General features: G+C 40.7%; 1 protein-coding gene across 1 annotated transcript; it reads right to left on the reverse strand.

The window, feature by feature from the left end:
- Positions 1–25,686: 25,686 nt before the first annotated feature.
- On the reverse strand, positions 25,687–57,115 carry LOC147458114 (AT-rich interactive domain-containing protein 6-like). The gene is made up of 11 exons (XM_086512861.1): positions 56,484–57,115; positions 55,819–55,858; positions 29,311–29,363; positions 29,184–29,229; positions 27,795–27,917; positions 27,612–27,713; positions 27,488–27,536; positions 27,135–27,421; positions 26,815–26,865; positions 26,651–26,743; positions 25,687–26,440 (listed from the first exon to the last, which is right to left on the reverse strand). The coding sequence occupies exons 1-11, from the start codon at positions 57,065–57,067 to the stop codon at positions 26,336–26,338; spliced, it is 1,533 nt and encodes a 510-aa protein (XP_086368987.1). The 5' UTR covers positions 57,068–57,115; the 3' UTR covers positions 25,687–26,335.
- Positions 57,116–72,089: the final 14,974 nt, after the last annotated feature.

Here is a 72,089-nt window from a genome sequence, read left to right on the forward strand (position 1 = left end):
CCACTCAAGGTACGTATGCTCTAGGTATGTTCTCACAAGTAGGGATGACGAGCACTGCGCTCCGAGTGCGATGGAGACTGAAGTTGCAATTGCGAAGGAAGTGATCTGTCTCTACTCATAGATGATGCTTGTCCCACAACTAGATCTAGTTGATCGTGTGAAAGAGATGCTAAGAAGTACTACTAGTGCTTCTTAGCGTCTCTTTCACACAATTTGCAGGTTAGTTGTGGAACGAGTAGCATCTATGAGCAGACCTGCAAATCGTGTGAAAGAGACGCTAAGAAGCACTACTAGTGCTTCTTAGCGTCTCTTTCACATGATCAACTAGATCTAGTTGTGGGACGAGCTGTAGCATCTATGAGCAGACCTTCGCGATTGCAGCTTCGGTCTCCATCGCACCCTGAGCGCAGTGCTTTTACAAATCCACAGAAATTCAACGAAATCTCTCTACACAGGAATTCATCTCCCTTTATGAGTCCTCTCTCTCTCTCTCTCTCTCTCTCTCTCTCTCTCTCTCTCTCTCTCTCTCTCTCTCTCTCTCTCTCTCTCTCTCTCTCTCTCTCTCTCTCTCTCTCTCTCCCATGTTTTCTTCTCCATTCATTCAATATTAAGATTAAATGTTTGTGTGTTTAATGCAGGTACAGATGATGATGAGTTTCTTTCTTCTTTGTCACCCCAGCAGAGGCAGTGGTACGTGGATCGTCATCGCTCTGGAGCACCATCACGCATTCCTACTCCTTTAGCGTCTCCCTCTATTTCAAAGCATTTAGCACGCTCCAAAGCTTCGGTGTTGACGAGACGATCTTCACACTCGTCTAGGCACCGACGCTCTAGTGGTGGCGGCGGTGGTTGTTGTGGGGATGCTACCACCGATGCCTCGATATCGCCTCGTGTTCGATGAGGCTCTTTACCCTCCCCGTCTTTGCCCGCCCCACACCAGGCACAGCATTGTCATCTACACCAAATTTTATGCGGCTGACGACCGTTCCTAGCAGCTACACACCACTACCTACTCCTCCAGGAGTCACCCCAGTCGACACTCCTCACTTCAGGGCCGAGACTCTAGTGGAGACGCCTGACGTCCGTACCCCCATGGATACGCCGCTAGAGACCCCTGCCGAGACACCCAGGTTCACGCGTCACCGGTGCCAGGTCTTGTCTTACTCCGTCGACTTCAGCGACAACATCATCTTGGATGATGACGACAAGAAGGTGATCTCGCGCATGTGCGGTCTTTGCTCTCAAGTGTTTAGACACTACATACTAAACACCTGGAGTGAAGTACCAAGTGATTTAAAAGACAGAGTCATCAGCATGTTGTATGACAAGCTTCCTGTTTCAACACGAGATGACTGCTTCAATGAAGACCTGATGAAGGTTTGAATGCGCGAATACTGCAAGCACAAGCATTCTGAAGTGCAAAAAGCAATAAAGCATGGGTGGAACAAAGGAGAATGCGAAGAAAGCAATGCGCGAGAATCCTGACAAGTGGAAGCAACAAAAGGAGGCAGCCAAAGCGTGAGTAGAGGCAGGGAGCTCGCACCACTTGGAGAACAGCGGGTGGGCGTCATTTGAGACCGATTGTGTAAGTGTTTTTGCATTGCTCTTTAGGTTTTGATAGTTTAAGGTTTAGGGGTTTTTAAATTCTAACATAATGGATTCTTTGTATGTTTTGACAGTGGTCGATGACAGGACGTGACCCCACACCGTATGAGCGCGAGTACGTAGGCAGGAAGGGCTTAAACGCCCTAATGGACATTCTGAGTTCTCGTGGCGGCATGGTTAGTATTAGGGTTTACTCTTTTCTATTTGTTGTATTGTTTTGTAATTATATATTTATGCTTACAAAAAGCTGTCTTTTTTTTTTTTTTTGCAAAATCCGACAGATACGTTGCTTGGACGCGATGAGACGTCTAATTAGACAACATCAGTCTAGCCGTAGCTAGATAATAAACAAGTTAATGGAATGTGAAACTATTTCAGGAAGCTCTACCTTATGAGAATAAGAGTAGACCAAATGTAGCAAACAAAATAATCAAAGTATGGAGGACACGTTATCCGTTCTTGAAGATCTTAGATAGGACGTAAGTACAAACACATATGCAGAAAACATTAAGAAGGCAATAAAGGTTCTGATAGCATCAATATTAACATACGCTTGGGGAGGAAAAGATATCACTTATCACTTGGTAAGACTTCACTCATGATATGCATGCAATTAAATTAAATCTTGTCATGACCTATTATCATTTGAGGATGTTTCTCACTATTAATTATTCTCCTTTTTTCATTTTGCACTTGCGTGAATATTCTAAATCTTAGGTTTGGTGGGATATTAAAAGAAAATTCTTTGATTTTTAAGAAACTTATTTGTCCCAATGATCCAAATTCTCCTCATCTGCCTCCAAAGACTCCTAAATTCAAGCAACATATCCCACCCCAAAAGAATTCTAAAGGAAATCAAAGGGGAGCACAAGCGAGGACACACGGAAAGAGGGAGCACCAAGCATGGGAGAGGGTAAGAAGAAGGAGAAGACTTTGAGCAAACGACAAGGAAAGGCCCTATTATATCATTCATCCCTAAAGTTTAAACTTCAAAGGCTCGTTTTACCAAGTGGAAGAAGATTTTTGACCACTCAAGGTTCCATTCAAGTCACCTAAGAAGGCGTCACCTAGTCCAAAGAAGGACTCAGCCTCTTCTATACATCCACAACAGGGGGACAATTAGGACCCACCAAAGTCACCACCTAAAACCTGATTAGGAGCTACCATCCCAATCACTAGAGCCACCTATCTTACTAGAGGTACCCAAGTCAAAGAGGCAAAGAGTCAAGTCAAAGTAGGATAAAAACATATTGATCCTGGTAGAAGAAGAAGACATTTCCTTGATGGCATACTATGCCATGAAGCCCAATTTTTGTATAGATTTATGTACATGTTATTAGGATCATATAAATTTATAGCTTAACCCTTGCATCATGTACTTATGAATAAAAGTAATTTTGACGTGCAAAGCTCGACATCAATTCCTTGCTCATGAGCGTGCTCTGTTGACAACTTGATTTGCCTTGCTCAAGCTCGATTCTTCTCCCCAAGCTTGTTTGACTAGCTTTGCCTTCAATTGTTGTTGCTCATGCTGCCAAGCTCAATGGTGCTCTATGCCTTCTCAAGCTCATGGGTTCATCCCTGCTCACGGGCTCCCTCAATGCTTTCAACAATTGAGATGCTGACATGTGGCTCTGCTGCCAATTTCCAGCTCCCAAGCCTTGCTTCCTTTGCTCGCTTGAGGTTCTGCTCAACGTCCCTTTGCTTGCACCAATTGCCTTAGCCTGCTGAGCTTCGTAGCTCTACCCGCTCACAATCTCTTTGCACACAAGGCTTGCCTTTGATTCTAGTCCCATTCAGCTGCTTGATTTCCTCTATTTGATTTTCTTGGCCTCAATTCTTGTAGATCTTGCCAGGCTCCCAAGATTTCCTCATGCTTGGGCTCTACTGCACACGCGGGGTGTAGCTGGGGCTTGGGGTCAAGATGCCCGTGCTCTGATACCACTTGTAGGATATGTGCGATGAGTGCAAGAGAGGGAAGAAGAGAAGGGGGAAGGAGAAGGAGCAGACATAGTAGGTGGGTGGAGCTTAGTGAGCAGTATACTCACACTCCTTATTCTTCCATATAACCAAAAGAAATAGAAGTGAATGGACAGGCGCCCGGCCAAACCAACCACGGGGCCTGAAACCTAACAATTCATTGAAAATCATGATCCTCCTTGAAACCTTGCTTGGTATCATTCCTCTCTTTATATCATCTTTCCTTTTCGCTTGAAGCTAGCTATGGTATATGTATCAAGGGCTTCCAATCTACAAGTAAATCCTACACTTTTCATGTGCAGCTTCTTTGGTAGGAAACTTATAAAATGCAAAGTACACAATATTTTTTAAAAAAATTGGTTGCCATTCCATAGATGTTGACAAAAAGAAATCTACAACTCAAAGAAACAGATCCTTGAAAACATGTTGTGGTTCATTGGATACAATACTAAAGCACACATGTTTGCTTATAGAATGGATGTAGAAATGGATACTGATTTAAGTTCAAGACCATATCCTTGGCCAAGTAAACATGTACTCTCGCTAGCAATCCATTGTCTATCACTTTGAATGCAAGGGTATGGATTTTCCAATAATTGTCTATCTTATTTGGTCCTCTTCCCCTTATGTGCACTTTTACAATATGGAAGCATGGTTACCCTACCATCAACATGAAAAGATAAAGTTTTCCAAAGTCCACCTCTTTGATATTACAAAATCACAAGATGTTACGCAGTTAGCAAGGTGACAAGACGCATCCAATGAAACTTGGAGAATAAACATAGAGATGAGGAGAAAAAACATGTCAAGAAACTAGACCGTGCTTGAAAAAATGGAAGGTAATATAGAGAACAACTCTACATGTTTTGTCATTAATGGTCTAGTCTTTAGTGCCCTTAATAAAATGTTTTTTATCTTCAAGCACTACGGCATTCAAGGCTCAAACCATTTTCTGTTGTGAAAAACATAAAAAGTACTCTTGTACTCTATGCCCAATTAAATTAAGTTATCCTCAAAAATTACTAAATAAAACCCCATGTGTAGGGTTCTACCAAAATAGAGGGCCATTTATACGTTTTTAGCTAAAATATGTGTGCAATTTCTCTACTATAATGTTATAAAGATATAAGGTCTTGAATATTTGAAGCTCTCAAAACTTAATGGCCCCAAGGGGTGGTGAGCTGGGTTACGACCTACACTGATGACTTGGTTGCGCTTTCACGCTCGCTTCAATATACGAGTGGACAAGATTGACTGCTACAAAAAATTGTTCGAGTTGGAGATGGGAAAAAATTCCTTGGACGCTTATTCATAGGAAATCAAGGACCTCGTCCATAAGATGAATACATTTGAGGACACGAAAGTCATTCTACCATTAGGAAGAGAATGGAGTCTAGGAGGGCCTCTTTTTTGGCAATTTAAGGGAGTAAACCTTTATTATTAAGAAAGCAATCAAAGGACGACTTTTGAATTCAAACAAACAAAACGGCTAGTTTATTTGAATTCAATTTTTTCCTCCCAAAATGAAATTTAAAATCTAGTGGAAAAAAGTATATCAAGTAGCATACCTATGGAAAGAGCTCGACGTGTAGATTCCAGATATATAGTCTCCGCTCAAATCGGAGATCATATGTAGGAGTTATGGAAGGCCGAAAAATCATAAAGTTGCCCATCCCTTTTGGAGGAAAAAAGTGCACCCTTTGACCATCCTTACACACCCACCATTCTTGCACACATGATATACATCTATTTGTCAAAATGTTAATCACCTCTATAATCTCATGGCAAATAAAGAGGCCCTCCTATACCCCATCCTATTCCTAATGAAAGGCTTTTCCTTTTCAAATTGCCATCAACGTACCAAAAGGAGGTATTATGCAATGTCGTTGCATCACTTGAGGGCATCCATGCAAAGTACTACGACAATACTTTGGCCGTATCTGGCTATATCAAGGATTGGCCCCATTTTAGGAGAGACCTCTAATTGTGACACCTCTACATTAAAGTTCAAACACTTCGCTACATCAACAACTTCAAATTAAGAAAGCACAATTTGTAGGAGAGGCCTCTCATTGTGGGCCTAATTCAAAAACCCAAAAAAAAAAAACTTGTTTTCAAGCTTCTTCATATTATTCTCAAAAAAATTGCAAGTGTAATCTAGAAGGAAATACAAGGTTACCACTTATAGACCAAAGGAAGGATGGACTGCTTCATGATGACTTCATTGAAAAATTGAGTCATAACATCATTTGGCCTAATGAGGAGAGGGCTCGGAGCATGGGTGTGTCAAAGCTTCTACTATCGCAAAAAAAGTTCCACTACCATGAGGAACCTTTCCCAAAGCAAGTGGAAGTAGAAAAAGGATGTTTCAAACCTTAAATAGTATCCTTTGTTGGATCAACAATGAACTTTTTTGCTTGATTTCTATTCAAAGCCTTTTCTACTACATGAGTATAATTGCTTGTCGGTGGCTATGATTGTGGATGCTTATGATATTGCTTGTAGGTTTATTGAAGTTGAGAATGAGCTAAATGAGGACTTTGTGGGTCTTCGTACATGGTGACTTTGACAAGACCCATGGTAAGTTTATGGGCATCACTCTAGGACAAGCCCTTACATTTTCCATCAAAGAAGCACTAATCTTGCATGGGTCATTAATGAACCTTGGGAGGTGGGATTATCTCTCTCTCTTTCTCTTTTTCTTGTATTTATAAATAATAATGGTTACTCTTGTCTCTTTTTTTCTAAAACTAGATAAATTCTAGAATCATATTTCTAGGCTATCAAGAATAAACAAGATATAGACTTTCATGAAAGAAAACTATTTCAAATTGAGAAGTGGATTTTAATCAATGACAATTCTATCATTGTATAAATCCACAATTGTTACCCATATTAAAACATGTGCATTCATTGGAATAGCTTTGTACTCATGACATTACAGTAATCATGTTATTATATAAATTGTTGACTATGTTAGGAGTTCCATACTATAGTAATATAATCTTTATCAATATGAAGCTTGTGGAAAAAGAATTTGTATGGAACTTATTTTATCAAACCTTTGATAATTTATGGATTGATATCCTATTATATAGCTAAAATAAGAAAATTCTACACTTTTAAAGAGGTGAGAATAAATCAACATATATCATGTAATAACTCTATCTTACACTTTGAAAAATAATGTATGCTTTCATGTTCCAAGCATTTAGCCTTGAAAATTCCCTTGGCAACATTATCAACCACCAATATAAGAATTTATAAAGCTATAATATGTTTTTTGGTCGTTTTGGTTAGCTTCCGAAAAAAAAAAGGTGAAAATTCACTATGGCCTACATAAAGCTATTGAGAACAATTTCATAATAAGAAGCTTCTTTGTGAGAGAAAACTAGAAAATGACACTAGCAAAACATGTGGTATCACAATAAAATATTATGTTTTTTTGAAAAAAATGTAACAATAAACTATTTAGATTACATTATATTTCAAAAGCATAAAAATAAATGTTAAAAAAACACTTGAAAGCATTGTAAGAAATTTTAAAAAAAAACAAAGTGAAAAGGATAAGAAAGAGTGTTTTGACGTAATACTCAATGCCCCTTTTTAAAGAGAGAGGTACATAAATGTAAACACCCTCTCACAAAAAAAAAAAAGTTTATTATCATTAGCTTGCCATGTGGCACTAATCCCAAGCTTTTTCCAATGGCCCGAAGATGCACCCAAAATCCAGTCCTTTACTAAACACTACTTATGTAGTTCAAAAAAGGATTAATGAGTGCATTCACACGATCAGTTTGATCCCATGATGTGGAGTATTGACTCAATGAAATTATTCTCAATATTTTTTATTTTTTTAAAGGGTCATTTCATTGAAGGATTGCGCAAAGGTCCATTTCATAAACTTATTTTAATTGAGCATACCTTTTCTTATGAAAGTATTAAAATATTATTTTGTTTTAGTTTATCAATGAGTATTTTTATAAAAATATTTTTATTTTACTTCTTTTTTATTTTTTTTGTTTTAAAAAGCCAGTGTGTGTCTTTCACCTTGTTGGCTTGCATAAGATTAAGGGTAAAGCATGCAATCTTGGTGCATATTTTGAGCCATTGGATCAAATTAAGCTAGTGAAGGCACGTGTGCATAGGGTAGGCTTAGCTTTTAATGTTTGAACCCTCTTTGCTTAAATTTTATTGGCTGTAGGTTTTCCTTAATTTTTTTAGAACACCAAAGTGAACTTTTTCATTAGTTGTTTTATATTTCTTATGGTTATTAAACCTACCTTTCCTTATGAAAGCATTAAAATATTCTTTTGTTTTCCTAGAAATTTAGTATGGGCGGCAAAAATCCTTTTAGGCCAAAAATTCAATGCTTTATGTGAAAAAGTCAAATGTATGCCTTACTCCCTTCTTCACAAAGACTTTGTTCAGAAATTGAAACAGCTAAACTTGGCTCGAAAGGTGGAAAGTGGAGAGGGGTAACTATTAGCCCCGACGTGGTCTACCCTAAGACTGGGGGGCAGCTCCAAAGAATTGATAAGAAAATGCAATAGAGTAGCAAAAGTCTTAAAGTGGGGGGAAGAAACCAGATACTTCAAGAACTCCATTCTACATTGGTCCCCGTGGCTCTCCAAAGTAGTAGATCTACCACAGAATCCCTATTGGATAGAAACAACCATGAAGCTGAATAATAAGGGTCTGAATCGACTTGGGCACTTTTGGAACAATGACTGCAAGAGATGGAAAACCATTGACCTTCTCGTTACCCAATACCAACTTAATAGCTTGGAGGTATTGCTTGTCGACAAAGTGATGAAAGAGCTTGACAATGTAGTGATGCCAATCTCTGATTCGGAGTTTGACTGGAATGCCTGGAAATGGCCCGGAAGCAGTCTCCTATGGAAACCGCATTCTAAAGACATCTATCATACAATGATGCATAAGGAGAATTGGAGGAAAGGTGGGAGCAAGTAATGGAGAACATCTGGAAGCCAAAGGTTCTGCAGCACATGAAGATATTTCTATGGAAGGTAATTTGGGGGGCTCTTCCGACGGGGGTGAAGATTCAGGAGAGAGGGATTGAATCAGATCGATGCTTGGGGTGCAGGTTGGCTAGTGAAGATCTAGCCCACCTATTCATGGGATGCCCAAGTATCAAAGGCCTCGTAGGGAAAATATGCAAGTGGTTCCAAAGAACATGGAAAATTGGTTTTTTTAAGACTGATCTATTCCTTGGAGGTACGAATTTAGGTAGTCCTGCCCTCCTCATCAGCACTCAAACCATCAGGTACTTCTTTTTACATAATGTATGGCAGACAAGGAACCGCCATGTGTTTGAAGGTGGATCTGAGGTGGCAAGCTTCGCAAAAATTATGTGCTAATATGGACGCTCTGGCACAAGCAAACTCGGAGGATTGGTTTAGGACTACTGGTGCCTTGTTGTCAGCAGATGGAATGTCTAGGAAGGGGAAAACCTTGGCCAATGGTAAATAGAAGATCTCAGAAGGACATGATAATAGACCTTGTGTATCAAGGATAGAGGGGACGGTTCATAAGGGGTGGCTGCCCATATAGCCGATGTAATTGTGGTCCCTGGATGATGTCATGCCTCAACACGAGCATGGCAAGACCTTGTAATTTTTTGGTATGATCAATATAATTCACTCACAATTGTGAGTTCTGCTAATAATAAAAATATAAAAAAAGAAATTGAAACACTCACGAAACCTTAGCTATATTGGCATTTTGTTTGCTAGGGTTCTTTGGAGCAATCCTGCCGATGCTCTGTTGTTTGCGAGGCCCTGTCGCTCGGGGTGTGAAAGAAATGGTGTTGTAGCAAGGCAGAGCTAGGGCGGTGCATGCTAGAGGTCATTGGTGTAGAGCATGCGGCGGGCGACGTTCTCCGGAGTGAGACACCGAGTGGATCCTGTCTCTACTTCAACGGCCTCTTTGTGTCATGCCCGCTCTTTTGGAGCTGGTGGAGGCCGCCCCTCTAGGCCCTGCATGGGGCATCAACGGCGGTTTGGTTTGGTGTGATAGCACTCTTGTGTGGGGAGTTGGGCCGAAGGAGGATGTCTGTGGCAATGGTAGAGCCTGCTCATCTGGTGGCAACTTCCGGCCTCTTTTCCTCAAGGTATGTGGATGCTTAGTGTATTTGGACCGATTTTGTGATTTCCGACTGGCCTATTTTGTTGGTGTGGTTGGCTTTATAGCCCATCCGGGCCAGTGCTAGGGATCTTGAGCCCTGCCTTATCTACAGTTAGTATTTGGTGGCTGTTACCATATACATGTGGTAGTGATGTGTGTGAGCACACTTAGGACCGTCGAGGCATTTTTTCCCTCTTTAGGAAGTTTTTTCCCCGGTGCATTGTATATACGCCCATCATTCTAGGGCTATCTATCTCTTTCGATTGCACACTAAGTAATACACTCTCTGTTGTGTGCCTTGAGCTTCCTTCGTCTTCTCCAAGCTATGTGTATTTTCCTGCAACCCTAATTCCAAAAATTGGTATCAGATTAGATTGCATCCTCCCAGGCTTAGTCGCCAATAGCTCCAGCACACGCCTGCTCACTTTCTCAATTTCAGTGAGCTTTAGCGAGCATTCGCAGGTCGACAAAAATTTCGGGAATGCTCAAAGAGCTCATGATCAGTCTACTCAGATTTTTGATTCGGCTCATTTGGACCTTCGTTTCCACTACAACCAGTACTCTGCAGGCTATTTTATCATTTTGTAAAGAATTTTTGTCAGTCCTGTTTTTTTTCATAACAGGTGCCTTATAGTCTTCTACGGTTTGTGTTATATAGCACGTGTTGTTCTCACTTCATTTCTCGTCTTTTCGGACAGTTTTCACATCAAGTGAAGCATTTACCATGGCTAACAACAATGCAGATGTATTCAATATATTTGCTGCTGAGGGCAAATTGGATGGAGACAATTACCCTATGTGGACTTGTATGATGCAACATGTTCTTCAATCGAAGGGCGTCTTGAATATTGTGGAGGGCATTGATGTATGTCCTAGTTCTAAGGATGTAGGCGATGTTGAGGATGTTGCAGGTCTTGCTGCAAGGATTGCTGTTGTTAGAGTTGTTTTGCCTACAGCTATGCAAGCTCATTGGGATGTTAAAGATGTGCAAGCTAATGCATTGATTGTGTTGTCTGTGAAGCGCACTATTACTCCCACATTCATTTAGCAAAATCTACCAAACAGGCTTGGGATATTCTAGCTGGTCTTTATGCAAGTCGCAATGAGGCTAAAATTGCATCGCTACATAAAGAGCTGGAATCAAAGATTATGCATGAGGAAGATGATATCAATGCTAGTGTCAAGGATATCAATGAGCAACTTATTTCTTCACGTGAAGTCATTTTAGACAGTTTCTTTGTGTAGACTGTTCTTGATGCCTTGCCAAATTATTACCAGATTTTTGCTAGTACTTGGAGACATGACCCAACGAAATCCTGAAGTTGTCAACTTTGATACATTATGCACATTGCTCTGCAAAAGTCCCTTTCCAAAAAAAATGGGACTAGACAGCGTGCAGTTGAACAGGTCTTTATTGATGCTCAAAGAAAAGGTGGTGACAGTAATGCAGCCACTTCTCATGGTTCTTCTGCGAGTGGAAAATCACATGTTCCTAATGCTTCTGCTGGCAGCAATTCGTCTGAAAATTCTGATGATAAGGGCAAAAAAAAGATCTGTTGCCATTGTTGTAAAGCTAATGATCACTTGATCAAGCAGTGTCCTAAGTTGAAGGCCAAAGAGGCTAGAAGAAAGAGGGTGGTTCCGCTACAAATGTTGGTTCCACTACAAATGTAGCTATTGTTGAGTCTTCTATGAAAGGAGACTGTGATGCTCATGTTGATGCAGAATGGGCTTTTAGTGCAGAGTGTATCTATAATCCTGTTGTCCATGATGCATGCATGTCAGTTGCTACACATTCACATGTGTGGTATTTCGACAGTGGTGCTACAAAGCACATCACCTCACATCGTGATTTGTTCACCTCTCTTGAGTCTATCCTCATGGGAATTCAGTTACTTGTGCCAACAATGCCTCTTATTCGGTTCAGGGAGTTGGAAAGATTGTGCTTACTGCTACAAATGGCAATTCTTTCACACTTATTGATGCACTTTATGTACCTAGGATCAAGAAGAATATTTTTTATGTATTTGCACTTGTTAGACTTAGTCTTGTAGTCAAATTTGTGGATGACATATGTATTGCACATGATCTCAGTTACGATGATGAAATTGTTGCATCTGGCATTTTATGCCGTGGGCTGTATAAGCTCACTTTGTATGATAAGTGTGGGCATAATTTTGCAAATGCACTTGTGGATTCAAAGGTTATTCAGATGCAAAACTTTGGGATGCACGTTTTGATCATCTGAATTTTGCCAGTTTGCTGCGTTTGCAAAAATCTAATATGGTTGCTTCTTTTCCGCCTCTTGAAGCACCTGGCAAACATGTTTGTGAAGGTTGTATTTTGGGTAAGATGCAGCATTCGAAGTTTCCAAAGGATGGTTCGGTTAGGGCCACATGCAGGTTGCAGCTTGTGCATAGTGATGTTTGTGGACCCATGCAAACTCCGTCCTTGGGCAATTACCTTTACTTTGTGACTTTCATTGACAATTACTCTAGGCATGCATGGGTGTATCTTCTTAAAGCAAAGTCCGAAGTTTTTATGTGCTTCAAACAATTTCTAGCTAGGGCTGAAAATGTCTCGAAATAATGTACTATGGGCACCCTCCGTTCAGATCGAGGGGGGGAATATATATCTCATGAATTAATGCATTTTTGGCTAGTCATGGGATAAAACACCAAGGTACAGTTCCTTATACACCTCATCAAAATGGTGTTGCTGAGGGGGAAAATAGGTGAGTTACGAAAATGGCACGATGTATGGTCAAAAGTCAAGCTTTGTCACATTTGTTTTGTCTTGAGGCCATCATGTGTGCCACTTATGTACTAAACAGGTGTCCAAAATCTTTGTAGTATATTACTCCATATGAAGCATGGCATGATAGAAATCCTTCTATTGAGCATTTGCGTGTTTTTGGATGTTTGGCATATGCTTTGGTGCCACAAACATAGTGCAAAAAATTGGATGATAAGGCTGTCAAATATATTTTTGTTGGTTATAGTGCTGAAAGCAAAGGTACAAGTTGTAGCATCCACAAACAAAACGTATTTTGGTTTCACGAGATGTTGTGTTTGTGGAAGATTCTATTCAGCCCTCGTTGTCATGTACTAGAGATAGTAATATAAGCTCATAGGACATTTATAACACTTTGTTGCCTCTTTTTAGTAATGGAATTTCGAATGTAAATTCCAATGAGGCAAATGTATAGCCTATATGGGGGTTTCTGAAAATGTTACAGATCAACCTATTACTGATGCAAATGTGCATGATGTACTTGATGAGGAAAGGGTTGAAAATGAGCAGGCTAGAGGTATGTCAAAATGACTGGTGCATACATTGCGTGACAATAAATTGGATGCACATTTGTCTAATCGCACTCATTCAGGCTCTCACCATGCATCTTATGCATCACCTCTGTCTTTTGATGAAGCAAAGAATTCAGAAAATTGAATGGTTGCCATGCAATCAGAATATGATGCACTTATAGAAAATGACACATAGACTTTATGTGATTTTCCGCCTGGCAAAAAGGCCATTGGTACGAAGTGGGTTACAAGTTGAAACGCAAGCCGGATGGTTAGATTGATTGCTATAAGGTTCGACTTGTTGCAAAGGGTTATACATAGCAAAAAGGCATAGATTATCAAGAGAATTTTGCTCCTACTTTTCATATGACTACTGTGCATTTTCTATGTACATTGGAAGCTCATTTTGGTTGGGATCTACATCAATCAAACATTGTTATTGCTTTCTTGAATGGTGACATATTTGAGGAATTTTATGTAACGCAGCCTCGCGATTTTGTCAAGAAAGGACAAGACGATAAGGTGTGCAAGTGTAACAAAGCTTTGTATGGGTTGAAGCAATGTCCTTGTGCTTGGTATGAGAAGGCTAACACTCATTTGGTCAAACGAGGCTTTCGTAACAGTCCAACAGAAAGCACATTGTATGTAAAGCGTGAGGGTGATGTACTTCTCATTGTGGTTCTTTATGTAGATGATTTGTTGATCACTGGACCGAATGAGAGAAATATTGTTGAATTTAAGACTAATATGAATGCTACTTTTCAACATGAAAGATTTGGGACTGTTGCATCATACTTGCGTATACAGTTTAAGCAGTGTGATGGTGGTATTGCCTTGTGTCAAAAAAGTTACATAGAGACATTGCTATGTAAGTTTGGACTTGAGGATTGCAAACCTATTGCCATTCCCATGGAAACAATTTTAAAGTTAAGTCTTCAATCATGATGTTGGTCATCGTGCAGATGTCACTCTTTACCAAATTCGTGTTGGATGCCTCATTTATGTATGCGACACGAGGCTGGATATTCAGCTTGCAGTCTCACATGTTAGCAGATTTATGCATAGCCCAGAGTTTAAGCATCGGCAGGCTCTCAAGAGGCTTTTCCACTACCTGAGTGGCACTTTACATCTTGGCTTGATGTATCCCAAGGGGGGATCATTGCCGCCAGACTTACATACTTTTTCAAACTCAGATTGGGCTGGTTGTTTTGACACACTAGCGTCCACAAGTGGTTTTTGTTTCATGCTTGGCAACTCATGCATATCATGGTTGAGCAAGAAGCAACCTACTGTGGCCACTTCCAGTGGTGAGGCTGAGTATAGGGCAGTCTTCACAGCTACGGTTGAGTGTGTATGGCTCAGACGCCTTATGGTTGATTTGGGTGTTGGACAGGACACTGCCAACACTATCTACACTGACAATCAGAGTGCATTGGTAGTTGCGAGGAAATCAGTTTTTCATGCTTGCACAAAGCACATTGAGGTGCATTATCACTATGGCAGGGAGAGGCTCTCAGCAAGAGAGATCAACTTGGCTTATGTGTGCCAATATTTTCACAAAGGCATTGTCTCGTGAGAAGTTTGAAGCTTTTCATAAAGCTTTGGGCTTACTCCCCTTTGTGGACTGATCATGTCCTCAGGGCATGGTACTTCCCTTTACTCTATGTGCCATCTCTCATTCACCACATCACTCCAGAGGGGATTTGTTACCATATACATGTGGTAATGATGTGTGTGAACACACGTAGGACCGTCGGGGCATTTTTTCCCCTCTTTAGGAGGTTTTTTTCCTCGTGCATTGTATATACACCCATCATACTAGGGCTATCTATCTCTTTTCATTGCACACTAAGTAATACACTCTCAGTTGTGTGCCTTGAGGTTCCTTCTTCTTCTCCAAGCTGTGTATATTTTCCTGCAACCCTAATTCCAACAACGGCTTTACCTCAAGGGATGAGCTTGCATGTGGCAGGTGGGAGCTCCTATATGGCAACCGATGGTCTATTATGGATTTGTTTAGGGTGAATTCCTTTTTGCTTGGGTAAAGGCCCCATGTAAAGGCCTTTGTCTTATTGCTTTTGATAGTATTGATGTATTTGGGTTGAGGGGCTCCTTGTAAAAGCCCCCGAAACATTGTCCTCAGTAGTTTGTTAAATATGGTCTACTGTAATATTTTGAAATCCATGGCTCGTTGTGAGCATGGATGATGTATGGTTTTTTTAATTTTATTTCAACTCACTCAGTTGAGTGAGGATTGCCAAAAAAAAAAAGGTAAAACTCTCTCTCTCTCTCTCTCTCTCTCATAACAAGGTGAGGAGACACGAAGGCCTGCTAAGTTTTTTTTTTTAGCAAAACTCACAATTGTGAGTGAATTATATTGAGCAGCCCAAAAAATTACAAGGTTTTGTCATGCTCATGTTGAGCCATGACAACCTCCTGGGATCATAATTACATCGGCTATTAGGGCAGCCACCCCTAAATGCAAGCCCATTATCACATGGAATTTTTGTTGTGTTTTAATATAAAATTGTATGATCTATTACACATATATAATCACAAGTAGTTTATATATCACAAATAGCCCACTTAAATAATGTGAAACTTGCACATTGCATATCAATATTTTTCAAATAAAATAAAACGAGAAAGAAGTAAAATAAAAACAATAAAATTGAAATTTAAAACACAAAAAATATTTTAGTGCTTTTTTCATGCAAAAATATAAATATAATAAACATAAAAATAATAAAACAAAATAGTGAAATGCATTTTTTCCAATTTTTAAATGAAAGAACCTTTTATCAATACCTCGTATCATTGGATCACACTCCTATGAGTACACTTTTTAATCCAAAAAGGTGAATCCAACTTTGAAAAATAGAATTTAAAAGACTATGATGTCTTTCTATTAACAAGACATTCAAGGCCCCTCTGACACTTGTGAAGCAAAGAAATTTGAACGACCTTCACCCATAGTGCACTACGGCCTTTAGCCGGCCAAAAAGAAGAAACAACTCATGACAAACAAGGTGAGGACTCACGATGGCCTATTGAAGGTAAGAGGGGAGGAAAGATTTATCGAAAGTAGGTCTTAATCAGTGTTGCAATTGTATTGTTTCAATATAAAATTGTATTGTCCAAATACACACATTTACAAACTACCGATTCTAGAACGGCTTACTGGTCGATTTGATCCCACCATTGTCTTCAACGACGGATAAACGTCCTACTTAATGTCCTGTTATTTAAGGACCTTTTTTAATGCCTTCATTAAAAAAAGGTAGGTTTAATAAACATAAGTACATAAATGTATGTGTGTGTGTGTATTTATGTATGTATATATATGTGTATATATGTATGTATGTATAGAATTTATTAGAATTATGTAAGGTGAAGCTTTACTTTAGCATTCTAAAAGAATAGAATGCGAGAGAAGTTAAGCCATGTGAGGATGTGAAATAAAAGGTGAAATGAAACGATCCATTTAATATTATAAAATTCAAATAACATTTAAGTTAAGTCTCAATCAGGGCATTTTTTTATTTTCTTCTAATCAATACCCACTATGCGCAAATGACTTAAGGTAATTGGTGCAATATTGCACATCAGTATTTTAAAACAAAATAAAACAAAAAGTAAAATAAAAAGATACGCCAAAAATCAAAGCACAAGAATATATTAATGCTTTCAGATAAGCGTAAAAAATAATTAAACAATTTAGTGAAGTGATTTTTTTTTAAATCCTCAAATGAAAGAATCGTTTATCAATACCTCAATGTTTGAGAAAGGTGTGTATGGGTTAGCAACTCAATTGAGGGTAGAGCTATAACAACAAGAATGCTACTCCTCTTTTATATATAAAATTTCCTTTTGGCATGGACACAAAGAGTGCACCCATGCAGTGTTAGAAAAAAACCAGGGTCTAGTGTATTTTAACCTTTTGAAATTATAAAATCCTGGTTAGATTTTGAGCTTGCCTTTAAGAAAACCGGAAAATTTTACACAAGTTTTAGCGTAATTATTGACAAAAGCTTCAAATTTTGACCTAAAAACCGGGAGAATTTCAAGTTTTCCCCTTTTTTTGTTCGGTTAGGAGAAATGTATTTTTCTAGCCTTGCACCCATGTGCCTCCTCGTCACAAAGTATAGATGACATATTGAGTCGTTAGTCAACGTCCAACATTGGTGTGACGTGTCTAAGTATAGGTTACACACTAGCAATCAAATAACAAAGGTCAAATGTGACCATACACCCTTTGTACAAGGAACCAAGGTTGATTTTAAACGTCAAATTTTGGAAATTTCTTGTATAGTTTGGAAACTTAGTGTGGTTTTAAATGGTGAGTCCGCATATTAGCCCTAGCTCCACTTTTTTTTAAAAAATGTATTACTTGGAATATTCCTCTCCCATCTCAGCCTACCACCGCTCTTTTCCCCCACTTTTCCCCTACTTTTGTTCCTTGCCTCCCATGCTCTTGTTCTGCATTTCCTTCCCCGCTTCTCTTGGCCTAGCTTATGCAAGGCTTTGCAACAGAAACAGCTCCTTGCCTACTTCCTTGCGGTTCTATAAACCTGCTCTTGTTGCTACTGCAATTCTATTGAAAATGGCTCGCGCGCGACCGGGGGGGGGGCGGCGACGGCGGCGACGAGAGAGAGAGAGAGAGAGAGAGAGAGAGAGAGAGAGAGAGGCCCAGGCTGCACACTTTTCGCCTTTTGCATGCGCATGCGCCACCATCCATCGAACTCGAATTCCATAGGTTTTTACGCAGACTGCATATGAGAAGAATCGTAGATTCTTCTCTTCTTTTTATTTTTAAAAAGTGTATCACCTACTAGCCCTAAAGACGTGCAAAATACTCAAAAATGGATAAAATGCTCTTCGAAATATTTGACACTATAGGGAATATTTATTATTAGTACTTACCATCAATGTGGGAGAAGGTAGCACGAAAACCTTTATATATATCTAGGTATTTACAACCGAGCTTGCTATAGACATAACACCTGCAAGGGACCATAGTGTGGGAATGACTTCCCCAATGGAGAAGTTGGTAACACCCATCGAGCACACCCCATGGGCCTCGAACCCTCAACCTTGGGTTACATCACGAAAGCTCGAGCAAATGAGCTACGTTCTTCGGGTAACACGACAAGGAATTAAGGTGAAAAGGCGCCATGTGAGACATAATTGAACGGATGAACTTTATTTTCCGTTGTAATGATAATTCAATCAATCCTTGAATAGCTACAAGTGAGCTCCAAGTGTGACCGCCCGCTATATGACTTGTCTTCATTTTGGGGGACCAATTATTAACCCACGTGAAGCCTCAAGGCCCAAGAGCCCTTAAAGATGAGTAGTTACAACTTACTTCATGACTCCGCTAGCCTACATCGTGGAGGCAATTTTAGCAACAACCGTGTCATGAAAAGCCTTTGTGTAAATAGTGGAAGATCAATCATTTATCTATCATTTGGTGGCCCTTCTACAAGTCCAACTACCATTTGGTGGCCTTCAATACCTTCAAAGTTCAAAGTTAAGGATTCAACACAAGGAGCTAGAAAAGGTTCTAGATTTAAAGATTTTCACCCCCTAAAAAATGAAGTAAGTCCTTTGTGTCATCACAAGGGGTACAATGTATTTTCACCGGTTAAAATCATAAAATCTCGGTTAGATTTTGAGCTTGCCTTTGAAAAAACCGACAAATTTACACAAGTTTTACTGTAAATACCGGCAAAAGCTTCAAATTTTGACCTAAAAACCGATAGATTTTCAAAGTTTGCCCTTATTTTCTGTGGTTAGACAAAATGTAATTTTCTAGCCCTGATGAGATTCTGATTCACAAGCTTAATGTTTGTTTGTCTCTTTCAATCCCCATATGCCATCTAGCCCATAAATGTGATATAAAGCCTTTTCTATCGTTTCAATCAATTCATCATGGCAGCAATTTTTACTTCTTTTTTTTTTTTGGGGTTCGATTGAATGGTGCAACTTGCAAGGTACGTATACATTGTTGAGTCCCTGACAGCTTTTGTTGCACATTTCATGTCAACAACACATTTGTAAAGGTCATGTTTTAAAGTCCATATACATGGTGGCTTTGTGCCATTGTGCCTATCACACGGGAATGAAGGAATGTTTTGCAATTTTTTGTCTTTAGAAATTAGAATACTTTTTGCCTTTATTTTTTGAAAACACTCCAACGTTGTTTGTTGATGTTACACAACGACTAATACAAAAATGGGTGATTGATGGTCTACAGACTACTAGTCACTACAACCATGGAAATACCCAATTTCTAATCTTTCTCTATGCCAAGTTTTGATGTGATGGGGCTAACTTTTATGCTGTGAAATAGTATTGTAAACAAATAACACTTGTAAAATTGTTCTTATTAAATATGGATCCAAACTATGAGGCTTGTATTCTTCTGACTTGTATGACACTTTTGGGGGGTCTTTTTTTGGGGTGGGGGGGGGGGGGGGGGGGGGGGGGGGTTTGGTGTTTTGTTTAATCCTTATGGATTACCCCTCCCTCCCTCCCTTCCTTAATTGCACCTTAACAGGGTACAATTAGAAATGGGCATGTTACAAGCTCCCTTTTGTGTGTGTGTGTGTGTGTGTGTGTGTGTGTGTGTGTGTGTGTGTGAGAGAGAGAGAGAGAGAGAGAGAGAGAGAGTCTACCTTATCACATCATGACTTTATCCTTCAATTTAACCACCCCCCCCCCCCCCCCCCCCCCCCCCCCCCCCCCCCCCCCCCTCTTGACACCCTCCCATAGAAGCCTATAAGGTATAACCCTTACTTAAAGTAGTTGTGTGGACTCTTTTTTACTTACCAAGTTCAAAGTTTTGGGGGTGGTTGCTCTTGCGTCAAGGTCTAGGGTTGGGGGGGGGGGGGGGGGGAGCCAATCTAGGCCGCTTATCTACTGTACATTCTTGAGTGAAAAGTCAATCATGCATTGTTGGATCTCCAACAACTCAACATTCAGAAAGGGCAACATCGCCAGATTGTTGACAAGTCAGCGCATGGAATCTGAGTAACCGCACAACAGCTGAGACTTTGACATATCATCACAGAGAATATCTAAGCAGGAGCTGACAGCAATAGCAGAGTTGTTGTGTTGTTGACATGTCAGTATGCAGAATACGTAAAAGCTTACGAATAACTAGACTATTGTGTAGATGACACATCAACATGTAGAATCTGTCATCATGGCCCCCCTCCCCTGGACCTTAACGACCGAGAATGGTCACTTGCTGACCATTCACTCAAAAATCCACACTCCTGCACAGCTCTCGACCTTCGCCAATCGCCATACGATCGCATGGATTCCAAGGGATGGTCAGCAAGTAACCATTCCCTAAAGCCATAGGGTGGACAAGCTAGTATAGAAACACTCTTCTCAATTAAATCTTCCATGATTTTGAATCAAAATAATGGCAATAGATAGATGACGTGACTCTCTTTATGTATAAAAATGATAGATGATGTAAGACTCTTTGTGCACAAAATGTCCAGTACTACTACTTAGTCCCCCTCACTCTACCTCATCGAGTATTCAAATAATGAAAAAGATATGGTGGATTTATTTCAAACTTGTCTTTGTTTTGGGACTTGTTCATTTCTTGGCTCCTCTACCTTGCTTCTAACTTAAAATATTTCAATCCGACAAGTCCTATTTTTAGCATGTATCACATGCCTTAGCCCTCATAGAACAAGAAGAAAGGTGTGCAAATGTTTGAATCCAATTTCTGGCCTCCTAAAAACCAAAGCTTTAGAGGGGAGTCATCCATGTGGACTGTCAACATGGATGAGTAGGATTTAGATTTTCTTTTGGTAGGATATGACTAACTAAAGATACGGCTATACTAGGTAGAATCGAATATTACCTTTTTGTAACAAAATTTCAAAGTCGAAGTAGCAAATATGATCATGGAGTACTGTGGATACAAAATACTCATATTTATGGCAAAGCCTAAAAAAGATCTCATATGCTTTGTTGATGAGTACATAACAATCGATTTTGCACTTCTTCCGGTAGATCTGTAAGAATTTCAAGCACACAAACATAGAAAGGCTTGCTTCAAAAAGCATTAAGTTTGTCGATTTTCTCCTCGCTATATCCAATGCGTTCCATTATTATTTTTAAACCTTATAACTCTAATCAAATTAACAAAATTACAAAAACACAAAAACATGTTGTTAGATTATAAAGCAAAATTTTCTTTCGAGCAATGGCTTCTGTTGATGCAATTTACATTTTAAGAAACAAGGTGAAAATTCACTATGGCTTAGATAAAGCTATTGAGAAGTATTTCATAATAAGAGGCTTCTTTATGAGAGAAAAAATAGAAAGTGACAATAGTATTTTAAAACATGTGGTATCATAATAAAATATTATGTTTTTTGAAAAAAAGGGTAACAATGAACTATTTAGAATACAATATATTTCAAAAGCAAAAAAAAAAAAAGATTGAAAAGCACTATGAAAACATTGTAAGAAATTGAAAAACAAAAAACAAAGTGAAAGAGGATGAGAAAGATTGTGTTTGAGACAATACTCAATGCCCCTTTTTAAAGAGAGATACATAAATGTCAACACCCTCTCACAAGGACCTAAAAGAAATAATAATAATAATAAGTTTACTATCATTAAAGTGCCTTGTGGCACTAATATGCAAGCTTTATCCAATGGTCTAGAGATGCACCCAAAATCCAACCCTTTACTAAGGACTAGTTATGTAGTCCAATAATTCAAAGCTGTAGCTTCCACAATTTCATGTCTCACACTTCTATTCACTCACACTTCTATTAAAAAGGGAGATCAAAAAAATTTCATAAATAATGTTAATCAAATCATATCAAAACTTCGGGATGAAAATTCAATCATACTGTATGTTCATGATCCAGCTACTTATTTCACTTTGTACATAACAAAATTTGATAACACGCTTGATGTTGATTTATTTCTTCATGCCATTTTTGGCTTGCTAGAAAAGTCCTTAGAGAACAAGGGATTAAGGAACGCATTCATCAGAGTTTGATCCCATGATGTAAAGTATTGACTCATTTTTCATTTGCGAAAGAGTCTTTTCATATTTAAGGACCTCATAAAGGTCAGTTTCATTAAATTGTTTTATTATTTTCTATGCTTATTAGACCTACCTCTTTTTTTTATGAAAGCAACAACTTATTCTTTTTTTTTAGTTTGTCAATGGACCCCTTTTCTTTATTGTTCTTATTTTACTTTTTAATTTTGTTTTGTTTTAGAATATCAATGTGAGTCTTTCACCTTGTTCCTTAAGTGAGGCCCTTTTTCGTGACATATAAAGCATTTGTGATTATGTGTGTATAATGGACAATACAATTTTGTATTAAAACACAACAAAAATTATGTGTGATTGTAAGCACTCGTTCATAGCTACTCCCCGTAACGCTCATCCCCCTTTAATGTCAGCAGGCCTTTGTGACTCCTCACCTTGTTTGACTCCTAGATCAAACAGTGTTGGCTCTCATAGCATTTCTTGGACCAAAAGAAACACGTGCAAAGAGGGAAAGCAAGAAGAGCACACAAAGGACAATGTGGAAGCATAAAATATTGTGATCCTTGTTCTCTTTCTAGAGGAAAAGTGATTTCAATAGTTATAGTATGGGCAATCTACCACATTTCAATGGCCTTTACACCCAATAAGACTATAACACCCAATTACTATTTGGATGGTTTTGTAAAGAGCTAACGTTCAAATCTCGTAAATTTTCAATTGGAAGTGGAAAATGTGATTCTCCAAAAATTAGGATGGACTTTAAATGAGCTTTAAAATGTGGTTGTGAAAAAGACAAAGTATGTCATCCTTCAAAGGTTATATTTCAAAGTGTAAGAAAGAGAAATAGAGCTCTTGTTTGCAGGTAGTGCTTGTTGAGCATGTTATATGGGGTATGCTTTCCTTTTGGTTATTATTGGATTGAAAGCCCCACTACTCTAATCTCCTGCTTCATCAAAATCATGTTAGTGTTGGATCTCCAAATATGGAGGATACTCTCCTAAGATCAAGGGAGAAACTTCTTTTTGTAGCAGATTGCACTTTCCCGGGCGAGGTGCCACAAATCGTTCGTGAGCGCTAGCATGTTTCAATGGTTCCAATCTTGCAAGGGATCGTTTTCCACGCTCTACACATGGAGATACTATCCTAATTATATGCTCTACATGCATCCTACCATGTGTAGATACTATCCATGGCATGGATATTATATGCTTCCACATTGTCCTTTGTGTGCCCTTCTTGCTTTCCCTCTTTGCATGTGTTTCCATAATATCTTGCAAGGGATCGTTTTCCACGCTCTACACATGGACAATGCCGGTGCCCATTTCCTATTTTGAAGGTCATTGTCCAAAGCTCTCAAATGACATAATAGAGCTTATAAGGAGAAACTACTAATAATAAAGCCCAAGCAATCAATTCAAAATTCTAAAAGGGCCCGCCTTCTTTTTTAGGAAATTGGTTGGTATATCAAAGCAAATAAGATAACCAGTGGACTACTTAAAAGTAGTCAGTGTCACTTTGATTACAACTAACATTTAACAAGAGACTCATAAAACTCCAAGAAGCTATGCTTGCCATTGCTAATACAGTATTATGGCTGATCCACTACCAGGTGACCAACACGCAAAAGAATTAATAGCCCCGTGAGGGTTTCAAAACCCTGAATCAAATTTTCACCATACTCCAAAACTAGCGATACCTTCTTACTGCACACCATTATCATGATGAGCATAGTTCATGTTGTTCATTAGTACATCAGTTTATCCCTTGATCTTAGAAATGATGCCTTAGGTGGATGATTCACTCTGTTACAATGAGTACAAGGCAAGGTAATCATACTCATAGCCTTTATTTGTGCAGAGGACCATGATGATGCACGCTTGATTTGATGAAGAGGTCACACACACACATGGACACATCTCCATTTGGGTCGCTCCTAGATTTTCTTCTTTTTAATAGTTGAGATTCTAAGGAGTGTTAAATTTAAGCACGAGCTCAAAAACCCAAGAAAGATGGAAGGAGGCCAAGTGTCTGTATCAATGCATGCGTGTGTGCGCTGATTGAAAAGTGGGGGCCATTGAAAGTGCAGTTTACTTTTTCACGCTCAACACAACCGCCTCGGGGGAAGAGGGGGGAGGGGGGGGGAGGCGTTGACATCAACGCAAAATGAAATTAGAATGCTCAAAACTTAGTAGTTATAGTTCGATTTGAATTTTGCTCCAAATGTTTATAAATCATAAATTTGAAGAAAGCTTCCTCCATAGTTAAGAGAGTAACACTAGCATGAGTTTGATTAAGCAATGTAGCTATATATGTTAGTGTAGTAATGAAGCTTCTAATCCACCTAAAGAAAACCTTAACATGCCCAGCAAACATTACCTGTGGAGCAAGAGCTCAATCTACATGGGCACTCTACTGTTTCTTTTTCGAGTGGTACATGTAGATCAAGAAAGGTGGCACGCAATTACATTGCTCTTTCGTGCATGTCAGTTACTTGTTCCTACAGTCACAGCAAGACGGCATTTAGAGAGGAAGGTTTATGTGAAAGAGAACGGTCTGTTTGGGCACGCACGCACATGCATGGGCCTTGCCTGGAGCTGTAATAGAGCTGATAACAAGAAACTATTGTTAGTAAAGTCCAAGTAACCAACTCAAAATTCTAAAAAGGCCCAACTTCTTCTTTTGTTTTAGAATGGTATTGGTGCTTGATGTCATCTGTTGTATCAGAGCAAATAAGGTAACCAGCAGTCACTTTAAATACACCTAGCATCTAACAAGACTCCTTGTCTAGTATGAGACACTCAAGTTTTAAATATCCCCAATAGTACAAATCAAAGCTGAAAAATGGAAGGAACATAGCCAACAGTGTTACGAACACGATCATTCGAAGTACATGGAAGTTCCGAGGGTGGCAGGTTCTATGTCCTAGCCTCAGCCAAACGGCGTTGTATACCTCCAGGTAGCAGGATGATCATTGGTTGCTAGTTAGAGTAGCCTGTCCAAGCCTTGAATCCCATCAAGAGCCTAATCAGCATTTGTGCGTATAGATATAATCATGCAAATAAGGACTCTCAGAAAAGGTCATAAAGCCCCGCTTGCCCTTGCTGATGCTGATCCTAGCCATGTAGTAGCAACATGTAAAAGCTCATGAGAGAGTTTCAAAAACTTCAATCAGATTTCCACCCTAATCCAGCTATTGAGGAGACCTCACGCTACTTTTATGCACCAGAACTTCTAAACCACCATTCCCCCTTCTTAAAAGAGCCTTGATAGCACAACCTTAATTCCAAATTGCACCCCTGAGAAACTTTCGTGCACCAACAATAACGAATAACTATTGAATTACATGTCCTTCTTAAGAGAGCCCTTCAATACCTTCATTCAAACGTCAATTTCAACATAAAACATCCGCCCTGCACCTGCATAAATGGTATCAGTTTGGAACCTAAACGTAAATTCCAACATGGCCTGGGATACCTCGCTCTTAACCAATGGAAGGAAAACAATTCCAAGACAAAAATTTGAAAATAATAAAGTCGAGAATTTAACCTGAGAATAGGTTTTAAAGTCCACAAGAAATGGAAAGAAATATGGAAGGAAATACAAAACTCCTCCAATCAAGACACTCCATTGAGAAAGTTGATCAAGGACAGCCTTTCAAGAGCACTTAACAGCTATGATGTTTATGTGGGACTTGCTAGAGTTGACAAAAACTTTAACCCACTTTGCAACAGATCGGATAATGATTCTACTAAAACGGTACTTACAAGAGATTTATTTATGATACACAGCTCCGATCTCCCAAGAGCCCCCATATCGAAGATGATCACCTGGAATATATACCATGTAAGCCCTTCTAACAAACGCAAAGCATTGCATAGAACTTTAAGACCTGACTAGCTCTGTCTTGCCAGAAACCTACCTTGAGTGACAAAAAGTAACTCAAAAACTATCTTGAAATTGCCCGAGCAAGGACATCAGGTGATTCATATCTACTTCAGCCAGACTTTGTTTGTGACGATTTGCCACCCCCCTCTTGACGCCCTTAGCCAGGGTTAGACTAGAGAAAGGGTTCTATTTGTACAAGAGTGCTGAAAGAGGATCACTGGTGGAAGGACAATTGCTATACCCATGCCTCTGTATGACTTCGACCTAACACCTCCTACATTTTGAAGACATTGTCAACCCCAGTTTCCGCATCGCCGATAGCGACCTTGGCATCAGCTTCAAGGTACACTCTTTACTCTGACCAACCCAGCTAAGAGGGTGATTCTCCATAAGGAACACGAACGAAAAGCTGCCCATGAAGTGTTATCACTGCAGATGTGGAGTTTGCATCAATGGGTGATGGCAGCTTTATAACCTGACAACAATTAACATAAATTGAGATTTCGAAAGAAACTGAAGAAAAAGAACAAGCTATTTTCACCATTTATAGCGAGATCCCTTGTGTAAAAGATGTTTTTTTACTTTTCCTAAAAATACCTGCTATTTTGCATTCATAAAAGAGCACAAGCATCATTTAGGCCCAACACACGTGAACTTGACTTTGCAAAACTATCTCAAGTTCTACCTTCTTGAATGGAGTTACTCCCCAGGGATTATTTAGTTTCTCTGGCTCGCCAATTATCACCAAAAGACCTCCAGGTTCACATTGTATGCGCAACTGCGAATTGCTCCAAGCTTAAGCAGCTGTATGACTAGTAATAATATAGCTGAAGAGTTACGAATACAAACCTCTTCCTGCAATAGCCCTGGAACAAGCGCATAGACTTCGAAACAATCAACCTGCCAACCACCACCAGTAATTACCACAAGATATTCTCTCACGCATAAAACCTAGGATCCAGTTAGCAGTACCTCCACCAGAAACCATCTGGCGATACACAAATGCGCAAATGAAAGAAAATCTAATAATAATGGAGAACAGATCAAAATACAGGAACAAAAACAAATGTGTAGGAAAGCACACGGCTATCTAAACCATACATGTGTTTTAACAAAATATATAAAAAATGCTTTAAAGAGATATGATTAAGCACTACTTAGAAACTCACAGTTTTGTGCACATTAATCTTCACCCAATCAGCTTCTGGACCCTCATCAGCGACCCTGATGTCAGCTCCATTTGCATGGTTATGATTGCTGCTTTTCAAAACTTGCTTTGTAGGGTTCTGCTTGAATGTTTGTTTTCGTTGAGCTGAATTGTGTAACTGATAGCCAAAATTTCCATTTTCATCCCTCGTTGCAGCATCATCTGCCATGTGAGCTCTTGGTCCATTTGTTAGTCGGGCCGCCTTCAAGGAGCGCTCTGGTATAGAGAAATTTCTTCTTTTACGAAGACCTGCAGAGCAATAGTTGAAGAATCACTAATCCCAACGGAGTTAGTCTCTCACAGAAACACACCTACCTGTAATAGCCTGCTTCTCCCGACTTGAAGACGGTACAGAGCTTCGTTCCTGCACTAATAACTAATAAAGGCACGCACCAAGAAGAAAATTCAAATTAAAAGAGCATCTTTTGAGGCCCAAAACCTTGCTATTTGCAGGGTCAGCATCCTCATTTTCCAAAATCTTTTGGGAATGCCAGCCCTGCATAGCCCTCACAGCTGCATCTCTTCTAGCTCGCCCTGGTGGCTGGAAAGAGCATTACACTATAAGAGGATACATACATAGCAAAGCTCCAAGTGAAAGGCACAAACAGTAAAATCTCCACACCTGTGAAGGTCCACTATGACCCGCACCAGAGGAGCCCTCAGCTGTGCCGGGACAATCACGATTACGTTGATCAGAGCTGTACCCTGTTCCACGTAGCATATGTCTTTCATATTCGAGAAGGGACTGCATGATCCAGACAAGAAGACACACTTAGAATTAAAGTCATATATACCTTCATAAGTTCAGAATAGTCTGAACTCACGAATTATAAGAGGGAATAAAGCACTCATAAAACTATAAAAGCAAGGGACACAAGAAAAGAAAAGAAAAAAACAAACAAACTAAATCACTTCATTTGCTACGAAACAAAACTAGGTAAAACAAAACATTATTAACTTAAAAATGTTTTTAGGAAATGCATGCGTAAAATAAGTTGACGCAGCTTACTTGACTGAAAACAAGTACTCAACTTAAAGCAAAAAAGGATAAGAGATCTTAAAAACTTAATCCTAGAAATCAAACTTCACACAACAACTTCTAAAGGAACAAATTTCCTCAAGTAAGCTAAATACAAAATCAAAAAATAAATACTACACAAACCTACGAAGAGCAAAGATTCAAACTTGACAATATGTGACCTCAACTTCGCTGCTTGTCCAAGCAGGAAGAATAAGATTATCACCTTTATCATGCATAGCTTGGACAACAGCTATGACATCCCTACTCACGTCGTCAGTGCCTAAGAGTAGGTGCAGGTTTGTATAGAGGTCATTCATGCTTTGAACGTACTCTACAAAACCAACGAGCTAAGTTTCTATCACCCTCTGGATCTGATGGGCATACTCAACCATGATAAAGGCTAGCATTTGTCGAGCTAGAGTAAAAATACTAGAAGCACTAGAGATCAAAACAACAAAATAATGTGTTACTAAGACAAACAATAAGTGGGAAGCTCCCCACTTTATAATAAAGTCAGTCTTACTTATACCGAATTCCAACCACACTCAAAACCAGGTCTTAATATTTTCCACATTCATGTCAAAAAACACACAAGAAACCACCAGCTTAGTGTACGGTCAGCTACAAATATAATGCAGCATGCTTCACACAAATTTATCTATCACGTAACAAAACATGAATAAGCACTCTGCTCTCTTAGATTTCTTAACCAATCTCTCATTACAAATTCAAGGAGTGCTTATAAGACGAGGGGTGGAGACCCAATACGAAATTTAAAGACAAACAGACATCTTCAAAAATACTATGACTTTGATATTTGATTTTCTCTTGACATACACCGGCAGATACAAAGTTAGCAATAAGTAAACATACAACAGCAAAGTCAGATACAAATGCAAAGTAAATAACACTCATTTCATATTCAGACAATCTCTCATATTCTTTCGAATAAACAATTAACATACAACATAACCAGATGCTAACAAGTACCTTCTCGTAGAATATTCGAAACGACCATGATACTGTAGTACATTTCCTGCAACAATCCAAGCAAGTTTTTGTTAGGAAAGAGAGAACGGACAATGAACAAACCCTATGTTGATGACAGCACTTTTACTTGGGCGGTTTGAAAGTTTCACCAACTTGCCGCCACAGCTTATTCGCAGTCACCTGCATTAATTCACCAATTAAGCAATGTTATCACATAAACAAGTAAACGGCGTTTATACCGGTACATGTTCATAAGGTCAGAACAGTCTGAATTAACAAGGTAAAAGAGGGGCTGAACACGCGCACAGACAAAGAAAAAAGATAATGAAGCAAGACTATATCATCATCGTCCATCTTATTTGTTAACTACACAAAAAGATCACAAAAAATATAAATAACATGTTACTTGAGCATCCGATCGTCTTGACCCAACCAAGGAGGCCCCACTGAGGACTTTGGATTCGGTCCCCCATCTCATTTTGAAACTTCTCTGATATACTGAGAGGTGCATGCCATTGGACTGGAGGAAGCTGCATAGCTCCTTACCTCAAAAATAATTGCTGCAAGAAGCTTCCTTACTCAGTCTGGAAGCTAAATCTCCCCAACCCGAGCACAAGGGCAAGGTGTAGCTGTATTTGAAAGTGGAAAGAGTGCCATGAATGGTAAAAGCTAGCATCACTGCTTACCTGTTCTGCACCCTGCATACTCAGCCGCTTTTGCTCTGCCGCCGTCCATACCCCCCACAGCCCACACGCATCGTTGCTGCATACCTGCTCTGCACCCTGCATACTCAGCCGCTTTTGCTCTGCTGCCCTGAATACCCCCCACAGCCCACATGCTTCATTCATTTGCCATGCCATGCTGCATTCCCCCTGCACTCACATGCTAGCTTTTTTACCATTCGCAGCACTCTTCCATGTTTTGTATCATAGATAGTGTTTGAATAATTTAGATGTGAATAGGTCTTCAATAATTTAGGATGCGTTTTGAATGAAAAATTGCCCCAAAGTAGGAAGCAGTCCTCCTACACAACCAAACTGACAGTGTCTAAAGGAGGCATATCAATGTCATAGCAGCTATAATACGTGTATTATATTTGAAGTACACGACTTCACTTTTTTTTCACACTAAAATAATTTGTACGTTTTTTTAAATGTTAAAAAGCTTATACTAAAGCATTATGGACAGCCGGTACAGGTTAAAAAAAGTCAACTCTACTATTTTTAGTTAATAGAAAGAGGCTTTTTATGGTCTTGCTCACCCTTACCTCTTGGAAGTTAAGTTTTTTTATTAACTTCTAAATTTTGAATCTTACAATTTGGTTAGTGAAAATTGAAAGTTGAATCTATTTATTTAAGTCATACGATTCATTATACATATATCATACCTAACTTAAGCCCAGGCATATGCACTAAATTCTATAATAAAAAACCACGTTTTTATTTGGGATCCTTGAAAAATAAGTCTACTACATGTATTATACTTCAACGCTAATAGGAGTCCCATACCTGGCTGCTATGCATATCATTGTCCGAGACAAACACCAAGGGAAGGTACCATGATGACCACAGCAACCTCCCCATGGCATCCTCAATCTGGTCAATCACAAAACTGCTAAGAGAATCATACTCAATGATGCCCTGGACAGCCTCTAAAGTTGGATCAATCAAAGCATCCATAATGAAAGAGGTTGTCCAACTCTAATCATGCAACGTCTAGTATCTATAATGTAGCATGGGCGACCCCTTGGCCACAGTAGATATAACCGGCCTATACAAAGTAGAGGGCGGTACACCTATTGATTTCACACAAAGGATTGAGAAAAAGAGAAAACATATGCATCCCACAAATAGAATGTCACTGTGCACACAAAGACCGACACCTTGTAGGCCCCTAAGACTCACGTCCCTTTCCGTATTTCTTTATTCAATTGAGAATAAACCATCCAATCACTTGACCAAACTCTCACTTTCGTTTTGTTTTGTTTTGTTTTAGACGTTGAGAATGGGTACCCTCTATCATCTCCCCAAACCATCCGAACACTTAGACCATACTCTCACCAAGCAATTCAAACCTGTCAAGGGCAGAAACTGCAGGTCTTCAGCCCCATTTCGGTAAAAACATAGCGGCGCTAAAATCTCTGTAGGTCAAAAGTACAAGACTAGGACGCATTCCCTTGCATTTTAGAAGCTTCCCGGTGAGCCGGAAGTAAATTTCCGCATGCTATAATTATCAATTTTGGTCACGTCAAAACTACAAGACTACGACACATTACCTTGCATTTTGAAAGCTTCCCGATGAGCTGTAAGTAAATTTCAGCATGCTGTGATTATCAATTTTGGTCACAAACAGGTGCCCAAACTCCTGAAACCACCCCAAGGCTTCCCTGGTGTTATCTGGCAGTTTCGGTGTGAAACCCTGAACCTGCCAATAAATGCAGCAAGCTGTAATTCTCTGATTTGGATTGTTTTGAGCGGATCAAACACGTCTACGAGAGTTTCAAGCTCTCCCGCAGGCAATGGGACACTTCTCTTTCGATTTGGACGAATTTTCACGCGAACAAACTATCCTGTTTCGCAATCTTTCGCGTTGGAGCTGTGCGTACCTATGGGGGATTCACAATTAGATGATCCGGTTCCTGTTAAAAAGGCTCTTAACTTGGCGAACACGCAAAAAACCCACAAGACTATACATAGTCATCTAAGGAGCCCAACTAGTGGGGGATTACCATATGTGTAAGGAGGAGAAACATGCACCCGAGAGCAAAATCATCGCGCTACATGAGACAAGGGAAAAGACAAGCTTTTCATTAAAGTTGCAGAACCTAAAAATCCACACACAAGACTAGAAGCACCCCTCTCTATTTTGGGCGCCCCCAAAAATCACAAATGCCCAAACATTGCATGGCCAGTGCGAAACGGCCAATGGCCGATGGGAAAATGTGGAAAATGTGTAACTTCAATCTTCACTGCTTCTTTGTATTCATCCTCGATGTGCATCCGTATGTCTTCGGTCTTTAGCAGCTCCGGTTAACTGACGTTGACTCAATTAACATTCCCCCCTTCCAATTTTAGTGCCCGTCTTCGGGCACTGTTGAAAAGTGTCCGTGGACGCTATGGAAGGTTTTGATTGGTTGTTGATGGGCTGATCGTCTTCATTTGTCGTTGAATTTGTTGATGAGGTTCAATTTGTTGCAGCAACTTCATCGGTCCAAATATGTCTAATGTGAGAGATGATGTTGCATTTGTCCGTTGTAATAGCATAATGATGAGGCTGCTATTTATTTATGAAAAGTATGTACAAGGCAGGAGTCAAGGCCATGCAGCCATGAGCTGGTTGCGCCGATCGGCACGGAAATCTAACTAGTAGAGTAGTAGCTAAGCTAAGTTAAAGTCATTAGGCCCTCAACAAGACTTCATACGTTGGAGGGGGTTAGGAATTCAACCAAATGGAGCACATTGGACACTTGTCAGTAGGAGAGCTGAAACGGGCCCGTAGGGCAATAGACTTTGGCTTTCACCCGAAACTTTACTTCAAGCTTTAACACACAGAGAAACCTTGAAGAAGGAACCTATAACGGGAATTAACACTTCAAAGCACACACGGCTCGAAAGCTAGAATGCTCCGAGCAGACGCCGACAACCTCTAGGCCCTAAAAACTCGCGCCTCTTTTCGGTATTTATTTATTCCTGTCATCAACGGGAGCACAAAGCAATATAAAATATACTCAAATAAATAGGATTTACCACTTATTACTCAAGCCAAAGGATATATATATATATATATATATAGAGAGAGAGAGAGAGAGAGAGAGAGAGAGAAGATCGACATAGTACCGGGGACCAAAAGATGGGCTGGTCCCCCCTCCCCCCCGCCCCCCCCCCCCGGTAATAGTATCTTTATTACTGAGGAGAAGTCTATACAAGCACTTGAACCGAACGTACTACCACATTCGTTCTAGAATAAGACTTGATGGTTCCCAGAAGCCTCGGCTTCCGAGGCTTCTTATTCCTAGGGCAAAACCCTATTCCAAGGAACTTCCGTTCCTTATTCCAAATCCTCCAGAACCAAGGTTCTCGCTTCTAGATCTCACCTTCCAGACTGGGGGCATGGCATCCTTGCATCTCGTTTCCGACTCAGTTTCCAAAGTCCTTTTCCTACAAAATAACTCTTCTTTCCTGGACACGAAGTCCTTCCCTTGGGGATTTCGACTTCCGGATCACATCTCGAGGGTACCACTCTCGGCTTCGTGGATCTACTTCCCAAACTCGGGTACAAAACCCTTGGGTTGATCTGGCTCTAATTTCTCATGGCGCGTTTCTCCTGCAAAGGCTCATGCCTTCCTCTGCTCCTACTTCCTCGTTAAGAGGCAGCACATCTGTAAACACACACGAACACGAGACAACAATTCGTATGGCGAATCCACAGTTGATACCTGTCGCTCTTTTCGCTGAAAAGCGACCTCCATGCTTCGCAGTCTCATGATCTCTTACGTCTTCTCGCGGCAGAGTCTTCTCTTGCTGACAGTGGCAACCCCCCCTCTGAGAGAGGGCGTGTGATGCTTTTATAGCTCCTTGGCCACGGCAGGAATAGTTGAGCAGGTTGCCCGCGTGGAGATCACGGCTATTTTTTTTCTTTTTTGCTCTTCTGCCAAAAAGAGAGAAGAAATTCCTGGCTGGTTTTTGCTTTATTTTCCAGGTGGCTGCCCACTTATTAAGTGGCCAGTCGGTCACTTTTAAAAATGATATGAATCTGCCCAAAAACTCAATAAAACCTTATAGGTTAACAACAACGCTTCCACAGCACTTCCCAGACGTCCCTGGATGCAATCACATGCACAGTTGCAACGCAGACATAAATTTCCTCGCGGAAAAGCATCTGCATTCTTAAAAAGCAATCCCGCTTTCTCAAAAAGCATCCATTTTTCCTCAAAGTTTCCTCTGAACCCATCTTCATTCAAGTGCTTGCTTTTCCTTGTGCACAATTCTAACACAATTTTGAATTTTCTCTTGACTATGGATATTCCCTTTCCGATGCACCCGTCACCACCTTGTGACGCATCAGGAATACCCATCACCTAGTCTTTTCCTACCGAACATACAATATAATCTCCTTCGCGATGCTCTATGTCACCCATCCTTTGACGCATCAGAGATGTCCGTTTCCGGATGGTCAGATACTTCTTCCCGATGCTCCTGTCACCCATCCGATGTGACGCATCAGAAGTACCCGTTCCTAGTGGCCTTACAGATATTCCCTTTCACAATGCTCCCGTCATTACTCTGAATGATGCACTAGAAATACTCTGTACTCAGATGTCTCCAGTGAGAAAAACCCTCTCACTTAAAATTTCAATAATTCATTTAAAATTATTTTTCTTGGTGTCCCAAGCGAGAAAACCTCACTTATAAATCCAATAATTCATTTATAATAATTTTTGTGTCAGACAAAGCCAATTTAGCAACAATTCCTTTAGAGGGTAAAGTTACAAAACTAGAGTCCTGGGGATTTTCACCTATATCCGACTAGATCACACCTGTTTTGATAAAATTTCGGCAACAAAACGGAACCAAAACTCGCCCAAAACAAATCCCCCTGCTGGAACTCGCTTCCAAAGACATAAACCCTCTGTTTTCAGCCCAAAAATAGCAATTACAGCTCGCTGTATTTATTGGTTTTTACCCTGTTTTCAGCCCTAAACAGTCCTGGAACTGTCCTCTAGCAATGGAGCACTGTTCCCAATGCTTCTCGCATCCATATCCAAGAACGATGCATAACCAACACTGAAAATGCACCTATAAGATGAGGTTATCACCCTCACCGGTGCCTGCTTTTGGAGTAGCAATTAGCTACTCCTGTTCCAACTTCCTGCTCAAAGAGGCTCTTGCCTCGGCACAAAGGCATAAGACCACACAATTGTACATAGGTCAAATGAAGAGCCCTCTTGTGGGACATCACGTTACTGCACGTAGGGGGAAGAGAGAGAGAACGGTATAGAGTGTGCAAGACGTTACTTCTTGCACTACACTGTACATGAAAGGGAAAGCTTGCACACAATAGCTCTTAACCTGTGACATACACCATGCGGCTGAAAAATGCAGCCCATGTTTTATTTTAACGTTTCTCTCTCTTAAGTTGGAAAATGCCCAAAAATGTGCCAAGTGGCACTCATGCATTAATTCCTCGCTTTGGACCTTCTGGTCTAAAAATATCTGAACCAGTTGCTCAGTTGACTTAGCGGCATAGTAATAAAATGTTCCCCTTGTCATTTTGAAGCTAATGACACGAACAGATTTCGTGGCCCAAAATAACATTTCCTAAATTTTAGGAGATGCTTCCATTGGACTCTCACTGGTCATCTAACCACCTTCCACCACTGGGACCACGTAAAAATGTAATGTAGCCATTTTAGGAGATGCTTCCATTGGACTCTCACTGGTCATCTAACCATCTTTCACCATTGGGACCACGTCCAAAAATATAATGTAGCCATTTTCTCTTGGTGACCCCACCTCACCGCTATGCCTAGTATCCACCAACTTATTAAGTGTGGCGAGGAGACCTAAATGAATTTGAATTGAGCCTAGACACCCTTTTACTACTCGAATTCCAAAGCCGACCAACTTCCTGTCTGCGAATGAAACTACTATTCACAGTGGCTATACAATGTCCCACCATTTGCAACTTCAAAAAGAGGGTCTCAAAAATTAAACGAAAATCACCGGAAGGAACCAACAACTAAGGTTAGCAGTTGCCACGTCCTCGTGACATACCCCCCTCTTGAAGTCCCAAACGTCCTTGATTGCATGCCATAAATACATGCCATTGATGATCTTGTGTTGTTAGCACTCTTTTATCATCGCATGTATCTACAAGAAAGATAAGACATTTGTGTCAAGAAGTATCGCAAGGTCTAATTATTTGTCTGGACAACAAAATCAACACCTAACAGGTAGTGCTTCTAGCTAGAGAGCGCATGAATAACGGCCAGTAGCTCTTTCTCATAGATTTGCATAGTCTTTTCTCGCCCTTGCAAGATTTTGCTCTCGTAAGCTACTACCTCATCATCTTGCATTAGCACTCCTCCGATGCTATTGCCACACGCATTACACTGGACCACAAATGACTTCCTAAGGTCCGGTAAAACAATCACGGGATCTGAAGTCAACTTTTCCGTTAAGAGACTGAAAGTTGAAATCTCTTTTAGGTCCATATGAAAGTGACCCCTTTCTTTTGCAAAGCGTAAAGGGTGAAGCTATGTCTGCAAAGTTCTTGATAAACCTTCTATAGTATGAGCACAATCCCAAGAAGCTTCGGACATCGTACACAGTCTTCAAGTCTGTGTCTTAATAGCTTCAACCTTTGCGGGATCCATTCGGACACCACCCTTTGACACACTGTGGCCAAGAAAGTGGATCTCTTCTAAGAAGAATTCACTTTTCTTAGGATTGACAAGTAACCTGTGACTGCGCAGCTCTTCAAACACAATGGTCAAGTGGCGCCTATGCTCCTCTTCATGCTTCAAATAGACTATCATGTCGTCAAAGAATGTGCCAACAAACTTCTGATGCGAACGGAAAATCCGGTCCATCATTCTATTGAACGTGGAAGGAGCATTAGTAAGACCAAATGGCATCACTAAGAACTCATAAAGACCAAATGTCGTTCTAAATGCAGTCTTCTACACATCCTCTGGCCTTATACGTATCTGTTGGTACCCACTCTTAAGGTCTATCCTGCTGAAAATTGCAGCACCCTCTGAACGGTCAAGAATATCATCAATCCTTGGGCTGCTTGTGTATCGTGGGTGGTGGAAAAACCTGATACATTGCCTGAAACTGGTTCCCTATCCATTTAATGCAGCATGTGGACTCTGAAAGGTTGCGGGCTGAACTGGAAAAACCTGTGGAATTGGCGTCCTAACCACCTGTTCATGGACGAGAGAAACCTGTCTTGGAGCCCCTGACTCCGCAGCGTGCGAGTGCTCCCTATCCTGCTGAGATGCATGAAGTACTTGGGCTTGAGCCTCATCAGACTCTACTGGCTGCCTGAGTTGCCTTGTTTGTTGTGGCATTGATGGCGCTTGCAAAAACTCCATAAACCTTGGGTTCTGCGCCAATCGGGAAAACACGTTCACAGCGGCAACTAACTGAGTCTTGAACGAATCATCTTCAAGTTGCCCAGTCATAAAGCCTAGTCATAAACTCCATAAACCTTGGGTTCTGCGCCAGTCGGGAAAACACGTTCACAGCGGCAACTAATTGAGTCTTGAACGAATCATCTTCAAGTTGCCCAGTCATAAAGCCCTGCACTGGGAGAACATTCACATGAACACGAGGTACAGACCGGCGTGGCCGTGAACTCTCGCCAACCTCAAAGAGGGTACGAATTTCCTGTATGTCCTTCGAAGAGGAACCCTCTTCCATAATACCCTTCCCTTTGTCGGCCATAGTGTAATCATGCGTTCCTGTACTCTGTCTTCACCAAACCAACCGAGGCTCATGTAACAAACTTGGACACTCCAAGTCAAGAATCAACCGCGACAGCACCAAATAACCACTTCAAAACAATTCACAGATCACAATAGATTTGCACTGGCCCGGCGGAGTTCCGTGCCTAGAGATATTGGCCCCAAAGACTGACGCCCCTTTCAGTATTTCTTTTTATATTAATCAATCATCAAAGTACAAGAGAGCGGTAGGGTTTCACTCTCAGACTCTGCATCCAGATGCTCTGAGAAGTGAGGCCCTCACCACTAATTTAAAGGTTACAAGGGATGCCCAAAAGCAGAGCCCCAAAAGCTTTTAAAATCAAAAGCATCAGTTCTCCCTCTCTTAGAGAGTCTTTTCTCTTTTTTTTATAAAAAAAAGCAAAAGCAAAATTCGCGTCGCTCATCATTTTCCAAAAAAATATATATATATATTTTATTTTTTTTAATAATCCGCCTCCGCGATTTCCGGAATTTAGGGTTTTTGGCAAAAATTAGGGTTTGCAGGAATTTTAGGGTTTCTTGTAGAAATTAGGGTTTTCTGCTGTCCGCCACGTCATCACTTTGTGACATACCCCCCTCTTGAAAGCATTGTAATCGATCGCGATTACGCCTGCAAAACCATAAACCGTCTTAGCAGACACTGACTGTTAGTACCTACGTACTAGGAACACACATCTAGCACATGTACAAAATCGACAGTCACATCACACGACATCACAGGACATCACCAGACATCACAGGACATCACATGACATTCAACATTCATTCGGATCTTAGACCATGATTTATCGGCAATGTAGCTAGCAATCACATCTAGGTCCAATCGGGACCTCATCGATGTCCGATTGACTAACCCCTATTGCAACCATGTCTATTCGAGATCAATCAGACCAAAATGCTGCAGTCATTTCGGCTATCAGTTCCTGCACTCACAAGAAGTCAAGAACAAATCAGTATCATAATCAGGAATTCCATTTTATAAAGTCATCCAGCAGAATACTGTCAGCTCTCAGTATCCCTGAAGCTCAAAGAGACATCAGTGACTTTAGTATCAAAATCGAGGCATCTGTTGACAAAGGAGCGGAGTAACTCTCCTCTTGTGCATCCCACTGCACCAGATCTTCGGCCAAGCTGAGTTTCTGGGTTCCGTTTGGAGTACACTATGCTAAACCAAAACATCGAGGTAAAGTTTCACAATCCGAGGAGTATCTGCTAGGTCCTCCTCCTCCATCCACTTCGCATCAAATGCAGGAAAGTTCTTGAACTAAACCAAGAACCGCCTTCGGACTTTACCTTTCTTCGTATCGTTATGTGCCAAAATCTGTTCAGGAACAAGGATCTCCTCGTTTTCTTCCACTTCGGGTTGCTCATCAGGCTCCCCATCATCAGGCACATCACCCTTAACAGGGTTCAAGAGACTCACATGCAATGCATTGTGAATCCTCCAAGTATCTGGCAATTTCAATCGGAAGGAGACATCATTTATCTTGTCAGTAATCTGGAAAGGTTCGTAGTATCACATACTAAGCTTTGGAAAAAGCCTCTCCTTTCCCTTTTTCTTTCTTAGGAGTGCCTTCTCAAAAGTAAGAGCACCCAATCATCCTCCTTCAGTTTCCAGTCGCGACGATGGCGATCCGCTGCCTTTTTCTGTCGTTCTTGAGACTCCTGCAAAGTCTCGCGAACCTTGGCAAAAGCTGTATCCAAATCTCGCGAATATACATCCGCTTCAAATTTCTAATCTTTCGTGCTCAGGAAGGATGGAACCTTCGCAGCAGTTTCAACAATCTCACATGGCATCTTCCCCGTCGAAGAGTGTATCGTGTTATTGTAGGCAAATTCCACCAAAGGTAAGTTCTTTTCCCATTGAGTCTTCTGATGCGAGATACAAGACTTCAATAAATCTAAAATCACTGAATTGGCAATCTCAGATTGCCCGTCAGTCTGCAAGTGGAACGATGACGAGAACTGCAACCGCGTGCCAATGTTCTCCCAAATTGCCTTCCAAAACAAACTCATAAATCTGGGGTCTCTGTCGGAGACAATCGTCCCAGGCGTGCCATGTAATCGGAAAATCATCGTGATCATTCTGTATTCTCGGGAGATCAAAAAAAAATGAAATCCATTTCAATATTTTCCCAGGGGCGGGTGGGTATGGGTAAAGGCTGTAACAATCCCTGTGCCTTATGCCTGTCAAACTTGACCTTCTGGCATACCAAGCAACTGCGCACAAACTCTTCCACATCCTTCTTCAGTCTCTGCCAAAAGAAATCTCTCTCTACCCCTTTCATGGTGGTAGCAATGCCGCGGTGACCCGTAAAAGGTGGACAGTGGCAATCAGTCATAACCTTTTCCCTCAACGGCTGTGTAACGCACAACATAGTCTTTTTCATCAAGTAGCCTTCCCGAAGGGAGTATCCAGCTACTGTCTCCCCATCCCGTATCCGTGTGAAAATATCTGCAAAATCTGTATCTGTGGCACACTGATCGACCATATCCTCGAAGCTCCTATGATGTATCGCGGAAATAGCTAGAACCAACAGTTTCCGAGACAAAGCATCTGCCACCACATTCTTTTGTCCCTGCACATGGACAATCTGGAAGTGGAACTGTGACAAGATGTTCACCCACCGCATCCGCTTTTCCGAAAGCTGCTTCTGTGACAAGAAGTAGCGCAATCTCTGATGGTCTGTAAAGACAGTAAAATCCGCTCCGAGTAGGTAATGCCGCCACTGAGTAAGAGCATGGATAACCGCCAAAAGCTCTTTCTCATAAATCTGTGCTGTCATCTCCGGCCTAGAGAACAAACGGCTCTCGTAAGCTATGACATGGCCTTCTTGCATCAAGACCGCACCCAGACTACGACCACAAGCATCACAATATACTTCAAATGACTTCTGCAAGTCCGGCAAAGTCAAAATTGGTCTCGTAGTCAATTTCTCTTTCAATGTCCGAAAGGCAGTCACCTCTGTGGGTCCCCACGAAAAAGGTACTCCTTTCTGTGTCAAGGTATGCAAAGGGGAAGCAACCTCTGCAAACTTTCGTATGAACCGCATGTAGTACGAACACAGTCCCAAGAAGCTTCTAGCTTCATGGACATTCCTCAAATCGGGCCAATCACGGATAGTCTCTATCTTGGCTGGCTTCATTTGCACTCCTGCTGTTGACACAATGTGTCCCAAAAAGTGTATCCATGGTAGGAAAAATTCACTTTTCTTTGCATTAATCACTAGCGTGTGATCTCGTAATGCCTAAAAGACTTGAAGCAGATGATCTCTGTGTTCTGCCTCATTCTTGGAGAAAACAATGATGTCTTCAAAGAAAGTGCCAACAAATAGCCTGTACTCTCGAAAAATCATGTCCATCATCCGGTTAAATGTCGCAGGAGCATTGGTTAAGCCAAAAGGCATCACCAAAAACTCAAATAACCCAAAAGTCGTCCGAAAAGCTGTCTTGTAGACATCTCCTGGTGCTATCTTGATCTGATGATATCCACTCTTCAAGTCAATCCTGCTAAAGCACGAGGATCCCTGTAACCTGTCGAGTATATCATCGATCCTAGGAATCAAAAATCTGTTCTTGATGGTGATTTCGTTGAGAGTGCTATAATCGATGCACATTCTCCAAGATCCGTCTTTCTTCAACAACATTGGAGAGCAATACGGTGAAGTACTAGGCTGAACAAGACCCTTTTCCAAGAGGTCTTTCACAGAGTTCATAATCTTTTCATTTTGTACTCGGCTCACACGATAAGGTGGCCGATTCGGTGGCGTGCTTCCAGATATCAGATCAATGGTATGATCTTCAGGCCCTCTCAAAAGCAATCGGCATGAGCGTGGAGAAAAAAAATCTTGGCATTCTTTTCTTCAGGTCAAAACATATTCAACTTTTATCCATCGTTCAGTTCTCCCAAAAGAAAGGGTAAGATCTTCAAGTACAATCTCTAAGCCCTTCATTTATCAAAGTCGCTTTCTCGGCTCGGTAGTCAACCACGGCGTAGTTCTTGTGGTACCAAGGGATCCCGAGTAGAACGTCACTCACGTGCCCTGAACACCCCTGTCATTGCAAACGAAGTTTGCCAATGCTCGGTGTAATGGCAACATCCCATCCGGGTGCCAGTCGAACTACCTCCGCCTGTGGCGTCAGTCTGTCGGGCGTAGTTCCAAATCGAGCCGCCAATTCCAAGTGAAAAGAAGTTGGCCTTGGCTCCTTCAAAAGAGCTTCCTGATCCTTCACTTTGCCCTTAAAAAAACGGCAAAGTTTGTACTTTCATTCATTTGATTCGGTGCAAGTCCCATGCCATGTGGTACCAGTTTTACTTTTCTATCTGCCTTTTCTGCCACATTCCTCAGCTGCTCTCGAACTCTCAGACCTGTCGTCGTCTTTATCATTCTGTTCTTTCTGTGCCTTATCAGGGCACTTCGCGGAAATATGTCCATGTTCCCCGCATCCAAAGCACTTCCCCTCTCTGATGAAGCGAGCTCTCTCCTCAGGAGTAAGCTTGGGTCGTGCATTCTTTTTTTTTTTCTCTGGGTTGCTCTTTTTCATTCTACTTTCATTCCCAGAAGTCTGTTCGGCTCGTTGTGTCATGGCCTCATCTGTGGGGTTGGTCAGACTGCCAGAGTGAATGGCAAAGCCCCGCTTCGCATGACTCATCAACTCCTGAATAGAAGCTGACTTCTGTTCCAAGCAGTGATCTCGGATCTCTGTAGGTAGACCCAAGGTAAACCGCTCAATCTGTTCTCTGAACGAGATCTTCTTGAATGAAGAGGTGGGTAGAAAAGAGCTCCAGAATCTTTCACAATAAGAATTCACTGTATCGCTCTTGGTCATCCGGAGATGGTTCCAAGCAGCTCGTATATCTTGCTCAAACTCTTGAGTCAACCAAGAAGAAATAAAAAGCCTCTTGAATTTCAGCCATGTAACTGGCACAGTCTTGCTTAATAGAAGCATGGACCACCAAGTATGAGCATTCCCCTTAAAGTAAGAGGCAGCTCTCCGAATCTTGGAGTGCTCTGAATAGCGTCCTCCCGCGAAAGCGATGTCAAACTGCTGTATAAAAGACACAGCCTTCGAAGCATTTGAGTATCCTGAAAAGTATCAAACTTGATCGAGTGGCCACCTTCCTTAAACTCTCGGACTTTCTTGCTTTTATCTTCGAGAAAGTCATACTGGTTGGCTTTGTAAAAATTCTTCTTGTTCGCATAAAACTTTCCGTCATCGGAATCTGAGCTGTCTGTAGACGAGTCCTCAGTAGAACTGTCAGTCTCTGGGCAAGATGTAGCCTTCTTTGCCTTTTTCTTGCCCGTTCCGAAGCTTTGTGTCTTGCTTCGCTTTTTGCTTTTTTCTGTCTTCTTCGCTCTAATCCGAGGAGCTAGAAGAACTGTCAGAAGAAGAAGAAGAAGAACTGGGTACTCCTTCAAATCGAACACGCTTCTTCCGTTTCTTTGCCCTTTGCCTTGTCAAATGTCAACCGACGACCCAAATATCCCGGGAAGTCAGTGCCTTTCTTCTGCTTTTTGCCGTGCTTTTTGGCTTTCTTTTGTGTGTCAAAAAGCTGAGCAATCCGTGCATCAACCACATTCTCCAGTTCCTTCTCCGTATATTTCTTGGAGGCAGAAGGTTTCTTGAGAGCGGGTTTCGGGAGTGGTGTTGTGGTTCTCTTCCACTCCGTCTGTACCTCTTCCAAAGAGGTCTGGTTCATATATTTTGCCATCTTCGGGTCCTTGGCAAAATTGAGCATCATCTTTGTTGCATCGCCGATCAATTGACGACACTCCATCTCTGTTTGCTCCGCCTGAGTAGGCCGAGGCGGGCCATACTCTCTGCCTGAATCTTCGTTGTGATCCCAGCCCGCATCTCCATATGCAGAGGGAGTCGACTGATCATTGCCTGAAGCCATAGGTGCCGCGGAAAAAAAATTCGGGGATCGGATTTCCCGTAGAAGAGAAATCGGCCGTGCTCTGATACCACTGTAACAAACTTGGACACTCCAAGTCAAGAATCAACCGCGACAGCACCAAATAACCACTTCAAAACAATTCACAGATCACAATAGATTTGCACTGGCCCGGCGGAGTTCCGTGCCTAGAGATATTGGCCCCAAAGACTGGCGCCCCTTTCGGTATTTCTTTTTATATTAATCAATCATCAAAGTACAAGAGAGCGGTAGGGTTTCACTCTCAGACTCTGCGTCCAGATGCTCTGAGAAGTGAGGCCCTCACCACTAATTTAAAGGTTACAAGGGATGTCCAAAAGCAGAGCCCCAAAAGCTTTTAAAATCAAAAGCATCAGTTCTCCCTCTCTCTTAGAGAGTCTTTTCTCTTTTTTTTATAAAAAAAAAGTAAAAGCAAAATTCGCGTCGCTCATCATTTTCCAAAAAAAATAATTATTTTTTTTTTAATAATCCGCCTCCGCGATTTCCGGAATTTAGGGTTTTTGGCAAAAATTAGGGTTTGCAGGAATTTTAGGGTTTTTGGCAGAAATTAGGGTTTTCTGCTGTCTGCCACGTCATCACTTTGTGACAGCTCACTTCTTGAGGAAAAAGTGATTCTATCCCGTCGACGGAACCATGAAACCGGCCCGTAGGCGATAGACTTTGGCTTTCACCCAAAACTTTACTTTAAGCTTTAACACACAGAGAAACCTTGCAGAAGGAACCTGTAACGGGAATTAACACTTCAAAGCACACACGGCTTGGAAGTTAGAATGCTCCGAGAAGACGCCGACAACATGTAGGCCCCAAAAATTGGTGGCCCTTTCGATATTTCTTTATTCCTTTAGAAGGTAAAGTTACAAAACTAGAGTCCTGAGGATCTTCACCTGTATCCAACTAGATCACAAATGTTCTCGCAAAATCTTGACAACATGCCCCAAAACTCGCCTTGAAAAAATCCCCCTACTGGAACTTGCTTTCAGAGGCAAAAACCCTCTGTTTTCAGCCCAAAAATAGCAATTACAGCTCGCTATATTTACTAGTTTTAACCCTGTTTTCAGCCCTAAACAGTCCCGGAACTGTCCTCTAACAGTGGGCTTTTGGCATCCATACGGCTGTAATACAATCTAAAAACAACACATAACCAGCGCTGAAAATGCACCTATAAGATGAGGTATCACCCTCACCGGTGCGTGCTTTTGGATAACAGTTAGCTACTCCTATTCTTGCTCAAAGAGGCTCTTGCCTCGGCACAACAGCATAAGACCACACAGTTGTACATAGGCCAAATGAAGAGCCCTCTTGTGGGGCATCACGTTACTGCACGTAGGGGAGAGAGAGCAGTGTAGAGTGTGCAAGACATCACTTCTTGTACTACATGTACATGAGAGGGAAAGCTTGCACACAATAACTCTTAACCTGTGACAATCCACCATGTGGCTGAAAAATGCAGCCCACGTTTTATTTTAACACTTCTCTCTCTTTAGTTGGAAAATGCCCAAAAATGTGCGAAGTGGCACTCATGCATTACTTCCCCGCTTTGGACCTTTTGGTATAAAAATATCAGAACCTGTTGCTCAGTTGACTTAGCGGCACAATAATAAAATATTCCCCTTGTCATTCTGAAGCTAATGACGCGAACAGATTTCGTGGCCCAAAATAGCAGTTCCCTAAATTTTAGTAGATGCTTCCATTAGACTCTCACTGGTCATCTGATCATCTTTCACCACTCGGACCACGTCCAAAAATGCAATGTAGCTCAATTCTCGGGTGATTTTCTCTTGGTGACTCCACCTTGGCATTGTGCCTCCATTGAGTTAGTTTCCTAGTATCCACCAACTTATTAAGTGTGGCGAGGGGACCTAAATGACTTTGAACTGAGCCTAAACACCCTTTTACTACTCGAATTCTAGTGCCGACCAACCTTCCGTCTGCGGGTAAAACTATTGTTTCACACTGGCCATACAATGTCCGGCCATTTGCAACTTCAAAAAGAGGGTCTCAAAAATTAAACAAAAATCATCGGAAAGAAACCAACAACTAAGGTTAGCAGTTGCCACGTCCTCGTGATGAGCTACCTGCTGGTCAACACACACCTCCAAAAGGTCTCTTCTGGCTGGGCATGCCCAAATATGAGAGTGGAGGCTGATTTTCACTTTTGTGAGTGGATTTTCAAGTTTGAAGCTTTAATGGAAAGCTTGCCTACTTGTCTCATGTAGTGCGATGATTTGCTCTTGTGCATCTCTCTCCCCCCTTTGCACATATAATAACGTCCCACTAGTTGGGCTACTATAACAAACTTGGACACCCCAAGTCGGGAATCTGGCACCACACACGAGAGAGAATCACTTAAAAATACTTCATATTTAATTCATTGTCCAATGAGTCAACATGGTCCGGCATAGTTCCATGCCGGAGAGATTGGCCCCAAAGATTGGCGCCCTTTCAGTATTTCTTTTAGTATTAATGCTTGAGCGAAGTACAATTGCCCGTGGGTCTCATCTGCTCACAAGCTTGTCATCACAAGTGAGCCAAAGAGAGCCCACGGGACTTATTTAAAGGCCCTTGGCCATGGAAAAGCAGTGAATAAAACGATTCCAACCTCAAAAGCGCTTGGATCCCAAAAGCAGCCAACGCAAAAGACGGAATTCCGTACGGCCTGCCACATCAACACAACAGCGCGTTTTGAGGAAATCCATACAGCCAACCGCGTCAACAATTCAACGCAAGTTGCGGATTTTCGTACAGCCAGCTCCTTCGCTTTCTTTTATTTCCCTAGTTGTCCCCAAGGCCCTGTCGACAGGTGCCCATATGTTGGGACAACTTAAAGCATGCCACGTCATAAGTTTGTGACATACCCCCCTCTTGAATCGCCCTCGATTACGTCTGCAAAACACATAAGAGGCCATAAACCAGTTCAGTAGACACTGACTCTAAGTACCGACGCACTAGACAAACACAAATCTAGCACTCGCACAAAGACGACTCAGTCAATACACAATCACATCATATCAATCGCATAAAAATTGATTCCAAATCACATGAGAGTACACATCAATCAGATTCATGTCCGAGAATTCCCATTTTAAGTTTTCTTATTCGTAAAGTCATACAATAGAATATTGTCAACACAACAGTATCCTTGAAATCCAAAGAGAAATCAGTGACTTTATTCCATCCAGGTAATATGTGACAAAGGAGCAGAGTGACTCCCCTCTCGTGCAGTCCAGTCTACACCAAATTCAATCCTGCTGATCTACGGGATCTTTTGGAATAGACGCAGCTAAGGTAAAAGCCACAAGGTAAAGTTCCAAAATCTGAGAAGTATCTGCTAGGTCTTCCTCCTCCCTCCACTTCGCATCCAATTCAGGATAGTTCTTGAATTTCACTAAGAACCGCCAAATCACTTTACCTTTCACTTTCCTTTCTTTATGGGCCAGGATCTCTTCCAGAACGAGTATCTACTCACTCTCTTCCACTTCGGGTTGCTCATCAGGCTCCCTGATAACTCGCACCTCACCCTTAAAGCGTTTCAAGAGACTTACATGAAAAGCGTTGTGAATCTTCCAAGTGTCTGGCAACTTGAGTCTGAAGGATACATCATTGCGTGAGGTGGACGAAAGTTCAGGGCCACGACTGTCTTTGTTCTTTATTTTATGTTATTGCGTCGTGGGATCAAAGAGCAAGGATTGGGCAACAAGCAAAGGATGTGTTCATGACCCAGCTTATCACAGTTGTGACTATGTTTCAATCAGTTAATGCAAAATCCAAGGTTTATGGAGTTTTTACAACCTCCTTCAATGTCAAAGCAAGCAAAGCAACATCCTCAACTTGCGTTGCATGTTGAAGCTCTCAAAAACTGTTGACGTGTAAAGTCACTGAAGAACAGAGCCAACCTTCATATCACGGCCAAGGGGCCTAAACCCTAAGAAGAACAAGCATCAACAGAAGAAGTCACTTATGGGACTCCATCTGATGGGCCCATGTGACAAAGGAATTAAAATAAAGCAAGACACACACACACACACACACACACACAAAAAGACACTTGCGCAGGAACTAATGACGTGGCAACAATACGGACGCTCCGTAAATTGTGCTAACATGCTGACGTGGCAGCCTATACGGATTTCCATAATTTGCGCAGCTAACGTGACAGTTATACGGATTTCTGTAAATCACGCTAGCAGCTTTTGGGCATCTACTTTTGGACTAGATGCTTTTGAGTTTGAAGGCTTTTCATGTAAACTGCTTTTCATAGGCCAAGGGCCTTTAAATAAGTGCAAAGGGCTCAGTCTCCGACACGCTTCAGAGAGAAGGTGCAGAGCGCGAGTACAAGCATTGTACTGAGTTCAAGTAATATAAAGAAATACAGAAAGGGGCGCCAAGGTTTAGGGCCAATACTCTCTAGGGTGGAATTCCGCCACTCCATGTCATGTGTGCTCTCTCTCTCTCTCTTTCAGTTCGGATGTTATTGAAGTGCTAAAAGTCTATTCAATCTGTCCTTTTCTATTGGCACGTGGTGCTCGTCCTATGACAGTGGTATAAGAGCATCAGGGGTGTGCTTTTCTGAAAGCATAGCTGTCCTACAAAAGAGCAGACAGAGCAAACTAGGGGCTACTCGAATTTTATTTGAAGAGTCTTCGTGTCCCGACCTCGGACTTATTAGGCACTCCCACCCTTACTTCATCGCACATCGGGCACGCTCCCGTCTTCATTGCTCTGTCTTACAGGGCATAAGCCATAAAGAACCCAAGACATGGCGTTCATGGATTCAGCATAATATTTGCAGTTTCTTCTCGCCGAGCTTCACGACATTCTTTCGCTACATCCTCAGTGAAATCTTCGGATGCTCCAAAGTTTTCAACAATTTTTGAACTACATGTTACCCCCTCTGATGCCCCAAGTGGTACCTCCTCCTCCGACACCAGAAAGTACGAGAGCTTCCAATCGGCAACCTTCTCAGTCGTCTGTTCCGATCGGGACCCTGATCCAATGCAACCGCCATTGCCCCTAGGCTACAATGGTTGGAGCCTATATGGATACCCTTATTATCCGTACCCAGGATACCTGCCTAACCAACCCAAAGATTTCAAGGATGGCGGCACGACAGTCAAATTTTTCACCTTTTCCGGGGTGAAAGATCGAAAGAAAGCATTGCAGTTCCTACAGCAATTCGACAATATCTATGCTTTGGGGAACTATACAGAAGAATCCAAGATTTCTACAGCAACGGGATTTCTTAAAGATAATGCTATGCAATAGTGGAGTTCAATCGCAACACAACCGCATGCTCGAAGGACCTGGAAAGCTTTCAAGACAGTTTTAGCACGCAATTACATGACTTCTATGTTTGAAGTCCATTTTGGCAGAATGGGGTAACTTGAAAATGCTTGCCACCGAAACCATGGACGATTATAACCAAAGGTTTCTCGACGTGTACCTTCCCATGTCCTTCTTTAGGTTAGTTCCCTTGGAGGCCCAATGCGAGCGATACAACATTGGACTACCATCACCATTGCACGAATATTGTCTCTCCAAGCAACTTATGGACCATGCCGCGATCGGCTAAAAACTGATGAAGGGAAAGTTGGAGTTTACCACAATCCGGCCACTAACCATAACTCTCCACAACAATGAGCAAATTCTCGAGAGTCTCGAGACACCCAACCTCAAAGGCCTCGTCTGACACAGCGTCAGCGAAAAACCCTTTTACAAGAAGGCCGATGCTTCGGATGTTTTCAAACAGGACATACATTTACTACATGTCTTGAGCGAGCCTCGACGTCTTCGGAGCAACCTTCCGCTCCCACGACAGGACGATCCTAAGTGCCACCTCTAGCCAAGAGAGCTAGACCCGCTATTGGACTAGTCCTTGATATCTATGGCATACGCCTTGAAAGTACAAATGAATTGTGTCGAGCATATGGCAAAGTCAATGGCTTCAAAGCCCTTATGTTCTTTGACCCCGGAGCTACAGAGAACTTCATCCATCCAAAATTCTTGAAGCAGATGCACTTTGATTATGATGCAGAGGGTGGAGAAATTGAAGTTGAGCTAGCCACGGGGCAAACTCAGAAAGTGGTACCGCTCATTGGTGCTCTTCCAATGACTATCCAAGATTCTCATGGAAAAGCTGATTTCCACATTATGAACTTGGGCAATTGCGACGGGGCATATGCCCTAGCACGACAAGAATGATGTCTCTCCAGGTTCGAAACCGAACCATCACCGTGATGCTGAAGGGCCAACCAGTCGTCCTCAAAGTTCAGTTGTCTGAACAAAACCCTAAATGAAATCTCTAGGTGTTTTTATAGCTAGATACTTTTGAACACTCTTTGAGAAAGTTTTGAGTGAAATGGATACTATCTGTTTTCAACTTGTCTTGGTGCCGATTTGAACTGTTTGACTCTGGTTTGAATACTGGTTTCAATGATTGGTGATTTTACTCCCAAGTGGAGAAGTGAGAAATGTTGTTTTGGTATTGTTTGAACCTCGGAACACCGCAAACGGGATGTTTGGGGAGCGTTTCGTTGTATGCCCTCGGAACGACGCAGACGGGATCTCTAAACCTCCAAGCGACGCAGACTACGTCTGGGGAGCGTTTGGTTGTACAGTCTTCTGAGCTCATGGGCCGGACCTTTTTAGGTTATTTGCGAGGAGAGTGACGAGGTAGTCGTTGAGTAGCTTCATACCGCAGACCGTTTGTCTCGGGGGAGAGCTCAGCGGCGCTGTCCGTAACATGCATATGTGAGCATTTGTGTTGCATTGTGATGTGTCAACCACTGAATATTCCTAATTGGATGAGATTGCCTAAGTACGTAATTTTACTGCATCAAGACACCTGTGGTGCGATCTGGGTGTGATGGCTAGTTTTACTATGCCGGAATATCAAGAGTTCCAATCTGGACGAAAGGAGAAGCCAACTCCTTCATCAAAAGAGTCGAAAGGAGAAGCCAACTCCTTGATCAAAAGAGCCGAAAGGAGAAGCCAATTCCTTAACATAAAAAAGAGAAAACTGATTGTCCCTCGAAAAGTCCCTCGGAAAATTTTGAGCTAACTTGAGTTGTTTTGTAGATATTTTGTAATCGCGGACGATTACTTTCTTTCAAGAAGGGGGGATGTCACAAATTGCTGACGTGTCAAGTCACTGAAGAACAGAGCCAACCTTCAGATCACGGCCGAGGGACCTAAACCCTAAGAGAACAAGCATCAGTAGAAGAAGAAGTCGTACCAGCTTATGGGACCTCGGTCGATGGGGCCCAAGTGACATAAAGGAATTAAAATAAAGCAAGACCCACACACACAAAAAGACACTTGCACAAGAATTGATGACGTGGCAGCAATACGGACGCTCCGCAAATTGCGCTCACATGCTTACGTGGCAACCTGTATGGATTTCCGCGATCTGTGTTGCTGATGTGGCAGTTGTACAAATTTTCGTAAATCACGCTGACAGCTTTTGGGCATCTGCTTTGGACTAGATACTTTTGAGTTTAAAAGCTTTTCATGTAAACTGCTTTTCATAGGGGCCTTTAAAGAAGTGCAAAGGGCTCAATCTCTGGCATGCTTCAAGGAAGCCTCTGAACGATGCAAACCTGGTGTCTGGGGAGCGCGTAGTTGTATATGTAAGGTGCAACGGAATGAATGACTTTGCTCAAGATGAGTACTCCGAACTGTGCTCAAGGGTTCCTTTTACTTATGGAAGGGAGAGCCTTCCGTTCCTTTAGTGAGAGAGTGCAATGGACACAAACAAAGTGGTGAACACTGTGAATGAAGGTGCTGAGACTGAGATAGAGAGAGAAGAATACGACACCAGAATGTTGTCAAACCCTCCTCCGAAGGCCCCACTCTCTATGGCGAGAGCGGTCTACTTATGATTGCACAAATCTCTACAATGCTTTGGACTTGCCGACGATGTCGACGACGATGAGGACGACGACGAGACGGGGTGAAATCTGAAAATGGTAAGGGCTGAAAACTGCAAATCTTTATCTACTGAATTCTGACTCTACGTCGGTGACAATGCGACGACGACGCGCTGAAAACGCAGATGCTGAAATCTGCGTTTTCCAGGCTGAAACTGCAAACTTTGTGGGATCTGACCGTGCGGCCAGGATCTGCTGCGAAAAGGTGAGATCTGCGAGGTTTGGGGGTTCTTCTGCGGGTTCTAAATGCTGAAAACTGAAAACGTTGATGCTTGTGGGGATTCCATCGCGAAGATCTGCAAAAATGCTGAAGTGTCTTGCAGATGCAAAAACACTAGGGCTGAAAATGGTCTTGCTGTGGAGAATCTGCTAACGCTGGGGCTTCTGCTTGGTCTACTATCGCAAAGGATTTGCAAGAGCAAAAACGCTGGCTGATCTGGTCCAAAAAACGCAAGCTTTCTGCTATGAAGCAAAAACGCTAGGGCATCTGGGGGTTGTGCTGAGAAGTTGCCTGTTGAGCGAGTGCTCCTGCTGCCTCTTCTGCCAGAAAGTGCTAGCTCTGGTTTGCTTATATATTATCTTAGCAAAATTGCCCTACTCAGTTCCCAATAAAAGTCACTTAATAAATAAGTGAAAAATGTCAAAAATAGGGAAAATAGGTTTAATGCACTGGAAAATTCCTCTGATGAATTCTGATGGGAATGCTGATGATCATGTTGTGTGCAACCGGAGGATATGCATCTAATCTAAGTGTCTGGTCATGCACGGTCTACAAACAGACTCAAAAAAGTGCCAGATCACTTCCTATTCTAGACTAACTTGATTGAACTGAACCCTGGTCATGCTGTAGCTTGCCACGTGCACATAGGGTTAGATGTGTCACGTGGCAGTATACTTGACACCTCCAAGCGATGTTCGGGAGCGTTTGGTTGTATCAATCCTCTAAGCTCATGTTATTTGCACGGAGAGTGAGGAGGTATGGTTAAGCAGCTTCATGCCTAAGACTCTCTGTCTCAAAGGAGTGCTCAACTGCGCTATTCGTTGTCCCTTGTAACATGCATATGTGAGCATTTGTGTGCATTGTGATGTGACAACCACTGAATATTCCTAATTAGGTGAGATTGCTTGGATATGTAATTTTAGTGCATCAAGACACCCGTTAAAGATCAGTGCTATCGAGGTGCGATGGCTAGTTTTGCTACGTCAGAATGTCGAGAGCTCCAATAAGGAATGAGAAAACTGATTGTCCCTCCAACTAACTGAGTACTAGTATTGTCATCCTTGTCCAGCTTGCCTTTGCCGCAGTTCTCTAGCGAACTTGTCCATTTGCTTTTGACTTCACAATCTCGAGCCAAACAAATTGTCGAGTTCCTTGAGAATTGTGTCGGTGCATAGGCCGCTAACCGATGGTGAATCCGCTATCCATAGCGGCTTGATGGGTCGTAGTCATCGTGGGCCGTGGCTGCTCGAGCAAGGGCAGGCCATGATGAAGTTGCAAGGACTGGAATTCCGAGAAACCTTCTCGCACTCCTAGGGTGGCCGCACGAATCCCAAGCCGCAAGATCACCAAGTTGTCTCTCTCTTGATCTCCAATTTCTTCGCTCCTCTACTATTCCGCAAGGCCGATCCTCCAAAACCTTGTTGCCGTTGCAAGGTTTCTCTCAAATCCTTGCTACTTTGCCTCCCAAGCAGCTTCTTTACTCCCTCGTACAAGTCACTGAAGCAGCGCCAAACTCTTCACCTTTGTTGTCACCTCGCCTCGCCGCGGGTCGGTTGCCAGCAAGTGCACCCACTGCCCAAGGTGAACCGCCCCTACACGCTAGAAACAATGTTTTAAAACGCTAGCAAAAACTGGCACGGGGGGGAGGGAGGGATGGTTCTGCGTTGGCAGCGTTGCAAAACGTGAGAAGGTCGTCGCTAAGGCCACGGATGTGGAGAATAGGGGCACGTTCTTGCGAAGTGTCCTAACAAAGCGTCCAAGATCAAGCCAAGGACAACAAGAGAGTTCCAAAGCGGCAGGTGAGCGTCCAAAGAAAAGAAAAACAAAGGTAAAATTGGTTCCAAATTCGTGGGACTGACCAGAATAGACCAACGACAGTATGGAGCTCTACTAAGCGTAGGGCAAAGTACGTGATCCGGAAGCCCTTATCTTCTTCGACGGAGGAGCCAAGGCAAACTTCATCTCGACTAAATTGGCCGCTCGAGTAGGAATCACCAGAGAAAATGGGACCATCGATGGAGAGAATTCTAGCGGGAACCAAGGCAAGATGTTGCATTACGCTTGTCATAGGCAAACTTCGATTGCATTGCCACGGGTATTTAGGGCACGAGGACTTCTACATCATGCCTCTAGAGGGGTGTGGCATCCTTTTGGGGTGCCACAGGTCCACAAGAACGTCGTCGTGGTTGACTATCAGGTAAGAAAGGCCATGTTGAAGAATGAGAAGGGCAAAGAATTTTTCTTTATGTAAAATTGAAGAGCGAGTCTGTCCCACTTGTATCGTCTTCGACCGTTTCAAAGTTAATAAAATCCAGTCTTTTTGTTTACTCGATCTACTTGAATGAATTAAATGAATATAAGAAGTCAAATATGTCCGACTTAGAGAAAGAACGACAAGACTTTTTGCAAGCTCAAGCCGATTGTTTCTTTGTCCTCAGTGACCTAAAAATCATACAATTGATTTGATTCCCAGCAGCACGCCACCAAATCGGCCACCTTACAAAGTAAGCAGAGCCTAGAATGAGGAAATTATGAACCAAGTAAAGAGCTTCTTGAAAAGGTTCTATTTCAACCCTATACATCACCTTATTGTTCTCTAGTGCTTTTCGTACTAAAGAAAGATGGATCTTGGAGAATGTGCATTAACTATAAAGCTCTTTCTACTGCATTTCCTTCTTCTTGTTACCGTTGAGCGGAGCTGCCTCCTTTTGAGCGGACACTGGCTTGTCAGTAGGGTACGTAAGTGCGCCGGCGTGCATACCGAATCCCTGATTTGCATGACCTATAAGTCTCAAATTAAAGTCCGCTTCTTCTGCAAACAGTATCGTCGTATCCCCGTGGACAAATGGCAACAAAACCGCTCAACTTGTCACTTGAAGGTAATTTTCTTAAAGGAAGAGTATGGTAAAAACATATCCCAAAACGTGTGACAATAGTAGTCTTTCTTGGTCATCCTAAGATGATTCCAAGTTTTGATTAAACATCCTCTTCATATTCTTTCAGGAGCCATGCGAAGAAGGTATGAAGAAGGTTCCCCCTCTTTCATCTGAAGAAGGTTCCATGCTCTCAAGACATCTGCTAAATCTTTCAATTTTTTTCACTCTCTCTCTCTCTCTCTCTCAAAAGGTGAGCTTGTATCCTTTTTATTACATAACTATCCCAAAATCTCCAGCTTTAAGTAAAGAGTATCCCCCTCTGCTTTCAAGACATCTGCTGAATCTTTCAAAAAAAAATTCTCTCTCTCTCTCTCTCTCTCTCTCTCTCTCTCTCTCTCTCTCTCTCTCTCTCTCTCTCTCTCTCTCTCTCTCTCTCTCTCACACACACAAAAGGTGAGCTTGTATCCTTTTTATTACATAAAGGGCGAATTGTCATTTACAAAACTGGCCATAGCCTAATAACAAGATACAAGCAAAGGTGAAAAAACCCTAAAGATAAGATAACCGTGATGCGCAAAGCTACGGGTAAAACCTGAAGGATTGGTACAAGAGGTAAGGATGCATGCAGACAGGACTGGGAGAGGAAGCCGAGAAATGATGAATCCATAGTAGCGCCCGTAGATCTGAATAATAAAAGGATACAAGCTCACCTTTTGAGAGAGAGAGTGAAATATATTAAAAGATTTAGCAGATGTCTTCCCCACCAAACAAGCTCATACTTGAGAATCCCATGTACTCCAAGGGACAGACAATCCCCTCCATATGTATTACTGATTGTATAGGTAGCAATTTGACATTCCACAGAAATCAAAACCATCCCAAGTACAAATTGAAAGATTAAATGCTTGCATACAAGCATCTGAAGAACAAAACCAAAACTATCATGTAGCTGCAAGACAATCACCACTTTAAATAGTGTGGAGTCAACATAATTTAACAAAATGAATCAATAAAAGCTTGAAGTAGCACTACTGATTCAGGGGCAGGATTCAAAAACCACAGACTAAAAAGAAAATATCTAAAGACTTTCCCAGCATATATTGGCAAAAGGCCATCAAAGACGTACATTTACAGGCGTGAACATTACGGATGATAAGAGAAGAAAGATAGCGACCTGGATGGACTTACATAATCATATGCCCCTAATCTAATCACAGTTCTCCAAAGCCTGCAAAAACAGTGAATAACTGCTGTTAGACTCATATAGCTCATTGTCCACCTTTAATCCTTGCTTTGCAGATTGTCCAAATCTTTGCTGAGGTAGGAGAGATGGTGGGTCTCCTCCACGAAAACGGAGCAATGACAAACAATGCACCTCTGGCTAGAGGACTTGGAGAAAGAAGAGCAACAATTTCATGACAAGACAGAATGTTGGAAAACGACCATTTCACCCTCTACAGATGTGTGTAATGCATGTGTGCATGCATGTATGTGTGTGTATCTGAATGCATGTATCTATGTGCGTATGCAAAGGTGTACATTCCTCTATACACAAACATTGTATATGTTATACGTACATGTTACATGTTCACAGCATCTTATACACACACAATGTGGCAAGCCTATACATATTGCATGGAATCTGCCAAACAATTTAGGCAGAAAAGCATTTGGATATGTCTGTCTGTGTGTGTGCACGCAATGTGGTATGCGTGGGTGTAAAACTGTAAGTGTGAGGAGAGAGAGAGAGAGAGAGAGAGGGCGGGGGGGGGGGGGGGGGGGGGGGGGGGGGGGGGGGGGGGGGGGGGGTGTCACAAAATCCTCTATGCATCCCCGCATTAAAATGGACTTACTTGAGCAAGTTAAGGTTCTCCCCGTAGAACTTGGGGGGCCGGTAGTCCATGCATCTACTGGCAAAGAAATGTTTCAACTCACGAGAGAACTCAGCTTGTTCCTCGGGAGTGCCAGCATCAAGTTCTGGAGGCTGTGTGAGAAAATCGAGCACGCCTTGCCGGGTATCATCAATGTCACCATCGTCCTCCTCCTCGTGCCTGGAGGGCTCAACATCTGCAGCTTCTGCATTGTACGCGTGTTCCAACTCTTGTTCTGCATCATCCACATCCTCATCAACATCGCGATCATCCTGCTCTCCACGGACGTCATCAGCCTCATTATCATCATCTTCCTCTTCGGCAAGAAGAGGACCAGAGTACTCTTCCTCTTCAGCCTCTTCAAGGCCTTCGAGCTCGTCTAGAAGCCTGCGCTCTTCATCCTTGGCGCCTGCGCCCACATCCTCCTCCTCCTCCTCATCTTCCTCTTCGTCTTCTACCTCGTCATGCTTGCCCTCTTCTGATAGAGTGTCGTCGTCGTCGTCGCTTCGCTCTAGCGCTTCGCCTTCTCCGCCATGGTCTTCCATGTTGCTAGTAGAAATGATCATCACTTGCAACCCTGTTCCTAGAGTTTCCTGACCCTCCACACCGCTTCCAGCAAATTAACCATACATTTGCCAAATTTTACATCTAACTTGACCACCTATATCATGTTCATGAATCATGATGGATGAGAGAAAGCACATGACATGCAGTTAGAACCCAGGGGACCATTTACACCAAAGACTCAGTAAAAAGCATCAAACATTACCGAGTTGTACATTGCTGTATAGTTTCTCCCGACTACCTTCCCCTCGCTGATGGTGAAAAAAAAAACATTAACGAGCCCATTTACACCAAGACGCAAGAAGTCACACAAGCCCAAAGGTATGAATGGTCAAGATATTTTAAGCATCTCCTATGGACAATCGACAAACGTGTTTCTTGTGTGTGTGTGTGTGTGTGTGTGTGTGTGTGTGTGTGTGTGTGTGTGTGTGTGTGTATTAAGTCTAATACTTCTACACAAAGAACCCTATGTTCCAAAAACAATTGTCTTTAAACAGCATAAAGGTATTTGCACGAAAACGATTCCGTATTCAACTCATTTTTCTATAATATGGTCCAAATGAGGAATCATTTCAACTATTCTATACATAAGGATTGATATACATAAGGACTGCAAGTGTTTATATGGATGAAATAGGCCTTCATCTCCAAGGTCAGTATACAACTACACTAAACAACTTTAAGCAAAGATAGAATTCTCACATGCATCCATCTAAGCAAAGCAACAGATTCATTAGCATTAGATACATTTTACAAGTATCAAAGAGCCTATCAATTGTAATTCATGTCGTACTTTTCTTTTAAATTGCTAATGTCCTAAGAGTTAATTTGAGTGTAGTTGTCGAAAGAAATCATTGCCCCATTTTTAATACCAGTTTTAAAAAGGTCATAACTCCTTTAGAGATTTTAGTATTCCATTTATGTTATAACTTTTTTCAAACATCATTTTTTGGAACATTTAAATGGTAAAAGAACCCAAAAGATCCCTTACCATATTGTTTTTAGAATTCATCAAGGTCAAGTTTCCATAGTTTCACATTTTTGAAAAGTTTCATGATTTAGTAAACCAAGCCAGCATCAGCATCGCACACTCTCAGAGTAGTTACATGGTTATCATAAGAGGCTTCAAAGTAGTATTCATTTCATCACCAATCTTAATTTGCCAAACCATCCCAAGCAGCAACCATCATGTCTGTTTTTTTTTTTTTACAAATTTTATGAAAAGGTAAGACAAGTTAGTCATGTTGTTTACTCATGAGACAATGTGTGAGTAGTAACAGAGAGAAGAAAAAACATGAAAGCCTAACCAATGCTCCTAGGCTTTGAAAATCAAGTTAGCATCTCTTATCCAAGGATGAACAGAAGGGGAAACATTAATGCTAGTAGTAAATGAGGTCTAAGAAAGTACATCAGTAAGATACTCAATATGAAAACATTAGATAGGAAACAACCAACAAAAAAATTAATCGGAGTCAAAAGCGCAACTTTGAGTCTTAGAAAAGAACACATCATGTATGGAAACAAAATGTAAGAAGAGGGATCAAAACCAAAGCTAGGTTGTGCCAGAATAATCATTAAGGGAAGTACAAAAAGTATCAAAGTTTAGGAAGCAAATCAAGAAGACAACAGAATGACCCAAAAGAGTTTCAAATAAGAAACTTTAAAATCAACGAAAACATCAGTCAAGATTCAAGGCAGGAACATCCAAACTTGAAGAGTATATATGATGGAAGACTAGTAAAATCAAAGAGGAAGAATCAAAAGAAGATAACCAACTATAGCTAACACTTGTCTATAGTATGAAAAGGTCAAAAACTAACTATGGTCCAAGTCAAATGCATCCCATGCAACCATCCTTATGGGTCAAAATTAAAACCTAAGAGAATTTAGCACTTTTATAAAATTTTAAAAAAAAATCTAAAGATCATTGATTAGTCCAGCATGGTCTTCCTTTAGTCTATGCCAGGCATCTATCAAATAAGGTCAGCTTTGGACAAAGTTGGTGGATTTAAAATTTCAAAATTCCTTAAAGGGGTCAATAATATCCTTCAGCAAGTAGGTACTTAGTTACAAATCTTAACAAGAAGAAGGAAAGATGAACATTCCAAAGCCCGTTCTTCATAGAAGAATCTTTTATCCTTCCCATATTTCAATCATGCCATTACTAAATGAGTGTTTAGTAAAGGTACAACCATGAAGTTTGTGTTCTTAAGATGTCAACAATTATCATGCTTTTAGAAACTTGCAAGATCCATATGTATTTATCGGAAGTCCATTCATGGGTTTTGATCAGAAAGAGCACTCTATCTAGAAAAATTGGCAAGCTCAGAACGAGGGTTTGTTAGAAAAACGAGCAACAAGACAACCAAGTATATATTTGATGCAAAGAGAATAAAAGTAGGCCAATAGGGTTCCAAAATTATCAAATAAAACATTCCATGGCCATGAGTTCCCAGAAGCATGCATAAAGGTTTTAATTCGATATTTTTAACAAAAATTAAAAACCCTGTGGACCATTAAAAGGCTATCTTTTTACAACATTCAGGAAAGAGCCAAGAACACATCACAAAAGCATTTTCTTATGAGTCAAATATCCAAGTGGAAGACCTTCTTCCCATCTTATAAACATTTCTATGCATTTAAACTATAAGTTCCAAGTTTTAGAATCATTCAAAGGGACGTCAGAAGGATGATTCATCCCTAGATATGGAACACGATAAAACTAGAAAGCTTCAACAACCTTATACTATTGCAAAGGTATCCCAAGATATTCTCAGCTTTAGAAGTCAATCAAGAATTGCAACGGTAAAGAAGAAACTCAAATGCAGTGTTTCACGAGGATAGATAAAGTAGAATGAGAACATGGTAAGATCATCAAAATGTGAAGAGCGGCCATTCATTCTTTTTCATCAGTTCAAAACAATCCAAAGTAAGACATTTTACTCCATTCCTGGAATTAGCACCATAGTTTAGGCTCAAAATTAGAAAATAGGCCAATAAGGCAGTATAACAACCAGACTATTGGGGTGTCTCAGAAGTCCACAAGGGTTCCTTTTGAAACAGTAGGTCAAGTACAGGTGTTAAGAGCACCCATTCTTTGCATACCCTATCAATATTCATAACCAAGCAATGCCAAACCAAGGATCCAACACAAACATAGAAGTCTAAGATCCAATATCATCAGAAGGTCATTTTTGCTAGATGTATATTAGAGTTTAAATATATGGTAGAAAAGAAAATCCACACAAACAATAAGAAGAACTAAGCCTAGAGTCTTTTTAGGCATCCCAAACCAGTAACTAAGGCTTGAATCAATATAGGTGTAAAAATCACTTATCTTTATCTTTTCAAATTATCTTTTTCTAGCACAAACAAGGTTGTACTAGAGCAATAAGTCAACAACAATAGAGGATCATGAACTAATATAGTAGCTAGAGCATCATATGCCCCCTTTTTAAAGACCAATGAGACCAAAACATAGGTTAGTCAAAGTAAAGAGCCACCAAAAAAACACCATGATAAACAAGAACAAGGTATCACATCTAATCCCAAAGGGAAAGGTATAATTGGGAGAAACAACTAGTTTAAACAAAAGCATGACCAAATTGTCAACAGATTTAATTTTGGTCTGCTTAAATGGTTTTGTCTCTCTAGAATTGACCATTTCAAAGAGAGAAAATAAAAAGAGTGGAAGGACCAAGATTATGAAGGTGGTTGTAACGTGCATTTTGGGCCTTAGGGTGCCAAAAGGATGACACAGCCTTTAAAAGTGCCAATGCAATTAGTCTAAGGTGCATCTCAAGACCTTAGGGTGCCAAAAGGGTGACACAACCTTTAAAAGTGCCAATGCAATTAGTCTAAGGTGCATCTCAAGACCTTAGGGTGCCAAAAGGATGATGCAACCATTAATATCTACCGATGGAACTCTTTCCAAAATCAAACGTGCCTTTATGGGACTAAAATAATTAAAAAACAGGTCTTGAATACCTTCAAAAGTGTGTGGGAAATCCAGCTAAAATGGAGATGTGGGATTGCTTGAACGTGGCTTCAAGACCCCCTAATTATCCTTGCACACACATCTCTTAAGGACAAGTGGCGGATACTCCTCAAGAGGTAGTGGGTGAAGAACTAAAGGAAATGACTAGAAGTGGTTGAACTATCAAAAGGAGATCTAGTGAAACTATTTTCAAAATGTCCATGATAGAGAGATGATATCTAAAAACTGCCTGCCATCTGGACAAAAAAGGCAAGTTCTACAATTTTTGTGTTGAACACTTTTTGAATAGTTCGAAAGAGGGTGAAACATGCAAATTACTATTGCACAGGAGGCTAATCGTAGCCAGCAAAGCAAGGCTTCTTCCTTTCAAAAGGTTCACTGCTCTTTTTCACACAAATAAAGAACTCCATAGCTATTATGCTTTGCTATGGCTCTCTTTGAGATCTACACATCTAGGGTATCACTTTCATATTTTAATAATGTCGTACTACTTTTCATATACAATAGGCCAATATCATAATTCACTTTTTTGATACCTTCATGGAGTTAATGTTTCAAGTTATTTTTTAGGACGTTTAGCATCGATAGGCAAAGTCTAGTTTTGATGAAAAATTATCCTAAAATTTTTCACCTTGTTGAGCTCTATTTTGTAGGTAAGTTTCTCAACCTTCTATCTTTCTCTCATGTTTATTTTTGTGTCATACGTGTTATTTGGCTATTTTTGAGAGGTGATTGAGGCATGAATGGACGATCTACTTTTGGGGCTAATTTTGGAGTTAGGATGCCATTGCTTTTCACAAACAACGAAATCGTCTATTACTGGCAAGACCCTTATGTGATTGAAATTGTGATTTTTATTTTGAGTGCGATTGAGACTGTGATTGAGAGTCAAATCGTGATTGTGATTGTGATTGTGATTGTTATTGTTATTGTGCATGTAAGCTGTGATAGTTGGAGGGTGTCCAGTGGTTCGAGCTCAAAAATGACAAAGAATTAGAATGAGATTGTGAGATATTAAATGTTCATCTTTGGAAGTTTAACAAGTTTTATGAGATGATCCACTGACAAAATCATGATCCTTTTCTCAAATTTTAGCCTACAAAGCCAAAATAACTCTAAAATGGCCCAAAACTCATCAATCTAGGAAATGACTCGCTTTTAGAGCACCAAACGAGCATGAAAACCATAAAAAACAAAAAATGCTCAAAGAGACAAACTTTTTCTACATAGAAAAATCATCATTTCACGCATACAATACTTCTTCAAGTTCTCACTCGAAATTGCTCGAAACTTACCGGCAAAATAGGTGCCAACAAGATGGAAAACTTTTCATAAAAACTACTTTATCTATGGACTCTAAAAATCCTAAAACATAACTTGAAACATTAACTCTATGAAGATTTCAAAAAAGTGAATTATCATACTGGCTTATTACATTACAATAGCATCTTTGCTTCCCAATCTTGGAGAAGATGATGGAGAAGTTATTTGTCATGCATGAAATTTTGTAAGTAAAGCTCTTCAAGAGAGAAGCATGTGCATGTTTTTGAAGTGTTTTGTGTGTTTTTGTGATGCTTCTACAGGAGGAAGAAGAGATGTCAAAGAAGGAAGAAGATGACACTTCTTCAAAAAGAGGACTCTTTGAGTCTATGTTTTTGATACCCACGTGACCATCAATTTATGTTTGAGAAGCATGAGTAGGTGTTGCATGTTGATCATGATGCACAAATACATGATCAAAAAATTGTTTATGAGCATGCACATATCATGTCTAAATGATCGGGAATCAATGGAAATGTGTTTCACATATATGAAGGCAAACATGCAAATCACAAATTTGTTAAAGCATTTGGTTGATCATCTCATTACCATTGGTTCAACTAATTCACTCATGCTTGAGGAGGGACTCAATGGGTCTCTCCTTTCAAGAGTTCAACTTAAACCACTAGAACAATGGGGATGTCCAAACCAGAGGTAGTTTGGGATTGGTTAAGAGTATCAAACCTCTAGTGCCCCATGGAAAGAGAGAGAGAGAGAGAGAGAGACACAAAATGCACAATGCAGCAATACTACAAAAGTGGAGAGTTTTGAATCACTTGCATTGCCCCTTGGAAACAATGAGTGTTGTGGAGGCATGTAAGACCTACATGGGCTGTATGGGCCTATTATTTCAGCCTATTACATGAGTAGCATCTAAGAAGCTCTTTTAAAAAGAGTTTCTCTTAGATAATGAGTGAGAAATTTTATCCCTAATGGTCATGTACAAAAATTTAAATTCAAAACTACCACCAAAATAAAATAACTCGAAGACATTACATCTCCAAGGGCTTGGGAGGTCTACCCACTAGTACGAGATCTCCATGCCCACTCAAACCTAGCCATAATTTTAGCCTTGAGTCGAGTCGCTCAAGAATTCCCACCATCTAGTGTTATACTTTAGTTAAAGAAGGAGAGTGAATAAGGAAATGAAATATCATGACACAAGTATGATGAGAAGAAGACCCCCTAAATTAGTCATATGGTCTTTTGATTAATCCAAAACACAAAAGTGAAATAGAAATTATAAGAAAATCTCTAGAATACATTAGTGTATCTCCTTGGGTAGTGGAGCCATGAACCATCTAGGGGTAAATCAGACCAACTATCCACTCGCTCCCCTACAAACAAGTAAAATCTCGCTCATTCCACTCCCACCCCGCTTAGTGAGAACACACTTTGCTTGCTCCCATGAGCTTGAACCTTGACATGATTCCAAATACCCATCAATAGCAAAAGTCAATAGCTATTGTTAATGACTTTAGGTATCAGTCTTTACGAGACAATGAGCTGTAGGGATCACCCCTTATTCAATGTTTTTCATTCAAGCCCCAATTTTCCTTAAACCCACCAACAAGATTATCATGGACCTACCTCAAAGAGAAATTTTTACAAACCATGATACATGAGCACTAGGTATCAACTCAAAGATAATTTGTCATCTATGTTTAGGAACATGACTTGGATCAAATTTCTGATTTGCTATGATTTGGATCAAATTTTTGATTCTAATGACACTTGCTCTAACAAATCTCTATAAGGAAGTTGTGTTGCTTTAAAGTGATGAAAAATGATGGAGGCCATAGCTTGAAATTGTGCCAAAACTAGCATATGGCTTGATGCCTTTTATGAGCTATCTTGTAATGAAATTTGTGAGGAATCATAACTTGAACATAATCAAAATAAGAGGTTAATAACATAATCACATCAATAGAAACTTAGAGAGAGAGAGAGAGAGGACTCTGTTCCGACAGTCCCATAGGGCTTTTAGTATTATAGAAGCTTTCAACGAAGATAAATACAATCATGATACATCAACTTGCCCATAAGGTGATCTTTTCATCTTGGAAACACAATGCCCTTCTTTGATCAAGCCAACAATTTTGGCCTTTTCTTATAATACGGTGTAAGTAAATGAGAGATGTGATATTTGGAAAAATTTGATGTAGTAGACCCACCTAGATTGGGAGAGAATTAGTGGCTAAAGAGTATTGAAGCCAGTAACCTTATTTGTTAGAGCATGCTATCTCTGCATGCAACACTCAAAAGTGAAAGGTTGAATTGGAAATTAAATTCCACTATCTAATCCTTATGACTTGATGCAACTTTGCTGGCATGCAATTGCATGCAATTCAATAAGTGAAAAAAATTAAAGATTTCTTGCTGACGTCGATCTTTTGTTCATATATTTTGAGCAAGCAACCACAATTTGAGATGTGATTTACAAGGGTGAATGAGCTTGTAAGTGCAATTTATCGATAAAAAGTTTTATTTGGAGCCAATAGAGGTGTTTTTCACTCATTTATGGTCTTCTAAAAGGTGCATAGAGTGCGATTGATTTATTCAAAAAGAACCAAAAGACAAAGAAAGTTGACTACTCTTGGCTTTAGACCTTATGCTCTTTTCGTGCAATTACACACCTTCTTTACAACTTCTCACTAGTAATATTTGCAATTTGGCACATGTTACGCTGTTGTGTTGCAACCGCTATGTAGGCGAGTAGTTCAATATCTATCATCAGCCCTCTAAAAGTAAGGCAGTTTCAAAGTACATGGGCAAGGTAATCATTATCTTGTTTGACACCCTTCTCAGATTTCAGCCAATTCCTTTTGTCTCTTGAAACAAAGAAAAGGTGCAACAACGTCCAATTGCAACCCCTCTGAACAATTCAATGCTTTTGGAGTGGAACCACAATTTTGAATGCTACAATAAGCGATATCATGTCGTGACTCAAGGTCTAGAACAAGGTGTCTTTAAACTACAATAGTTATGTACATACTACACATGATTGCAAACTATACAATGTACATAACTCTACATTTTAAACTTTTGTTAGAAACATGTGCAGCCTTGAGGTCCACTTGCAAAGGCATGACAGATGTACGAGGGGTTAATTTTTGATTCAATATATATCACTACATACCATCAATCTAAATGTCAGTAGCAAAAGAGCACCTCCCATTATTCTAGAGAGAGGGAGAGAGGGGGGTCACCTAAAATGCCGATGGCTGTGGAGACAATGTCGATATTTGTCATTTTGTAGTGTTGTAGAGAAAAGCATGATCAAATGCCTGCACATCATGGCAGAATGGCAAGATTAAGGCATGCATCGCTTATTGATTCATATTTCATCATCATCTTAACATGACTAGCATCATCACAAACTTACAACAAAGAGAGAGAGAGAGACAGAGTGGAGAGCTATGTTATTCGTGGAGGGTGTGAATGCCTCTCTCTCTCTCTCTCTCTCTCTCTCTCTCTCTCTCTCTCTCTCTCTCTCTCTCTCTCTCTCTCTCTCTCTCTCTCTCTCTCTCTCTCTCTCGCATGTGGATGATCACTGCAGCGAGTGAGTTGAGTTCTTGGCCCTTCTACATCGTTATTCTCGGCACAATAAATGGTTGTTTATATATGAAGGACCAAGAAGCGGTTTAAAAAGGCGGTTGAAATGGTTTGACAACGCGCGTGTGTGTGTGTGTGTGTGTGTGTGAGAGAGAGAGAGAGAGAGAGAGAGAGAGAGAGAGAGAGAGAGAGAGAGAGAGAGAGAGAGAGAGAGAGAGAGAGAGAGAGAGAGAGGGACGGAGGGAGGGGCCCCGTGAAAGACAACCGCTTTTCTATGAGTCCATAGCCAGAGGAAAAGGCCAAAACGGTGCAGTGCGCAACACAAGAATAAAGAGGGGGAGAGAGAGAGAACGCGCACACAAATTGATAGCGTTCACTAACATCTTGAGTATAGAGAGGTGCCTCATATATAGGCAAGGGAGATAGAGAACTTGGGACATCATACATGAGGTTCCTTGAGCCTATTCCTCCAAGAGAGGATGTGTGTGTACGATTGGAGTGATGGTCTAAGCTTCAGTAAGAATTTCACATGGGTAGAGATTATTTCTGGCTAAGAAGATATCGACGAGAATTATGTTCTTAACTATTTTTTATGGAATCATCTTACATTCTTCTAGTGCACTTGTAGAAGCATTGATTGAACTATGATTAAGTTAGGTTCTTCATTGTTGACATTACCCCAACAATCTTAAACCTCAACCTAGGGTTCTACAACGTACTTCATTTTAGTAACTTTATTGAGTGGTAAGTTATGCTTTTTCATAATCTTATCAAGAAGTGTCCCCAAAAAAAATTAGGAGGAGAGAAGTAGACCCATACAAGAACAGACAAAGATACAACTATCTAGAGAATATCAAAAGACAAATATACAAATATTTATGTATAAAGAAAAGCTAAGCCCTGTTGATCAACCAATTGACATAGAGGAATATACCCAAAGCTTTGTAAAAAGCTTCAAATTACTCACGAGGAAAAGCCTTCATGAAAAAATTAGTAAGGTTGTCCTATGTTGGCACCTAAACAAAGTTGATATTGCTTGTAGAGAGTCTCTCCTTGGCATTATATGATAATGCCCCTCAATATGCTTGATTTAAGCATGGGACATTGTGTTTCTTCCAACTTTCATTATTTCTAACTCTTAATGAAGATGGCACTAGAAACCTCTATGCAACACCCAAATATTTCAAAAAGCATTTTGGTAAGATGCACTCAACCATGATTGTGAAAGCTACTTTATACTTATCTTCACAAGCAAATGTGGCTGCAATAGGCTATTTCTTCCTCAAGCCACAAATTGATCTCCATAAGCTTTGCAAAAGGCTTGCAAACCTCAATGTAAAATCCATGGAATAAAGTCTCGATGTAGAGTGTTTGCAGCACACTGCTTAGATTAAATGCCCCAAATCTTTCTTTAATTTGCACACTTTGTTTTCCTACCCTTTTAGAAGAACACCATGAGGCTACATTACAAACACCTTCTCATGCAAATCACCAAAAAAGCATAGTCTCCATATTCAATGGATGTACATTCCAACAATGATGGGTTGTCAATCTACGAATGTTGTGACTTGTGGTCATACAAGAAGTGGGAGCAATAGATTCATCACAATCAATCGCCCTCTCTTGAGGATCAAATTTTTCCAAAAGCCTAATTTTAAAGCATGCTATGATGTTGAAGTGCATTCTCTAGAGGAGACAAGATAGGTGCCAAGCCTCTGGGTGTGGGTAGAGTTTAGCTTGGGAAAGAACAGAGGGAATATGTTGTAGAATTAACTGTAATTACTTATGATAATAAAGAATTGTGACATACTACAAAGAATACATTGTAGATTAGTGCTAATTGTAGTAAATAACAAAGAAATAAGACAAATTTACAAAGAAATAGGAAAGAATTTGAGTCTACAACCAATACTCAATTTCAATCAATGATTTTCGATATCTAAAGAACACAAATCAAACCAATATATACGCAATAGTTGGTATACACCTCAACACTGTAAATTCAAAAACAAAAATCAATTACCGAATCGATTGTCAAGCTCTAATCTAATTGAAAACAGCCCAGTTCGGCTTAATTAAAACCAAAATTGATCATATGCTTCAAAACAAAGGCAAAATCCTCCTTTGATGTTGAGAGCACAAGAAAAATGAGCGAGAGAGCAAGAATTGATGGTTTTTTAAAGCACCTCTTCTCTTAGGAAAAAAATAACACCTAAAAAGAAGTCCAAACTCTCCAAATAACTCCCCTCTTTCCTCTTTTGGCTCCTCACCAAAGCGTGGTCGATTTTTATTTTTGTACTCCCCCTCATGTAACTCGGCCTCTACTAGCACATATGCCATGCGCACATGATAATAGAGAATTTTGATAGGCTAGAGAGAATAGATTGTAGATTAGTGCTAATTGTAGTGAATATAAAAGGAAATAAGACAGGTTTAGAGAGAAATAAGAAAGAGTTTGAGCCTACAACCGATAATCAATTCCAATTAATGATTTCAGATCAACCATATATGCAAGTCTATATACACCTCGACTGTGTAAACCCAAAAACAAAAATCAATCATCGCATCGATTGTCAATCTTTTATCTAATACAAAACAACCCAATTTTTCCCTCTCCGCTCGCCAAAACCAAAATTAATGATATATTTGCCTCAAAATAAAGGCAAAAGCCTTCTTTGATGTCGAGAGCACAACAAAAGTGAGCCTTCTTTGATGTCAAGAGCAGAAAGAAGGCGAAAGCCTTCTTGATATCAAGGACCTTCTTTGATGTCGAGAGCACAAGGAAAATGAGCGAGAGAGTGAAAATCAATGGTTTCTTCAAGCATCTCTTCTTCGATAAAAAATGAATACTGCCCAAAAAAATTGTTTAAACTCTCCAAATAATTCCCCCTTTCCTCTTTTCGATCGTCACCAAAATAGGCCAAAAAGGGTGGCCGATTTTCTATTTTCATACTCCGCCACTCAATCATGTAGCTCAGCCTCTACTACCACATAAGCCATGTGCAACTTCTTTTGCTTACCCCATTGGGATTGTCATGGCGTCGATTTTCTATTTTTGGACTCCACACTCAATTTCATGGAGCTCGGCCTCTACTACCACAAATACCATGTGCAACACCACTTGCTTACCTGATTGGGGTTGTCACGGTGCCATGAAAACCCAATGCTGATATATATCATGTGTATCCTCCCTTGTTTATGGGCTAGCCCATTGGGGCCGCCCGGGTGTGAAACACCCCCTCATAGCACCACCCATGAAATCCAACAACAACGATGTTGCTGCCAACATGACCGGCAACACTGCCACATACAACAACCCTCAGTCCACATGTCGATCTACGCACAGGCCCACAAGCAAGACAGTGGAGAATTCCATAGCCACAAGTTCTCCAGAGTTAAAATTAGAACTTCAAAAGCCTTCACAAAGTTGACCCTCGAAGGGTTTTTTGTCTATTATACTGCCATTTTAAGTCCAAAATGACCCATTGTAAAGTCCGACTGGACACCAAACTCAAACCCACAACCCAATGTCCAATTTTGGACCGCAAATCCCCAAAAAACTCCATCATTGCATCAGTCGGACATGCATCCATGGGTTTTCAAAATGCGTAATATCACATAATTGAAGCTATTTTTCTCATACCGGGGTCGTTCAAGATCCGATTGAAGCACAAAAATATCCGACATGCTTCTAAACTCAAATCCTACGCATTTGGCTTCATTCGTAGCATAATTTATTCAATCCATCGCTTCTAGGCACATCTGGAATACACACCAAGCACTTTACCATGCCGACCCTATGAAAAACATCATATCAACTACAAACTTGACTAGGTTTTCATCCAATACGTCAGTTGGCATAAGTTTTAGCAAATCCTTGTCATCAGTGAACCCTTATACAAATCGTATCCCAAATATAAACCAAAAAATGCAACCCAAACTCATTTTTTCACATCATTCCCAAAGTGGCATGACATTCACTCCCTGTGATCCTACACACATTTGACATGTGCCAACTTTAGAATTCATCTAAATCAGCATTCCCATTAAAAACATCATTGCCATAATCCAAATCCTAAGCTTCAAGCACTTCAAAGCTTTAATTTTCAATCAGAATCTTTTCGTCCGGCTTCTTATACAATTCAACATGCTTGACTTCACACAATCTATAAGTAGCATTGGGATAAGCATGGTTACCCACATATGGACCAAACCACCACTTAACCATCTTACACATGGATGCGCACTAGTTATCCGAATTGCTATAATAAACTAAACCCAATCTCCCTTTTGGATAGCACTTGGCCTTAGCTTATGCCACTTGTCAAAAGTACCTTTATTTTTCAAACAAGCATTTTGTAACTCTGTCTTTGCTACTTCAATGTCATCCCTTATTGGAATGAGCTTAATGTATTCAGATAGCTATTCTAGGTTGATAGTTAGAGTTAGTTCAGATCAAACTCAGACTTCAAATCAAACTTCAGTGCACTAGAAGACAAGACTAGAATCGAAATCACAAGATACTAGAAATGACAACTGGAACTTGAATTATAAAAGGCACTGGAAATGACAACTGGAACTTGAATTATAAAAGGCATTGGAAATGACAACTGGAACTGGAATTGTCTTATTCAAATGATACAAGAGTACAACTAGAATTAGTAAAGTGTTCATCTTAATGAGAATACAAAGTACATCATCCAATGGCTCAAGAAACAAGTATTGGGCTTTGGATTACAACTCAGGGTAAACAAGAAGAAATTTATAGCTTCCAATTGGCGTATGACTACTGTGTATTGTTAGTTACTGCTTTTAAAAGGCTCTGGTGTAGTCACCTACCAGCCGCCTATTAAGGGTTGTTCCCACCTTCTACATTTCTCCTCCCCTTTCTTTAACACTAGTTTGGTACCAAAAAGGCACTTTCGTATCCTTTTTTCACGAATTTAAATAAAATGGTACATGAAATCTAGAAAACATCTCAAGAAATGCTTTTACAAGCATATAAAATGCTATCTAAAGTACTTAAAAAAATTATAATATGTCACTTTTCTGCACAACCTTAATAATAACTACACTAATGAAAAGCACCTAAGCAAAATAGCACTCGATGTTTCACTAAAACTCATACTCTAGTCTAAGAAAAAATGAGCAAGATGCATGCAATAATTCATGGTAACTACTTGTATATGTGTTTGACATTTTTGCAATTTTCATGTGAATTTTTTTCCCTTTATGACTAGAATTAAATATAGAAAGTCGTGCGCGTCAAATATGCAAATTCAATTAACGACCACATAAAACATTTAGTTCATCTAAATTTGCAAGGTCTTATGATGCATATATACTAGATCTATGACTCCATTACTTAAGGTGATACTATTTGATGGTTATGCAAACCACATTTGGTGATTTATGTCATATCCCAAAAACTCGCATGTTGTAATTCTGATTTTTTATTCATCAAAATTCAATTAACGACCACATAAAACATTTAGTTCATCTAAATTTGCAAGGTCTTCTATGACTCCATTACTATTTGACTAGAATTAAATATAGAAAGTGGTGCGCGTCAAATATGCAAATTCAATTAACGACCACATAAAACATTTAGTTCATCTAAATTTGCAAGGTCTTATGATGCATATATACTAGATCTATGACTCCATTACTTAAGGTGATACTATTTGATGGTTATGCAAACCACATTTGGTGATTTATGTCATATCCCAAAAACTCTCATGTTGTAATTTTGAATTTTTATTTATCAAAATTCAATTAACAACCACATAAAACATTTAGTTCATCTAAATTTGCAAGGTCTTCTATGACTCCATTACTATGCAAGGTGATACTATTTGATGGTTATGCAAGCCACATTTGTTGATTTATGTCATATCCCAAAAACTGCGCATGTTGTAATTTTGATTTTTTATTTATCAAAGATTAGCCTTAAAATAAATTCCACTTATGGACTTTCCATTATGCAGTTCCTTCTGAACTATCTTAGTGAGGATTCTCTTGATGCTTTCATTGTTGCTCTCTGCTTGGCCATTGCACCTTGGATAATACGGTGTGGATTTCTAATGCATTACTGAAAACATCTCAGTCAGTATCTAACTATTTCATTGATAAAGTGTGTTCCATGATCTGAA

The sequence above is a fragment of the Adiantum capillus-veneris genome, chromosome 5 (genome assembly GCF_014529385.1).
Source record: "Adiantum capillus-veneris isolate H3 chromosome 5, ASM1452938v2, whole genome shotgun sequence".
In the NCBI taxonomy this organism is placed as follows: domain Eukaryota; kingdom Viridiplantae; phylum Streptophyta; class Polypodiopsida; order Polypodiales; family Pteridaceae; genus Adiantum; species Adiantum capillus-veneris.

Excerpts from the sequence above, each read along its gene's own strand:
- LOC147458114 (XM_086512861.1), bottom strand. The coding sequence starts at position 57,067 with ATGATCATTTCTACTAGCAACATGGAAGACCATGGCGGAGAAGGCGAA. Across the intron at positions 55,859-56,483 it reads GAGAACCTTAACTTGCTCAA|GCTTTGGAGAACTGTGATTA; the intron begins GTAAGTCCATTT and ends CTGTTTTTGCAG. Across the intron at positions 27,537-27,611 it reads CTGACCCTGCAAATAGCAAG|GAACGAAGCTCTGTACCGTC; the intron begins GTTTTGGGCCTC and ends TTATTAGTGCAG.